The sequence below is a fragment of the Saccostrea echinata genome, unplaced genomic scaffold (genome assembly GCF_033153115.1).
Source record: "Saccostrea echinata isolate AGI-Se365-2 ecotype Australia unplaced genomic scaffold, CSIRO_AGI_Sech_v1 ptg000001l, whole genome shotgun sequence".
Lineage (NCBI taxonomy): Eukaryota > Metazoa > Mollusca > Bivalvia > Ostreida > Ostreidae > Saccostrea > Saccostrea echinata.
The window spans coordinates 39,460,171-39,515,438 of record NW_026889750.1 but is presented as its reverse complement, the minus strand read 5'-3'; the positions used below and the strand labels follow the sequence as shown (position 1 = coordinate 39,515,438).

General features: G+C 32.6%; 1 protein-coding gene across 6 annotated transcripts; it reads left to right on the top strand.

Moving 5' to 3' along the window:
• The first annotated feature begins 3,641 nt into the window (after nucleotides 1–3,641).
• Nucleotides 3,642–55,010, top strand: LOC133191524 (phosphatidylinositol 3,4,5-trisphosphate 5-phosphatase 2-like). Of its 6 annotated transcripts, none has more exons than XM_061327307.1 (29): nucleotides 3,642–3,666; nucleotides 24,793–24,972; nucleotides 33,442–33,505; nucleotides 34,477–34,618; nucleotides 34,944–35,030; nucleotides 36,698–36,848; nucleotides 37,129–37,269; nucleotides 37,482–37,581; nucleotides 38,610–38,684; nucleotides 38,874–39,017; nucleotides 39,256–39,385; nucleotides 40,208–40,423; nucleotides 40,706–40,905; nucleotides 42,314–42,431; nucleotides 42,635–42,731; nucleotides 43,542–43,680; nucleotides 43,776–43,875; nucleotides 45,039–45,130; nucleotides 45,793–45,874; nucleotides 46,293–46,438; nucleotides 47,326–47,383; nucleotides 47,715–47,806; nucleotides 48,060–48,150; nucleotides 48,288–48,387; nucleotides 48,836–48,897; nucleotides 49,033–49,238; nucleotides 49,635–49,709; nucleotides 52,086–52,235; nucleotides 53,154–55,009. In XM_061327307.1, the coding sequence occupies exons 2-29, from the start codon at nucleotides 24,839–24,841 to the stop codon at nucleotides 53,343–53,345; spliced, it is 3,384 nt and encodes a 1,127-aa protein (XP_061183291.1). In that variant the 5' UTR covers nucleotides 3,642–3,666; nucleotides 24,793–24,838; the 3' UTR covers nucleotides 53,346–55,009. The 6 variants fall into 6 exon arrangements, with proteins under 6 accessions (XP_061183291.1, XP_061183264.1, XP_061183260.1 ...); XM_061327280.1 differs by lacking the exon at nucleotides 3,642–3,666 and adding an exon at nucleotides 17,326–17,423 and having other exon boundaries at nucleotides 53,157–55,010; XM_061327276.1 differs by lacking the exon at nucleotides 3,642–3,666 and adding an exon at nucleotides 17,326–17,423 and having other exon boundaries at nucleotides 53,154–55,010.
• The last annotated feature ends 258 nt before the right edge of the window (nucleotides 55,011–55,268 follow it).

The window sequence follows — 55,268 nt, the reverse complement described above, 5'->3', positions numbered from 1 at the left end:
GTTATAATATGGGGTTAAAATAGTACTGAAGCACTAAATATTTTGTTAATAGTCTGCATGGTAATAGTGATACATGGGAGACAGATTAGAACTTTAATTTATGAGATGTTACTGAATATTAGACTAATTATTTTGTTGATCCTGATCATCCTATTTCTCCTGCTTTTGGGCAACAAAGCTTCATCTTTCAGTTTTTTTTATACTCTATGGATCCTGTAAATTGTTGTATTATACTCAGGTGACCGTTAAGGTGCTTGGGCCTCTTGTTAGTGTAAAATCATCACAGAAAAAAAAACTCCTGCTGGAATTGAACTCCTGATGTGTTTTAAGCCACTGAAGCTTAGCAGTAACCCAGATAGACATTGTAAATGTAATGTTTCAAGCAAAAATAGAATTGAAATGATGACATACTTTGAAAAAATATTGATACTGTGTTACATTTGTTAGCTCTCCTCATGGTTCCAGGTAGATTAAAAATGTAAATTTACACAGTATCTAAATATTTACTATCATTTATATTCCTGTACAGTTTATCAAACATAAATGACATATTGCATAGATTATACTGTCATATTTCTTTTAAGTTTCCCTTTAACTTGTTTGTTTTTTCTCTTGATTGAAAGTTGTGTACCTGTAAATGTAGCTGTGCATTTATTTATTTTACATCCATAAAGAAAGGAAGAAAAGGTTTTAGGTTGCATATACATTGAATCTATTGAATTTATAAAGCAATGTAGTTTCTTCAGAACTTTGTTTGCTTCCTAAAACATTAGCAAGGGAACCTGAACAGGAAGTTCTTATCATACAGTTTTTTGTATTCTCCAGGTCTGAAATGTAAGCCTTATTTTACGCAATTATTATGATGCTTCGCAGCTGTGTGTCTGTGTGATTTATACTTTTAATTAATTTGATTTTGGGAACAATTTTGGTCCGTTCTTTTCTAGACTATGTTGGATTGTTATGTTTGTTGTCATGTGGTAAAATATTATGTTGATTTATTCAAAGGATGATACAACTAAATCCACACATCTGTCCTTTAGAAAAAAATTGATTTCTTGGAATGTGATATGCATATTAAAATGTTTTAATTATGTCAGTGGCAGTGAAATTGTGATATGAAAAGGTGAGAAAAGAGAGGGTGGGGGTAGCACTGTTATTACCAGTCTCTCTGTCTTCAATCAGAACATCACTTGACCTTTTCCATCAAGTCAAGAAAAGTTTTTTCTTGACTTGATGGAAAAGTCAAGTGATGTTCTGTTTGCCTGTCTTTTTCCAATAATTTTGTCTATGCATACTTATGCCCATAAGTGCAAGGTTCAGTGCTGATATCCAAAACTGTCTGTACATGTAAATATGATGCATCTATGTTTGCCTCAATCTGATGCATGTCTCAAATTTCCATGTTTGGGACTCTTCATCCATCCAGAGAGTATAGGTGCTAGTTCATGCTCTTTACTTGAAGATTAATGTGGGAAACCTTTTTTTTTGTCTGTCTTGTTAGCTCATATGAGTCAAAGGCTCAATTGAGCTTTTCTGATAAGGGTGTAGGGTGTTTTTCTGTTTAGTGTTGTCTGAAAACTTTTCAAATTTTGACTTCTTCTCCAGACAAACCAAACTAATGCCACAAGGGATCCTTTGGTGAAGGGAATTCAAGTCAATAAGCCCTTTTTCAAGAGGAGAGACATAATTAAGAAATTATAAGTGAAAAGTTGTTGAGGTCATTTAAAAATCTTCTCAAGAATCACTGTGCCAAAAATGATCGAAGCTTTCTGACATGGTGTAGATTCAAGTCGAAGTCATGGATCCTAGGGATAGGATGGGGCCACAATTGAGGATCGAAGTTTTACCTAAGTAAAAAAAAAAATGTTTAAAGATCTTCTCAAGAAAAGAAGGGCCATAAAAATTAGTGATATTTTAAATATGCAGGCATCCTTGAGTAGTGCAGATTCAAGTTTGAAAAATCATCAAAGTGGGGTAGGGTGGGGCTACAATATAAATCAAAGTTTTATATGGGAACATTTATGAAAAAATGGTGCTTCAGGGTCAAACAAAATACTAATTTGTCATCACTGTAAGAGTTTGCCATGAATACAGGTTTTATGTCTGACAGTTTTTTAGCTCTACTTGTCAGAAACCAGAAATGCTAATGTAATAGTAAGGTGTCCATAGTTTGTCTGTCTGTCTGTTTGTGTGAATAATTTTTCAAAACACTACTCCTCCTACATTTCTTGTCTGATTTCTATAAAACTTTCTACACAAGTAGACTACACTAAGATACTTAATTCTGATTTTGTGTATTGGTATTTAGTTTGAAGAATGGTGTTAGGTTACAATGGTACTAAAATAAAATTTATTTTAAAATGCTACTCTCACAGGTATGTTAAGGCTGCCCGAAGCTTAATAAAATGTGTTTGAAGCATAATATTGAATTGGAAGTGCAGATCTGATTTTAATTTGTAAGATATGTACTTAAGTACATGCACTTTATGTAGAGGGTTCTCTAGGCTATGCATTTACACTTTTGTTTGATATCACATGACTTCATTGATCTTGTGACAGTTAACTATGTTTTTTTTTCAAGTGCAGCACAAAAATCACATGGTTTCAGGTGATTTAACTCAATCAAAATTAACTTTTTTGGTATATAAATGAACACATTGTATCCCAGTGTACCTGAAATGTGTTTGTGAAAACGTGAAATTCTTTCAAAAGGCTTATTATGTCCTCCTACAGTTTTAGTCAGATTGCAACAATTAGTTGCCACACAAGTAGACTTACTTAAGGATCATTTTTTAATTAATTGAATTTGCCATAGTTTCAAGTCTAAGTGCTACTTTTCTCTTCCTTGTAAGTATAACTGTAAATCACTTTTTATTCATGTGAACTTTATTTTTGTGTAAGTATGCAAGGCGGTCTGCTTGCGAAAAATTCATTCTCATGTAAATTTTTATTAGTATAGATTATATACAACAATACCCAGATTTCGTGAAAGTTTTGTCTTGCTTTTAAATACAGTTAAACTTCGATATCTCGAACACAGATATCCCGATTACCATGGATATGTCGAAGCGATTTTGAAGTCCCAAGTGCTTATTTCTTAAGTATTTTACCCTGGATATCTCGAATCCTCAGATATCTTGAAGTATTTTCTTGGTCCCATGAAGTTCAAGATACAAGGTTTGACTCTACCAAATACTCATCTCTTGAAAAAATAAGGTGTCACGAAGATTTGTTGATCAACAGTACAAACCAGTAGAGCTACAGTCTTGTCAGAGACTTATGGATATGGATGGTTTTCTTTTTTATGTCCACTGTATCCAGTTAGAACTATTTAAGCCTTTTGTTTTTGGAAAAGCAAAAACAAAAAATTAAATTGAAAATATCAATGCAGATTAAAAAATTATAAATATCATTTTGCTCGTCTGCCATAGATGGGTTCCTTGATAGAAACTATATACCTACATAGACATATATGGATAATTAAAAAACAGGGAAATACTATTTTGTATCAACCCTATTTTTAGACAGGGGAAGTCATGCTCTGAAGATTGTCACTTGAAAATATATTTCCTTGGCCTGCAACTATTGAACTTGATAATGGAGAAATAATGAAGTTGATGTGAGACACTGAAATTGTCTGGTACACCAAAACTAGGATTTCAAAAGGTAACAATTTCTTTTTTCTATCTTAACATTTCTTAATTATTTGATATATTGATGACCACATTTTCTACTAGCTGAAGTTGTACACACTTTGTAAGCTAATATGCAATATGATGCTGAATTTAAAAGATTTGATTAAAAGCATTATATTGTAGTTTATTTGATTAGTTAGTGCTTAAGCTTAGAATACAAAGAAAGTAAGTTCAACTGATTGTTCCCAATACTTGCTATAGTTTGAAAAAAGGTGGTTCTTTATGGAGAAAGGTAGCACATTTTTTTGTGAGATAGGTCAAGGTCATTCAACAATGGTGGAATGACCTTGATACATACCGTACTTGCACAGGTCGAGGAATCTATTTTCTGTGACGTAAGAATAAATTTACATGCTGAATGAGGCACCAACATGACTGACAAAATGACCATTAGGCTAAATGAGTCTAAATGCATTATGGGTTACTACAAAAAAAAAAAATTTTTGGAAAAGGCCAGTTTTTCTAATCACTCTTGGAAAAACATGATGCATTTTTCCAAGCATTTTACACACTTATTACAATATGTACATCATTATCTACTTATTCCGTGCTCACATTTACAATCAATTGCTTTACAACGGTAAAATTTGGGTTTTCTCCACTCCATTGTATACGTCCATTTGTGGGCAATATGTCTGTATCCCATGCTGTACTGTCAGTGAATACAAATCCCATTGTCCAAAATAATTGAATCTGAGGTGTACTCACAAAATGTCATATATAAATGACCTGACATCGCCATTTAAAGTTTGAAATGGTTTAGAGATGTTTTGTTTCCATGTACTACGTATACTATTTTGATATATAAGCTACTTAATATGTACTATGATCAATGTACACTTGCAGCAATAAACTTGTTTTTAAATGCAATAACTTTTAATTTCTAGTCAACAAATAACAAAGCAACGAAGAAAAACACCAATAACATGGCGAATGTACAAGTATTAAGTTATAAAAACTAGATTCTCATTACTTGAAAAGACTTTTTGAATGGTGTATTTTATTTCAACGTACTTTTTAATATGAAAAATTGGCTTTGTTTGTTAATGTTAGCATAGGAAATCTTTATTAGTACCTAATATTTGTATTCTTTACAAAAACATTGAAAATAAGTATTAGTAGACTTTCCCTCAGTCATTAGATTGGATGATTGTTCGTGGTAAGCACCATTGTGCGCAACGACAACAATATCCATAGAAGGTAGATTCCTAGACCCAAACAGAAGTACTATAGTTAGGTGTGATTTCTTTTGTTAAAAGTGTGGGTTATCTGTACATAATTCACACTTTCTATAAACTCTGCACATCAAGTCGGGATCAAAAAAAAAATTACAAACACAGCCACATTTTAAAATCAAATACTAGGTAAACATCTGTACTAGATGTACAAAATTAAAGAGAAGAAAAGCATTGATTCAGAAATATCATTTATTTATTTAAAACTTACAATTTAGATGTTGATGATCATAAACAAGTAAAAAACATGAAGTGCAGAATAAAAAAAACAACTTTTTTTTCATTCACAAACTATTCTCATGGTTTCCTCATTGGTAATGACAATTTACCCTAGTTTTGAGAACATTGTTTGGTATTAATTACACACATTACACCATCTCTTAAATGATTCCAACACTGTATACAGTTCTTACTATCTAATATAACCAAGAAAACTCACTTAAAACTTTATTGACTTAAATATTTTAGTTTTATATTGAATCTATTCTAAATGTGCAAATTCCCTTACATTATGAAATGTTTGAATTAGATATTCATTATAAAAATTAAAATAAAGTTTAAATAGGTTTGAACTATTTAATGACATTTAAGCAGGTGACAAAACTGAAATCTAAGCAGCTGTCTCATTGAAGTTCAGAGCACATTCTCAATAATACAAGTTGGTCAATTTTGTACTACATTTATAACACTAAAATTAGAAATGATCAATTATGGTAAACTATGGTACAAATCATGTATCCCATATAATGTATTGATTATGTGAAGATAACCGATGGACGTGGTCATTATGACAACTATGCTCCCTCGTGTCATTATGACCACGCCCATACGGTATCTGCACATAACCAACATTATATGGGATTACTTCTACTTGTATGTGAGGGGATTTCTGACTGTCTAGCTGTCTAATAGTCTGTCTGTTGATACACAAGGTTTACATTAAGTTCATTAAGAAATAAAACAACTATAGATTTTTAGCATGCATTTTCCACAACTTAATTCTTGAGAAGCACAAATTTAACAACAAAAAAATTGCTGGAATCATAGATACTGGTAATCATTGACTAAAAGTTGTTTTGTTTGACTCAAGAACTGAACTGTTCAGGGAGGCTCTAGACAACTGCCCAGTTCAGGACAGCCAATACATCTGTTAAGGTCCAAGGATTGGGCAGTGTGTGTTTCAGCAATTTATAAAGTCTGTAGAAACTGTTTTACAAATTTCTATAAAAAATTCTTAAGTATTCTATGTCCTTAATTAATATATAGAAACTTTATAGACAGACATGTTAATTGTCTCTGGTGTTTTAAATTTTATTTCCTTCTTATAATATAAAATGTCTTATAACGACCTCACTAATTGTAAATCATGCTATTCAATGTTTTATATGATCTTATTTAATATTTTTATTTAAGTTTCAAAAGTTAATTTTTTTGAAATATATTTTTTCTTTCCACATTGTATAACACTTAAATAGAGACAAGGAAACCAACATTTGCTCTTACTGAGTAAGTGATGAGCAATTGAAACACTTGAAGATCAATTTAAAAAATAAAATGGAGTCCAGGTAGTGTCATTTCAGATGAAAATACTTGTCTTTTGAACTCCATATTTTCATTTTACATTCAATTTAAAAGTACTTCTGGAATTTGGATATTATGAGGCCTTTTTTTGCAATCAACAGATTAATTGATATCTGAATATTTTAATCATTAAAGTGGTATCACGTGTACCAGTAAAAGTTTAATATCCTGGTCAATTTTACAAGTGCAAAATTAGGCAGTAAAGTTTATACAGGCAAAAATCAGTTTGGACATTTAACCTTGGTCAGTGTCTAGTAAATTAAATTTTTTTTCAAGGAATGGAAAGAAGAATAAGTTATAACATGCTTATGAATCAACTTATAGATGCAGTTGATACTGGCTTCCGATGATATATCTACATATATTTTTATGTGTGCTTTGGATGTTATATGTGAAATACCGTATGACAACAGCTTATGGGAGAGTGACAGGTGTTTTTTTTGTTTGGTTTTTTTTTTTTAGCAATTTGCTTAAATTAGTCCCCAGGAAGTACTGCCCCTATAATTGACTAAATTTTGCCTGGAGCTTTTATATCCAGGATAAGCGTATACTGCTAATTCAGCTTTAATTTTTACTTGTAACCCTCCCCAACTTTTAATGTCCCTCCATGAAGCAGAGCATTAAAAGGTTTTCATGCCCGTCTTCATCCTTCTGTCTGTCTAACTTGCCCCTCACACTTTGTGTTTAAGCTTAGTTTTGAAAGAAACTATTAGTTTAAGAAGATATTTTTATAAAACCTTACATGCTGATACATATTGATGAGAGCTATTCAACTGCATCAAATTTTTTGACCTTGAATTTTGATTTGACTGTGACCTCCCTTTTCTTTGTGTTTAGCTCAGTTTCAAAGAAACTATTAAAGATGTTTTTATCACCTTCATATGCCGATATATTTTGTTGATTGCTATTGGAGTCTGTATCAGAATTATTTTTTACCTTGTCCTTCCCTTTTTCATTGTCTTCACTTTTTAGCTCACCTGAGCCGAAGGCTCAAGTGAGCTTTTCTGATCACATTTTGTCCAGCGTCCGTCTGTCTGTCTGTAAACTTTTCACATTTTTGACTTCTTCTCAAGAACCACTGGGCCAAATTCAACCAAACTTGCCACAAAGTATCCTTGGGTGAAGGGGATTCAAGTTTGTTCAAATGTAGGGCCACGCCCTCTTTCAAGGGGAGATAATTATGAATTAGTGAAAAAATAATGGCATCATTTAAAAATCTTCTTCTCAAGAACCACTGGGCCAGGAAAGATGAAACTTATATGGAAACATCCTCAGGTAGTGAAAATTCAAATTTGTTCAAAGCATGACCCCCGGGGGTAGGGTGGGGCCATGATGGGGGATCAAAGTTTTACATAGAAAGATATAGGAGAATATCTTTAAAAATTTTCTTCTTAAGAACAGCAAAGCCATGATTGGTCATATTTATATGGAAGCATCCTCAAGTAGTGTAGATTCAAATTTGTTCAAATCATGTCCCCCGGGGGTAGGGTGGGGCCACAATAAAGGATCAAAGTTTTACATAGAAATATATAGGAAAATATCTTTAAATATCTTCTTCTTAAGAACAGCAAAGCCATGATTGGTCATATTTATATTTTCAAATTCGTTCAAATCATGACCCCCGGAGGTAGGGTGGGGCCACAATGGGTGATCAAAGTTTACAAAGGAATACATAGGAAAAAATCTTTTTCTCAAGAACAGAAAAGCCATGATTAGTCAAATTGATTATTGATATGGAGGCATCCTTGGGTAGTGTAGAATGAAATTTGTTTAAATGAGGGCCCCCGGGGGTAGGGTGGGGTCCACAATGGGGGATCAAATTTTTACAAATGAAAATATGGGAAAAAATCTTCTGCTCAAGAACAGCAAAGCCATTTGTTATATTGATATAAAAGCATCATCAGGTAGTTTAAAATTCACCCCCCCCCCCCAACCCCCCGGTAAACTTTTCAGTACTGAACTGATTTTTGCTTTTTTTTCCTAGCCAATATGCTCAGGTGAGAGATGTGGCCCATGGGCCTCTTGTCTTAAATTTCTATTATGCTCCTCTTTGAAGAAGGGAGGGCATATTGCTTTGCTGCTGTCTGTTGGTCGGTCAGTCTGTCTGTCAGTCCACCAACAATTTCTGTTCATTTTCTTCACAGAGGTTGCACATACTGAATTGAAAATTGGTATACAGATTTATCATAAGAATGTCTAGGTCAAGTTCTGTTTTGGGTATGATCGAGCAATTTTTGACAGGGTATTGCCCCTTGGACTTAGAAAAATTCCAATTATTCGCAGTTTCCGTTCATTTTCTTTGCAGAGGTTGCACATACTGAAATGAAATTTGGTATGCAGATTTATCATAAGAATATCTAGGTCAAGTTCTGTTTTGGGTACGTTCGAGCAATTTTTGACAGAGATATGCCCCTTAGACTTAGAAAAATTTCAATTATTTGCAGTTTCCATTCATTTTCTTCACAGAGGTTGCACATACTGAAATGAAATTTGGTATACAGATTCATCATAAAAATATCTAGGTCAAGTTCTGTTTTGGGTACAATCAAACAATTTTTGACAGAGTTATGCCCCTTGGACTTTGAAAAATTCCAAACTTGGGGGTTGGGGTGGCATAAGTGTTTCACAAACATCTCTTGTTTAGCTCAGTTTCAAAGAAACTATTCAAGATTTTTTCATCTAAATGCATATACTGTTATATATTTGTCAGAACTATTCAACTGTGTCCAAAATGTATGACCTTGACCTTACTTTTCTTTATTTTGCCTTTTTAAAACTCAGTTTCAAAGAAAGTGTTCAAGATATTTATATGTAAGCTTATGCACTGATACCTAATTTGGTGAGAATTTTTCAAATGTGTCCAAAATTATTTTACCTTGACTTTCTCAGTGACCTTTGACTGTACTATTTTTTGTGTAAAAACTCATTGACAGGTGTAAAGAATATTTTCAAGATATTTTCATAAAACTTCATACACTAACACAAATTTTCATGTTGCATTTTATCAAACCCTTAATAGGCAGAGCATTCATGTCCTACGGAAATGATTTTAATATCCATATTTACATGTTACATGCTATTTGCATCACCTAAAGCCAAGGGTTTTTGATCCGCTTCGCTCCCCACAAACTCTTGGCAGATTACACCACTAAAATTGTGGCCAACATACTGTAGATTCCTAAATATACGCGAGGAATAAATTATCGCGTAATTATGCGAGAAGCACCACTCATGAAATAAAATTACTCGCTTTTATTTTTAGGGTGCTTAAGTGTATGTTAAATCTCTAAATAAATCACCCATTCGCGAATTATTTTTCTCGCGATTTGACGCCCTTTAGAAATTTCCCGATATTAAGTACTCGTGTAAAATAAGGAATCTACAGTAAGCAACATCTTTTAGATGCACTAAAGAGCAAGAGCCACTTAGGGCCTTTGGGCCCTGTGAATTTCTGAAAAATCGAAACTGCTTAGTTTTGGTTGACAATGCAGTATTTATCACTTGGACCCTTGGTGACCATGTATCTATTGAACATGACGTAATTTTCTATCTAGTCAATGCATTATGATGTCATGAAATGCGTCATATTTACCATATCCTGTAAATTTCATTAAAAATAGCCAAAAGTTGAAGTATTTTTTCAGTATTTCACGTAGAGCACAACCTCTGATCCAAAATGTGCAATTACATGTACATAATGAAAGATCTGTTTCTGAAGATCATAAAACATGTTTTAATTTTTGGATCGAGGGTCGTGCTCATATTTTAATTCTTTGCTGAAGGTAGTCAAATACCCCTGTTTTCCATAAAATTCAAAAGCATTGCATTTTCAGAAAGCCTGTTTTCCAATACCTGAATTCTCAAAAAGAAATTTTGTTTTAGGAAATAAGAGCATTAAGACTGTACTTTATTTTGATATATAAAATTGGACAGAGGGTGATAGTGTATTAATTGAAATATGGACAGGGCCATTTTATGCATAAAGTGAACCTAGCTCCTTTAACTCTGCATTTTAGCCAATCAGGTAACAGTTTTCAAATTGTAGTTTGGTATCCATTGTAAACAAGAAATGAAGAATGTACACAAAAGCAAAGATTGAAGAGTTACGGGAGGTAATTAAAGTTTTATCAACGGATGAAGATAGATATGAAATGAGAATACAATGTACATATATACATGACTGTGTACAAGAACAGAAAGTAGCAAAACATTTATAGGTGATTGTTCATCTGTTGCTTTTAACGATGACGTAATGCAACATGAAAACAGTCATCTCATTGGTTCCAAGGGTTTTGCTTAGAAGAAACAATCTATCAGCCACAGTTTCCGTGGAGTAACGGTTGCCAAGGGTTTGTAGGGAGCGCTGCAGACCGAAAACCCCTGGCTTGCGAAGATGGCTATTTGTGCCTGTATTTTCTTAGATGGGTCTCTGTCAATCTTAATTATTCCCTTTCCTCTGAGATCAAAGGTTTGAATTTTGAAATTTTCAGAATCACTGTAACTTAATTTGTCTAATAATAAAAACACATTTTAGATTTTGTTATCAAAACAAATGCATACCAAAGTCATGGAAACAATATAATCACTAAAAATAATTTCAGCTACTATACCAGGTAATAATGTCTTGTTAAGTATGATTTTGGTAATATTTGCTATCAATGTACATCAGACTGAGATAAACTGATCTGGCTATGAATTTTTCAGTTTACAAAAATCAGTACTCTTTGTATAATTGTGTCAGAAATACTTTAATATTCTTTTTCTATGCTTTTGAAAACAAGATGAATTGTTACTTTAAAAAGTTATAATTACAGGCTTAAGTTTACATTTATTTGGAATTTTTATCTCAACTTTAAAATGAAGTTTTCATAAATATAAATGATGATTGAGACCATATTTAAAATGTGATTTAAGGGATATTTTCCACTGTTTGTTTATTATATATTCACTCTGAGCTAAGAAAGGTAACTCTAGCATAGCTGAATTACTACGCCTTGACTATTTCACAAAATCATATTGCCATTGATCTATAATTTTACCTTGTTTGCTATACTAAAGGGCAAAGTTCACTGAAAACATAAAATGGCCCTGTCTACAGACCAATTAATTGTTTTTCTTCCCATGTCCCATTTTAAAGAGAGATTGAATGCTTTCATTACAGTGGCTGCAAAATAATTGTTGACAACACATTCACTTAACAATCATGTTACACGGACGATTCCGCATGATTAACGCACGACTAAACCCAATACATGAACATAATCTTCATGCACACAATTCTACACATTACACCAACAATCACGATTGCTTATGCAAATGCACGATTCTTCACTCAAAGTAGTTAAAAAAATTTAGGAAAGTACATTACCAAAACTGAAGAAAGACAATTTATTTTAGATAAGAAATATTTATTTATGTAATTGATGGTTGTCCAACTAAGGAAAACTTGAAAATATTTGTTTAAATGTTAGATATGTTAAGATGTTGTTGTTTTTTTTCAATTACGAAATTTATAATTGACTGTGGCATATCATATGAGATGAGATAAGTGAGCAATGAGGTTTGATTCTATTGGATTTTATGATGCAGAATTTAAGGGGTGGATGGGATTTAAAATAAATTTTTTGTGTGAAAAAAAATTCAATTAATATAGATTCTTCTTTACATTTATCTATCTGTAAAATCAGCTATTTTCATGCCCTACCTTGAATATGACCTGAGCATATAGTGTTTGTCATGTCCATCTTCCATCCATTACACTTTGCTCAGTTTCAAAGAAACTTCTCAAGATATTTTAATCAAACTGTATATGCTGATACACATTTGAAGAGAGCTTTTCAAATCTTGACCTTCCCTTTGACCTTGACCTCCTTTTTCATAAATTAGTGTTTAGAATCTATTCAAGATATTTTTATCAAACCTTATGCTGATCCATACTGATGAGAACTATTCAACTTAATCAACATTTTTTTACCTTGACCTTTCCTTTGACTCTGACTTCAATTTTCTTTAAATTTGTGTTTAGTTCAGTTTCAAAGAAACTATTCAAGATATTTTAATCAAATCTTATATTAGTGAGAGCTATAAAACTGCATCAACATTTTTTAACCTTGATCTTTCTTTTTAGCTTGACTTCAACTTTGTGTATGCTAAATTTTAAAGATATTTTTATAAATCTTTATATGTTTATACATATTGATGAGAGCTATTCAATTGCATCAACATTTTTGACCTTGACCTTTCCTTTGACCTTGATGTCAAATTTGTGTCGCTCTAAATTTCAAAGAAACTGTTCAGTGCCACAATATTTTTATTAAACTACATGTGCTTTTGCATATTGATGAGAGCTAATCAATTGCATCGACATTTTTGATCATGACCTTTCCTTTGATCTTGACCTCACTTTTCTCAAATTTGTGTTTAGCTAAGTTTCAATAAACAAAGGGAGATATTTCCGTCAAACCTCCTATGTTGATACATATTGGTGAAAGCTATTCAACTTCATCAACAATTTTTGACTCAACCTTTCCTTTGACCTTGACCTTACCTTTCTCAAATTGTGAGTCCAAGATTCAAATAAGCTTTTGAGATCAAAATTCGTCTGTTGTCTGTTGTTGTCATTGTAAATCTTCTATAGAGCCAGTAGACCACTTTCATCCAATCTTGCCACGAAGCATTCTAGGATGAAGAGGATTCAAGTTTCAAATGAATGGCTTTGCCCTCTTCCAAGGAGGGATAATTAAAAAATAGTAAAAACTGGGTGGGGTTACTATTTCAAAATCTTCCTCTCAAGAACTACTGGGCCAGAAAAGAAAAGTTAAGTAAAACCTTTCTGACATTGTTTAGATTCAGATCTGTTCAAATCATGCCCTGCCCCCCCCCCCCCTCCCAGGGGTAGGATGGGATCACAATTAGAGATCAAAGTTGTACGTGGGAATATATGGGAAAAACATGTTGCAAAATCTATAAAAGGAGAGATAACAGGATACGTAATTTTAAGATGCAATCATTCTCAGGTAGTGCAGAAACAATTAAGTTAACTTTGTTCAAACCATGGCCCCTGGAGATAGGGTGGGGTCACATTAAGGAATCAAATTTTTGCATGGGAATATATGGGGAAAAATATATTTTTTTTCAAAAACAGTAGGGCTGTGGTTAGTGAAATTAAATTGCAATCATTTACACGTAGTGCAAATTCAAGATTGTTCAAGTCATGGTTCCCACAGGGCAAGGTGGGGTCTCAATAGGGTCAATATTTTAAAAGGAAATTTTAAAAATTTGTGTTGAAGAACAGCAAAGCCAGTTTGTCTCGAATGAGCGAAGTGGCCCATATGCCTTTAGTTTATCTCTTGACGAATCACATTAAGGCTTTCGGTGACAAACAACCTGTAACGTTCATTGGGGTGTCAACTGCTTACTTTCTGTTTATATTTTATGTCAACTTATGAAAGCTTCAACTTGAATGGTGCTTCTCAATGAGAGATTAAAAAATAAATAAAGTCTAGCTGTTAGGTGTCCCACAGCAAAGAGTGTACTCAGGATTTCTGATATTTTGAGGATGTTTAGAGACTTCCTTCTGAGACTGCATATTGGAAAACTGGCTTCATGAAATTGCAATGTTCTTAAATTTATTGAAAAATGGTGTACTTGGGTAGAAAGAAGAATTAAAATATGAGCATATTCCGTGATCAAAAAATAAAGCCTATAATATGATATAAACATCAATGACAGTTTTGTCGTTATGTACTAGCTTGTGCACTTTGGATCAGAGGTTATTTTTGGAATGACTGTAATTCTTGGCCAAATTATTCGAGTATAACCTGGTTTGGGTCAGTTTACGCTTTATAATCTGCAAAGCGGATTATAAAACAGCGTAAACTGACCCAAACCAGGTTATACTCGAATAATTTGGCCAAGAATTAGAGTCATTCCTTATAATTTAATTTTAAAATCATTAAATAACTATGGGTGTAAAATTTCGTTGCTTTTTATTAGTTCAAATTTGCCGCTCAATAATACAACCATAGTAAGGGAAGTAACGGAAGTGATGGGAAGCTAGGGAGGTAAAAATGATGAGGCCTAGCAGCCTTGTTGTTTGTTTACATGTGGTAAGATCGAATTATTGTTTGAAGTTAAAGGTCCATTTATTAAATCTGGAATTTTCCATGAATCCCGATGACTGGAAATGAGAGGATTGTATGGATACAGATGATTCAGCTGGTTGTCGTCGGGGGTGGGGGGGGGGGGTGGGGGGGGATCCCCATACCAAACCAGGTTATACAGAAATAATTTGTGTTCCTTTTTGGATATTAACCAATCAGAGGCTAGAATACAAGCAAAATTAAATTATTCTGTATTAAAAATATTGAAAAAAAAAACAGAAAATATAGTCCATTTTGGAAGAAATTGAAAATGAGAATAGCACAATTCATGACATGGTATTACATTGACTAGGAAGAAACTTTTAAGTTTTGATAGATTTTAATTGTCATGATGGAACTGCATGAATTGAACAGTATCATTTTTCAGAAATTTGTACAGGGTCAAATAAGGTCTTTTAAGTGAACCTTGTTCTTTACTTGAATTTAATTTCTCCATCTTCTGTAAGAAAATTGTCACCATTACAGCAGAATTACATTTTAACAAGCCAAGGACCTTCTCCCTCCAATCAGGAATACTTTCAGGAAACTTGTTTGGAACAAAATATCCAAAATTTTTAGATAAAATCTTAGGTCACATGATTTCTTCCATTGTTCTCTGTCTAATCTTTCAAATGATTTTCAACCACTGAGGCAATTTTAACTCAACTTACAACAAAGCATCTCAGGTGATTGGAATTCAAGTTAACTTTGTATAAAGAGAACTCTTTGTAAGGAGTGTAGCTCTAGAGCTTTTTTTCTTCTCAAGAACCATTAAGTTAGAAATGGAAAAATTATGTGGAAGCTTCTTTATAAAGTTGATGATATAAAACAAATCAAACCTTGGCCCTTAAGGCCAAGGTGGGACCACAAAATGGATCCAAGTTTTAAAAATGTATAGGAACAATCTCATAAAAATTTCAACTGAATATCAAGGCTACTTATTATCAAACTTAAACACACGCATCCTTATGTATAGTGCAGGTGTAAAGTTTTTGTCAAATCCATGATCTGAGGCAGTGTGAAGCCTGAAAGATGACCCAAAGTTTTAGAGTGGAATTAATAACAGGAAAAATACTTGAAATTTCTCAAGAACTACAAAGCTACAAATTGCATTAATTATATTCAAGTATCCTCATATTATCAATTATGTCACATAGCAAATTGTTTATAAACAGACACCTGTCATTCTTGGGCTTTACAGGAAAATTCATTTTCTGTGGCATTAAAAAAAATATATGAAAAAATCATGAATATTTTTATTATTTAAAGGAGAAAAAAGTATTCTAAAGGAGAGTGTTAATAACCAGTATACATTCTAGGAATGACTCTAATTCTTGGCCAAATTATTCGAGTATAACCTGGTTTGGGTCAGTTTACGCTGTTTTATAATCCGCGAATTCTTGGCCAAATTATTCGAGTATAACCTGGTTTGGGTCAGTTTACGCTTTATAATCCGCTTCGCGGATTATAAAACAGCGTAAACTGACCCAAACCAGGTTATACTCGAATAATTTGGCCAAGAATTAGAGTCATTCCTTATAATTTAATTTTAAAATCATTAGACAACCATGGGTGTAAAATTTCGTCGCCTTTTATTATTTCAAATTTGCTGCTCAATAATACAACCGTAGTAATGGAAGTAATGGGAAGCGAGGGGAGGTAAAAACTGATACATAGACCTAGCAGCCATGTTTTTTGTATACATGTGGTAAGATCGAGCTATCTTTGAAGTTAAAAGGGACATTTATTAAATCTGGAATTTTCCATGAATTCTGAGGACTGGAATGAGAGGATTGCATGGATACAGATGATTCAGCTGGTTGTTGTTGGGGGGGGGGGGGGGGGGCCCATACCAAACCAGGTTATACAGAAATAATTTGTGTTCCTTTTTGGATATTAACCAATCAGAGGCTAGAATACAAACAAAATTAAATTATATAATGTATATATACATGTAAATATATATAATTATATGTTATTCAAAGAGATCATGTAAAAGGCTCAAGGGATGTAACTCTAAGAAACCTAACAACATATAGTTCTGTAAATGCTTGTTAATTAGCTAAATTCTGTCATATTATTCTTTTGATATTGTGAATTTAGTGATTAGTACACCAACCTTTACTTTATGGTTTTGAAAATCAATTATACAAATAAATATTTTTACAAATAATTCTAAATACATGTACAAATATCACCTAAAATTTCTTGGTTAGAAAGAGATTGACCATATGCTTGTCCAATACAATAATACAGATTCAAGTGATGCATTATAAACGACACATTTCTGAGTTCTTAATCCACATTTTATTTCCTGTTCAACTTGATTATACGGGAAGGAAAATCGTACATATAGATGTAATATCAAGATACACTAATAGGCTCCGGCTAAACATACATATTTGTCATCGACCACAACAAATACATATACACACACATGTAGGAGGAAATGTGTGCAATGGAGAACAAGATGCTGGAATGTAGGTGGACTGACTTCATAAGTGAGACTGTTCAAGTATTCAGAAATAGGTTCAGGGATTTTTAGTGTCATCCCTCTCTACAGTTATCAGACAGAGGTTTCCTTATTTGTTTTCATGTGATTAACCACTGTAAATCACCATACACCTGCAGTGAACATCTATTGTGATAACTATGCTGCATAAATTTTAAGAGGATTATTATTCAAAAATGTCAAAAATGTTTTACCCCGTTTTTGCTGGAGCTGCATCCAAGGGGAAGCCACGGTCTCCTAATCTCCATGTTTCACGAAAGTAAGAATATATTTTCAGTACAAATTTAATAAATTTCTTAGGATAAAGCATATTACATGTAATTAATTTAAAGAAAAAATAATTTTCCTTGTTTATAACAAATATATATAAATTGATGAGGATAGTATACCCTCTTAAGAATGTTGAGAGGTATCTTGATACCAAGACAAGCAGGGCCTTAATTGTGGCCTTAATTGTGCCACAAAGACACATTTACAAGAATGAAGTGTTTGTAGATGGCCCAATATGGCCTCCTTTATTAATTGCACTGCACAGAGAACGGTACTGTTCAGTATATATTATGACATGAGTACTCAGTATATTTATAGGAGATTAACTATCACATGAATTAATATAATGAATAAACATAATGCTCATCATAGTATATATATATATACACTACAGAATTGTTATTTCGTTGGGGTTCAGTTATAAGGGATTTCAGGGGCACAAGGCCAGGTCTTACGTGTACCCACAAATTTACTACCTCAAGGAACATTGAAATATTAATGACAGCTTTTGTAAGAAAATGTACTCCTTGAAAATTATTGAACCCCATGAACCTGTGAATTTTAAGCTAACCATGAAAATAGCCCCCAACAAATTAAAATGATTCCATAGCAGTGGATGGCAGTCTCATATCATGTTGTACTCTAAATATGCCATATTGGCTATTTTAAGATTTGTTAATTTTGGGTAAATAGTATATTATTATAAAGTCAAAGGTTACATTTCTTGCATGATAGATAATTAATCTGTAGTAATTTTGATCTTTTTAATGACATCCCAGGTTTATGTTCATTTTCCAGTTCTTTTATTCTCTCAAAACCACATAAATCAGGTGCATGAGGAATAAAACAGGAACATTTACATGACAATGACATGAGAACAACAGAATAATTACCGTGTTCTCCCTAATAAGTGCCCTTACCCTTATAAGCGACCTCTGGAGTATCTGAGGATAAGGACTCCCCTCTTTTAACTTATGGTCTCATCAGAGTTTTTCCAAATCTATCAGATCTATACATGCAAAATGATTAAAAATTGGAATATGTTCGATGAATTTGACAGTGCCATTGATCTGTGTGAGGCGAGAAAGAGTGATTGATACAATCTTGAACAATTTATTTTTCCCACAAAACTTTTGACACAATCAGTTCATGACTACCAAATAAGCGTCCCCTATTTGCAATTTTCTTAGCACCCTGGGCACTTAATAGGGAGAGTATGGTATGTGGAAGTACATGTACTTCATTCAAAATGTTGGAGAACAACTAGATTGATGATTTTGTAATGAAAAAATACAACTTTTTTTAGATAAAAAATATAAGTACCTGTCTTGTACTACTGTAGTCACAAAATTTCATCATATTTTACTTAGAACAATATTTTTCATTTAAAAAAATTTCCAAATGTTCTCTATACACTTTAAAGATCTCATCTAATTATAAAGAGTACATTGTACCAGTATAAAGAAAAAATATGTTAATTATATATATTAGATCAACTTATCAAAGACCAGAAGAGCTTATACATTGGTAATGTGTATATAATCCATCCACTTGTATGTCAACAGTTGTATAGAATTTCTAAAAAATGATACATGTACATGACTTTGAGCTCAGTACACAAGCCTGGTAGACTGCTTCAAGATGCATAATTGTCTATCATTAATTTTCATTGTGTAGTAATGCCTTGGTTACCAAAAAAAAAGAGAAGAAAAAAAATATATGACGTGGAATTCTTTCAAAATGACACTATTACATTTTTAGTCTAATTTCAGAAAAAAGTTGATACATCAGTGTAAAGTTTTATGAATTTTGATAGCACTTTTTGATTTTCAATGACAGTTGTTGCACTGATTGCAAAACATAAAAATTTATGTGTATTTCTTTCAGAACAATACCTACCATAGGTTTGATCCAGTTAAGCTACATTTGTTTCACAAAATTGTACTAAGTACTCGGTTCTGTATAATGGTTTTTGATCTCGATGATCTGGTGTAAAATACTTTGAAAATGCTACTCGACAGTTTTGGTTTAATTTCAATAATACTTGGGACAGGTTAAAATAAACAACAAGATCCATAATTCTATATTGAAGTAAAACTGAAGAAAATTGCATGCGGTGCAACTTTTGTCTTCCACCATCATTTTAAATCAGTAGAGCTATGTTCTTGTCAGAGACTTTGTTGTTGTTGTTTTGGTTATTGTATTTTTGTTTGCTTTGGCTGACCATTGCCAGCATGACTTGATCAGGTTGTTCTTTGTATGAATTTGACAGACTCCCATGTGGTGAGTGTTTCACTGGACATGTTTTTATGATAGTTGATATGTTTACTAGAAGAGGAAAATTAGAGAGGAGTTTGTATTGATGATTGACAAATGTTTTTTCTGTAAATCTATTTAACATCTGTCTGGAAAACTTTAAGGAAGTTGTATGGGAAAAAAAAACCTACAATCTCACTGTCAGCTTCTGATTAATTTCATCTTCCCTCTAACGTTAGGAGGAAGAAGTTCTGAATTATATAGCACAGATATATACCTTCCTATAGATATTTATGTCATGTGAAAATGTGAAGTGGTACTTTTAAAAATCTTAAAACAGTGATTCACTATTTAATACATGTACACACATTTAGATTCGTAAGAAGTAAGTGCGTGGTCATTATTTTTCTTTCAAGAGATACAAAATAAGGGTACTGACTCTGCTGATCACATACAATGAATGACTGAATTATAGTTGGGGGGGGGGGGTGTTATACTAAAACCACTGTCTTGATGTCCGTCTATCTATCTATATGTTTGTAGATCTTGGGTTATGCATGCATGGAATCTAGAGCGGGTCGGGGGTCCAGAACAGAGAATGAATGCTTTGATCATTGTTGGCTGGCTGTTCTGTATGGGATGGTGGGTGTTTATAATCCAGTTCCATGGAGGACAACTCCAGATAGATTTTTTTTCTTTTTTTTGTACACATACTGTTTTTGAATTTTGTACAAATAAAGACTATATTTTTAGTAGAAACTATTTTCTTGATTTCATTATCACACAAAAAGATATTGCCAACCAGTAAAGTAAAATATAAATCGACAGAGCTCCAGTGGAATTTACACACACTTGAATAATGTACATGTATTTATTAGGACTTACATGTAGAACTTTGTGAACATAATGTCTAACTTCAGTTTTCTCCCCTTGAATGTCAAATAGTTACTTCCCTTTTGATGTATAATTTTTCTCTTCCACTGTTCTTCATTAACATGTCCATACTATGATAAACTGATTATCAGCCGACATCAAATTAATATTGAGAAGACCTATTTTTAGGCACAATAATGTTTAATTAAAATTTTAGGATGATCTTTATGACAGAATTTTAACACTCTTAGGGAACTTGTGTACGGAATTTTAGTTAATATAGCTACTCTAAAGCATGATTTGGTAATTAATTTACTTAATTTCCACTGATCCACGAAAAAAAAAAATCTTAAGTTTTATTCTCTAGCGATTATTTTGTCTGCAATGCATAATATACCTGAATGATTTTCTTCAAAAGAATATTAGACATTTGGCTGGTGTTTATATAAACATTCAAATATAGCTGAAGAATTTACTGACTGTTTGGGAGTACAACTGACCAAACAAAAAATATCCAGGTGATTTGTTTTAGATTATCAGACATTCCTAACTGTTGTCAGATGAACAAACATATTGAAGCACCTAAATGTTCTACGTACTGGATGCACTAGAATACAAATGCTTACAGACATGTTAAAATTAGCAATTCAAATTTCAGAAACTCCCATCTAATGTCAGTTAATTAAAATGGTAAGGAAAGGAAATTGACATACCAAAAAATTATTTAATTTGCATAAAGTTTTCTTAACAGATGAAATATACCGGTACATCAAACGATAGTGAATGGTGTTTGTTATCTTAATTGCTAATGATAAACTGGAGTTATTTTATTCTTTCCCTGCCTGTAAATCAGATTTTCTATGAAGGCCAAATTCTCTTAGCAGGTTTAGTCATGGTTTATTACAATAAACACAAGCTGAGAAATCGTTTGGATTGATTTAATGCTTAGCAAACATTAATTCTTGCAAATCATTCTCAATTTCATCCTCTCCTTGCTGCGAGCTTCAAAGAATTCAGACTTGGAAACTGATTGTGTGTGCATCCAGGAATAATTTGTTACAATGACATGCCTCCTCAAAGCTTTGAATTTTTTTTTTGGAATAGGTTTAAGTAGAAGTTCATTTTAGACATTCTGAGTGGCCTGGACTCTCCATAAAATTTCACACATCAATGGAAAAAAAGGGCGATCATGGCAATTTTCCGTTTCTTAATTATTCTGTCTCCCATTGTTTTCTTGGATCAGTGGCTTATAGCTTTTAGCCCATATTCTATAAAATTTCTGTGTTAAATAAACAAGTATTTGTCATTAGACCAGAGGATTATTAAATTGCTCTCTACACCTTGTATCGGAGAGAGATAATACTCCAGTCAGTGTGCGAGCTACTGATTTGAAGTTTTGACATTTTGATGCTAACGGAGTTGGAAGTTTATTGTCCTGGGTCCCTGGGCCTAGCAGTTAATTCTGGAACTATAACTAGCATGTTTGTGGCCCAGAATATGTGACAAACACAAGAGTGCAAGTGTTAAAGTCTGGAAGTGTGTTTTATTGGATCTTTCTCCTGGAAGTCGACACAGCCCCTGATAACTGGTGTGATATTCTTTTGGATACTTAATTAATGTTTGTCTGTCTATCTCTACTGATAGCAAAGGTCACAGCATCAAGGAAAAAAGTGAAAATTGTTTTAACACATTAGATTCATCACTATTGAGTGTCATGTTTTATGAATGATTCAGGAATGTCACAGAATTTGAGACAATGGGGGATGGATGCTACTGACAATGATGTAACTGTTTCAGTTTTTGTTATAACTTCTGAATACTGAGTGAGATTTTGATAGCAATGTTTTTGTGTGGATTTACAGACAGTTTTTGGCCATGGGAAAACAGGTATCATGTGTGCATGCTTTAATACTTTTAAGTTTATATATAGTCACAATTTTTGAAAAATGTGCACAAAGAAGACTTTAAAGTATAAGTTATATGGTGAGTGTGGTTAATTTATTCTAAAGTGAATTAAATTTTTGTCCATTCCCTCATAAATTTTAAAATGCCAAGGGCAAATTACTAATATCATGAAAAGTAATTAAAAATGAGGTGAAAAATACCATTTTTAGTGTGTATATCAGTTTAAGTGCACTCTCTGAAGGCAATATGAAAGGTTCCTAGCTAATATGTTACTGGCCAGCTTCAAAGTGCATTATGAAAGCTTATAGAATTTGTGAGTTAATATATGAATATTAATTTTATAGTTTTCCAATTTCATAATTGTACTTTGTCCCTGTAATCAGCAAAAGGGGGAAATATATATCGATGCTTGTTATTTTACTAATAGTACTCAGATTTAGCTTTGAAATTCATGCATTTATTTTTAAGCTCACTGTAGCAAAACGTAATGATAAACTAGTGTTTCTGAACTGGATAAGTTTTCAAAGTGTTTATATAAATGACTGCTAGGGTGGGAAAATATGATTTCCCATTAACTTCCAAGGCAATTAATATATCAGGGGTCAAGATCACTTCATGACTATATTGCAAACATTCTTTTTAAAGGAAATTCTAACGGTAAATAATGTAGTCATGCAGTTTGCATATTTTCTGAGTAAAAAGAGTACTACTATTTTATCAGTTTCTGGATGGTGATGATTATTAATCATTGGAGATGAAAGTCATTGTTGCTTAATTCATTGAAAAAAAAAAAGATCATTGAGTGGATACAGATCATTTTAGCAAATAAACAGTTTAATATAATACTTGTACATTACATACACAGCAATATACCTAACTCATGTGCATGTGTGACATTACCTCTATCAAAACTTCATACAACAGTCATGATCAGTGGCCTTTTTAGTGCAATAATTTTTTTTGTTTTGAAAATCACAGACAATTTTTAGTGACACTTATTAAGAGATTCACAAAGAGATTGACACAGACCTGCATGTACTTTACCAATTTCCTTAACAGGAGAAATCTTACAGAGAAAGAAATAAATTAAAAAGAGTTAATGAGAAAGTTTAGTTTTATATATCTTAGGAGATCTGTTGTTCTGACATTGTTTTTAAATGCCTTAGATACTTCCTACTTGTATTAAGTACACTTAAAATGTTTAAATTTTGTTTTTAAAGAGTGTACATATGTGTTTTTTGTTTATTGCTGAGTATCATACATATGTGCATATTATAAGATAAGATAAGATTTATTGATCCCAATTTGGGCCCCTCAGGGCATACAAGTAAAGAATTATATACACAAGAAGAAATTCAAAAATTATATAAATGTACTTTGTATCAATATTTACTATCGTAGACACATGCAAGTAGGGTATCTTATCAGCTATCAGAGAGTACTATTGTTTTGTATGGAGGAGAATGAGGAAGTGAGATATTTTTTATCCATTAAGATATACAGTGTTGGGGTATAGAGGGCTCCCTGCCCCCTGATGGTGAACAGATGTAGATGTTCAGTATCTATAAATCAGATAAATCCCCCATACTGCCTCTATCTATTTACCTTAAACAACAAATGTAACTCTTGGTTTTTTCATCTTCTGGATTTCTTGTTTAATGTCTTTGAATCTGATGAGTCTTATAATTATGATACACCAGGTTCTATACTTCATAATTGACAGTGTCTAATCTCGCAGCTTCAGTATGGAGCATGGCTCCAATGAAAACGGGCCTATCACACTGAGATATGAATAGAGTAAAAATTCATCAAGGCCATTTGGCTTCAAGTTGTAAATTAAGCTGTAATCTATGTGGGTTTTTTGTCAAGGTTGTGGTTTATTTACTTTGATATGCACTTGCAAGATTATGTCTTCAATATTTTGATATCTATTAGACAAATATATTGCTGACATACACTTTAAAATAAGCATGGAAGAAGACCGTGTATTGACATGTAATTCTAAATAATTTTCATATAGGTGATAAAGTTAATTTTTTAATAATACATAAACAGTTTTCACAGTGAATGTTCTACATTTGGCCATGTTTCATGACGTGTGTTTAAAACAATACTTCATTCAGCATTGTCACTATACTCTATGTGCACTGCGCACATAACTTCCTGTTTGTTATTTGAAAAAAAATTTCATATGCATTTTTTTATTTATTGTTTTTTAAAAAAAAAATACTGTTATGAATTATCTTGTGACGCAGGAATTTCTTTGGGTATTTAACTGATAAACAGATAATAGTTATAACAGTTTTGTGTTGATTCTTTTGAAGGTGGTCTCGGGCCAGTAAACCAAGTCTACGACAGATTCATACCAAAATGTCTGGAAACTACTTTCACCGTGGAATTTCTAGACTTAGGGCAGAGGAACTGCTCCTATCTGCTGGAGAGGATGGGAGTTTTCTAGTCCGGGACAGTGAAACTTTGCAGGGGGCATATGTCTTATGTCTGCTGTAAGTAGTACATATAGTATATGGAAAGATTAATTGTTTCATAAATTTACTTTTCATAGGTTAGCTTCTAGATAAATCAGCAATTCTGAATACTCATATGATGTCAGATTTAGATCAGTTTGTAGCTCACTTGTGCTGCAAGCTCAAGTTAGCTTCTGTGATCACCTGTTGTCTGGGTTTTTTGACTTTCTGGAGAACAACTGGGCCACTTTTAACCAAAGTTAATACAAAGCATTTTTGGGTAAAGATGGTTAAAAATTGATCAAATGAAGGGCCAAGCCCCTTTCCAAAGGGAGATAATCAAGATCAGGCAAAAGAAGGGTGAGGTCATTAACCAATTTTTTTCTCAAGAACCACTAGCTGTGTCAGAAAAAAATTCTGATATGTTGATTTCTAAATTGTTCAAATCATGCCCCCCCCCCCCCCAACTCCCAGGATAGAGTGGGGCTACAATAGGGGACCAAAGTTTAACTTTGGAATATATAGGGAAAAAATCTTTAAAAAATCTTAAATCTTCTTAAGAACCATTGTGCAAGAAAAGATGAAACTGATGAGTAAGCTTCAGGTAATGTGATATCCAAGCATCACTATACAGTGAAATTTTACAGTCATATTCTATTTGTGGCCCCTTGGGCTAGAGTGGGTCCACAGAAGGGGGTCAAAGTTTGAAGAAAGGAGCTTGTAGGAAAGGTTCTCATAAAAAAATTATTTTTCTTAGATACAACAAGACTTCAATTTCTCATGTTACTTTGAAGTTCAATGTATACTCATGTAGTGTAGGTTCAATCTTGTGCAAGTAGTCTGAGCCCATGTAATCAGGGTAGGGTCACAATGGGGAAATGAATTTAACACAGATGTATGTAATTACACTACTTATTCCTTTGTAAGCAAGGATATGGTACTCAGTTGAGCATTATGGCCCACAGCCTTTTGATGTCTTTCCATGATGTGATCAGCTATCTACCTTTTGCTTTGAAAGAATTAGGTTCCAAGCTTTTTATTATATATATAGTATAGTGATAGGGGTGTCTGTCCCTCTGTCTGTCTGTAAGGATGTCCTTCTGTCCATTACACTTTGGGGTACACATCTCTTATCCACAACTCTTCTTATACCACTGAATAAAATTTAATGAGACTTTTACAGAATCTTTGCTACATAGTGCCATTGTACACCTCCTATTTTACTTTTTGATTGGACACATATTTCGGGTTTCCCATAGCAAAACATAGACACTGCCATTTTTTCTATAATGTTGAGGGTACCCATCTCTTATCCGCAATTCCTCCTATACCACTGAATAAAATTTAATGATACTTTCACAGAATCTTTATTACACAGTGTGATTGTGCACCTCCTATTTTATTTTTTGATTGGACATATATTTCAAGTTCCCATAGCAAAACATAGACACTGCCACTCTTTCTATAATATTGAGGGTATCCATTTCTTTTCCACAACTCCTCCTATACCACTGAATAAAACTTAATAATACTTTCAAAGAATCTTTGTTACATAGTGCCATTGTGCATCTTCTACTTAATATTTTGATCAGACAGATATTTGGGCTTTCCCATTGGAAAACGTGGACATGGCATTATAATCATATGGGGGGGAGCTATATCATTTTGTGAGCTCATGCAGTCCTCACAGTACCTCTAGAGTTTCTTTTAAAAAGAATAAGATAAAGCAGCAGATTTTCTATATTAAAATAAACAATATTATAGATGGCAAATTTTATCATTATATGTATTCAATACGTTATATTGCTCAATCTGTAAGGAATATTGTACAATTACTAGTACATATGTATTACTGTTTTTGAGGTCAATACATGTACAATGATTTAGCCACCTGAGGTATACACTATTCAATAGGTGAATATTATACTTCGGGGGAGGGAAAAGCTTCTTACTGACTGAAAAAAAACAATAATTGTTTTATTATATGATTCAATGAGTATATGAAACAAAACTCGTTAAGTAGGTGAACATATTAACTAATGTTGGATCTTGGCCAGTGGGAGAGCTAAGAATTATTCAATCATATAATAAAGGATTTTATTAATTACCCAGAATTTGTCTGTAACATTTAGAGCAGCAATCCAGTTCAGCAGTGTCATAAACACAATAATTCTAGATTTTATGTAAGAGTTTTGTGGACTTTGACAGTACATGGCAGTTGAAGTGTTTGCATGCCTATGTTACTCAGCCCTGTATCAGATACTTGTACCTAGTGACTGGTAATTTACCATACTGCATAGTGATCAACACACACTTCTCTGCCTGTGTTGTACTGGGGAATTTTACTACTTGACATCTCTATTTAATTATGTTCTAAAGCTTTACATCAAAATTAAGTTGTTTCCCTGAATACAAATTGGCCCTACTCAAATAATTCCTCTATTCCAGGAATTTTTTTTTTGTATGTCCCTTTATCTTTATTAATAATGTTTAATAAGCATATTAAGTCAGCATCATTAATGATTAATTTGGTAACAATTACAAAATATTGGTGGTTTTTTTTTTCCTTTTGGTATCAAAAAATGTTATTGTGAGTATACCCCCTCTACCATGAAATAAGTCAAATGTTTCACCTACTAAGTAGTAGAATGCCAGACCTGATAAACGGTGGGTTTCTATAATAAATGATCATGGAAATAATTGGTACAATTTAAATAGTGGGATTTAAATGATTTCTTACATGTTTTAATTACCATTGCAACTGTGAAGAATAATGTAGAAAAATAAGAAGCTGGGTGATGAATGATAGTTTTCAGCTGAAAGTTTATCAATGTGGAGTATTTTTTGTTAGGATTATAACTTCCTGTGATCTGAGTTAGATGAAAAAAAAGCTTAAAATACTGAAACCTTAGCTATTAGAGGAACTGCTTCTCCAAGTCAAATGATATATCATGTCTTTCACCTCTAGATCAGTGTTTGTTTTTTGAGATGGTTTTTCTTAGGAATTGTTGAAATGTATAATAAACGCTTGTCTTTAAGAAAGCCTAGAATTTAAGATAAGTAAGTTTGGAGATCAATATGGTGTATTTATAATAATTGTTTTGAAATGAATCTCAAAGAAGCTAAACCATGGAACTTGAAAGTTTCCTTCAAAGTAAGACCAACATTTTTTGTTGACCCAGGGAATCATATCTTAAAAGTCTGTAAAACAGATTTGAAAAAAAAAATATCTGAAGTAGTTTTTACAAAATTCATCATAATGCAGATTGCCCTACAATGTACTGTAGTCTGTATCAGCGATAAAATATCTTAATTTTTAATGTTTTAGAAATCATTTATTGTTTAAATGAAATAAAGACAGCCAGGTGGTGTTTTGAGGTAGTTTAAAGCTAGTTCCCTCTGTCTGTTTTGATAGATGTTATTAAGATCTTTCTATGTGGTTATCACTTATTAACTCTGACATTTTCACAGACTTTCATATCAAAATGTGCTATCTCCGACTCTACCATCCTCTTTGTCAGACAAAACAGTTTTTGGATCAATAAATGTCTGTGGTTTCATGGGAGAAATGGAAAGTACAAGGGAGATAATCACAGATTGTGTTCATCTTTGTGTGAAGTTGTCTCCCTTGGAGCTTTTAGTCAGATAAATATCTTTGGGGCAGATGCAGAAAGGGAGATAAGTAAGCGAATATGTTTAAGCATTACTGTATCTAGATCAGCTGATGTAGAAACAGCTGTTTTACATGTTGTTGGTGTGATAAGAGGGTAAATAATATTTAGCCTATAAGTTCTTTTTTGAAGAAAAAGGAATTTCTGGTCAGCTAATGTCTTTATGAAATGTATGATTCTTTAAATTACTTACTTACATACTTATTCCTGTTAGCTCCTTGGAGAGCATTGGGCCGCTCTTTAAATTATAAAATGAAACAATTACCTCTGCTGAGAATGATATACCCAATCATTCTTGATTACCATCATGGAAGTTAATTGCTTATGACCAGTGACCATGTTATTAGTAAATTAAAACATTCAAATTGTTGTGGATAGCATAATCTGATTTTCATTTATTAAAGTTTAAATTTAAAACTTTTATAAAATCATAATGTTTCCAATATTCAACATTTTAATTGATGGAATGATCCTGGCATGACCTTTTAAAGTTTGATTTGTACAATAAAAATCCTGTTTCTATAGTAAAAAAATTTCAGTTTTGTAGAATGGATGTATTGTGCTATAACTTTTGGAATTTTTTATTTAAGTTATGTACTGTTTTAAGTAGCAATAAAAATTAAGAATTTGTAGATATGTGTTATATTAGGGAAAAAAACTGAAAAGATGTTAGTCTGACATCACAAGAAATTCACAATGCAATAAAATGACATCTTTTTTAGCTCACCTGAGCCGAAGGCTCAAGTGAGCTTTTCTGATTGAAATTTGTCCGTTGTCTGTCGTCGTTGTCGTCGTTGTTGTTGTCGTTGTCGTTAACTTTTCACATTTTCATCTTCTTCTCAAGAACTACTTGGCCAATTTCAACCAAACTTTCCACAAAATATCCTTGAGTAAAGGGGATTCAAGTTTATACAAATGAAAGGCCACCCCTTCTTCCAAGGGGAGATAATTATGAATTCGTGAAAAATTAATGGCCTCATTTAAAAATCTTCTTCTCAAGAACCACTGGGCTTGAAAATATGAAACTTATATGGAAGCATCCTCAGATAGTGTAGATTCAGTTTTGTTCAAATCATGACCCCCGGGGCTAGAGTGGGGCCACAATGGGCGATCAAAGTTTTACATAGGAATTTACAGGAAAAATCTTCTACTCAAGAACAGTAAAGCCATGATTGGTCATATTTATATGGAAGCATCCTCAGGTAGTGTAGATTCAAATTTGTTCAAATCATGACCCCAGGGGGTAGGGTGGGGCCACAATGGGCGATCAAAGTTTTACATAGGAATATACAGGGAGAATCTTTAAAAATCTTCTTCTCAAGAACAGTAAAGCCATGATTGGTTATATTTATACGGAAGCATCTTCAGGTAGTGTAGAGTCAAATTTGTTCAAATCATGACCCCCGGGGTCAGGTGGCGCCACAGTGGGTGATCAAAGTTTTACAAAGGAATACAGAGGAAAAATCTGTAAATATCTAATCTTCTCAAGAAAGCAAAGTTATGGTTTGTCATATTTAAATGGAAGCATCCTCAGGTAGTGTAGATTCAAGTTTGTTCAAATCATGACCCCCTGGGGTAGGGTGGGGCCACAATGGGCTATTAAATTTTACATAGGAATACATAGGAAAAAATCTTTAAAAATTTTCTTTTCAAGAACAGCAAAGCCATAATTAGTCATATTTAAATGGAAGCATCATCAGGTAATTTAGATTCAAATTTTGTTCAAATCATGAACCCCCGGAGAATAGAGGGGCCATAACAGGGAATCATAGTCAAACAAAGGAATACAAATGATATATATCAATTAAAATTGTCTTCTTAAGAACAGCAAAGCCATTATTTGTCATATTAATTCAAAAGCATCCCTATGAAGTATACATTCAAATTAGTTCAAATCAACACCCCCACCCCCCCTCCCCCCTACCCCCTTGAACTGCTTTTATATCAAAACTTTTCAAGACTGAACTGCTTTCTGCTTTTTCCTAGCCAGAGTGCTCAGGTGAGCGATGTGGCCCCTGGGCCTCTTGTTATTATATACCTGCATAATCTTTTAATCAAAGAACAATAGGCAGGAGAATCTCTTGCAATTCATTTAGTACATTAATGTCAATACAATGTTTATGATTTAATATATACATTTGTGGTATCTCTCTATTATATAAACATGCAGAGAGCAAATATCTTCATACCTGTATGAAGTTTTTCGAAGGTCATAGGTCATTACGTGACCTAATCACACAGCGCAGTAATATCTACATAAAAAGACTTACTTATCAATATAGCATGTTTTTCATGCATAAAAAATGTACAAAATACGTAAGTAAAATAATAATCATTTTATTTACAATGTAAACGAGTATTTAATACAGTTCTTGATCGATTTTACACACAGAATAGAAAACTACGTGATAAGTTTCATGTCTGAGCTGCATAGTCTCAACGTTTACCCTTATTTTTCTCGCAGACCTCTGAATGCTTTAATTTTTTTTTCATTAAACTTTACTCATAATAAATTTGAAATCTGTTGAAAAACATCAATGTAATGCAATCACGCCACAAACAGCTGACAAACACTGCACTTTGGAAGTTCGGTAGGCACACCTCCATCATCGAGATCGTTGTGACGTTGTCTTAACAATGTAAGCTGTCGCCAGTGTCTTCATGTCAACATCATAAATTAATAAATATGCCTGACTGAAATCGTAGATTTTATGTTTTAAATCAAATTTTGTACTTGATTTCAAGTCATCTGGTCCGGACAAGTGTCTCCATCCATCCCTTTCCGACCGAAATTCCTCCAACTTTTTATTATCAAACATTGGACGTGCTTCTTGTGTTTTTTAACATCGAATATGGGTTCTCGTGAATACAAAAATTCCCAGACACCAATATGCTCACTATAATTCATCACAAGTAGCCTTTCACAGAATATTCCCTTCAAAACAGAATCCTTTGCCAGATGAATTTGAAGCGTAACCGCTTTTCAAGCCGATTTACACCTAGCGTAATTTGTCAAAATCTACGACGTACAGTTAGTGCAATATTTATATTCGATTACATTTGATTGTCCGTCTCAAATGTATATATAAGTAATAAATAACAAGTTTAAAAACTTCAATGGGAATTGAAGTGGGTCGGTACGTGATCAAATCTTCTGAGAGGGCCTTCGGCCTTCACAGGATTTGATCACGTGACCGACCCACTTCAATTCCCATTGAAGTTTTTAAACTTGTTATTTATTTCTTAAGTATAAGTGTAAAGTTGTAATATATAGCCACAATAGTTCACCCTCAGCTGAGAAAGACATATGTTTCATTGCAAATTGTAAGGTCACTTAGTTTTAACAATCATTTCAAGTCATATGCTTTAAACACACTTAATTGTGAGGTTTAAAAGTAGGTTACTGGAATAATTATATACTTATGTATTTACTTATATAGGCAAATATATTTATAATTTACTCTTTACTATGTCTTAGTCATATTTTTTGTTTATCATCAAAATGTCATGAAATGTGCATAAGTGCATCTAATATAGTTCATAATTAACATTTGATTTAGAAACAAATTTTTCCACATAAAGTGCTCTTCATGCATTGTGTTGTTTTTGTTGGTTTTTAGATTGCAGACAAAGTGTGTGTGATAATAAGTAATTTGTTCTATAATAGCTCTGATCAGACTGACATGATACAGTAACGTTTCTGTGTACATGGTGTAGTTTACAGTGTAATTTATTGAGTGGTTCATTGAATAGACAAATACTGTTGTTTCCTGCTAATCAGCTGTCTTCCTCAATAGAGCATTCAATTTACCAGTGATAGATCAGAGAAGACATTCCTGGTTTTGTGGACAGGTTTATGCTGTAGTATATAATTGAGGACTAAAACTTGGGAGGGGGAGGGGGATGCGGTGTAAATTAAGGTATAATTCAGGATTGACTTAAGGATAATTTGTTAATTGAACCATTTCATGGATCTTCAAGGTGAAACGTATTACCTGACTAAAATGTACATATCTGTAAAAAATGAAGCTTGTGTACTGTATGTTTCCAAAAAATCAAATAAACTTCGAATAATTAAGACAGATACATTTTTTTAAAAATCCATGGCTTTGCCAAATTCCACCCTTAACGGATTAAGTCTATTTATAATAAAATTAAAATAATTACTGTATTCATCCTAAGAAGCACCCAGGATGTTAGAAAATTGGGAATTTGGGGCAGCAATTAGATCATTCACTTATAACTTAAGAGGGAGGGGGGTAAATTAAAACACATTAAAAAAAAGTGTAATATTTATTTTTCTGTATAAACCTTTTAAAAATATATTTGGTAAGTTAATTTAAAGAGTTACTGATTAATGTGAAGTCTTTTCCTATAACAATCATTAGTTAAGATGTTCAACATATTAATGTAAGGGAGCTGGAATCTTGTATTACAAATAATTATCATTACAAATGTACACCCACATTGAATTGGGTTTCTCCAAGATTGATATACCGGTAACAAATTCCAGGTATGTTAAAATGAGACAAAAGTCCTAATCTCAATCTCAATTTAAGATTCAACTCCAGAAGTTGAGTCTTCAGTATCCCAAACACTTGAGTATATCAAAATTGTGTGACAGCCCCACCATGATCAACATTTCTAGGTTTCGTTGACTTCATTGTCTTCAGAGCAAGTATTTTACTTTTCAAATGATTTTTTTTTTTTTAAAAAAAAAGCTCCACTGTGAGCAACATTAATGATATGAATACAGTTGAAATGTATCATGTCACCATGCAGGTTTCTACAATTCAGTACATTCTAACACAGTTGATCTCTCTCTCTCTTGAGACAGGTTCCAGTCAAGGGTGCACCAGTATAGAGTTCTACCTGGACATGACAACAAGCTGTCCATCCAGGTAAAATGACCAGGGAATTCAGCTCTGGTACATCATTCTATACAGTATTCTGTTAATTTTCTTATTTTTAAAGAAACCATTTTAATTACAATCTTTACTAAGATTGGATTCGATAAATCATAATTTTAAAGATTTTTTTCCATGTTTAAATAAAGCATACAATCCAATTTTATGTACATTGTCACAACATTTGTGCAGATAACTACTGGCATTGATTATTATATGTATAGATCATATGTATAGTATGATTTGTGAATAGTATGAGAACACTTGCATATCAGTGGCTATATTAAGGTAAAATCATTCTAATTCCTTCTCCCAGATAATTGCATTCCTGCTATAGACAGGAATGATTTTTTTTTCTGTGCAATAAAAATTGTATGTAAGCTTCCTGATTTAATTTACAAGATAAATAAGAATTGAAGGTGTGTAGAATTTTTGGTGTGGTTTGTTTGAGGGGGAAGTCATTCAGCTTAGTAAATATCATAAGCACATTTGACTTTGCTGAGAATAAATTTGACTTTTTTGTGAATTAATTCCGTAGAAAAAATTGGAAATTTAAAGATGTATAGAAATCTTTTGAGAAGTTCATATGAAATTCATAGCTCTTACTCAAATTTGCACATTTTAGTTTATTTGATTATTAGTATTGCAGAAATTAAATAATGGTGGGCAACCTGCATTTATAACAATACTCAATGTCAAGGGGGGGGGGGGGGGGCTCCACTTTTTTTGAGTATAGTATTTTGCTATAGTAAATTTTTCTCCTCCCCCCCCCCCCCCATCTTTTTTATGTTGTAAGGTAAGGTCCAGCACTGGCAAATTTCAGGATTTGGATAGTAAATTAACTTTTCTTTTTTTTTTTTGGCTTGTCAGATTTTTTGGGGGAAGTTGCCCCCCCCCCACTTTTAGAACCATTGCTACGGGCCTGCATGCATTGTGGTTTGAAATAATTTCCCTTTATCTTTCAGGCAGAAGGTGGTGCTCCTGAGCCCAAGTATCCAGATCTCAATTCGCTGGTCGCAGACTACATAAAAAGGGGAGATAAGAATGGATTAGCATTTGGACTGAAATTTCCCGTCCCTCCTGACAAAGGAGAGGAAGTGGACTCAGGTAGGTCCCTCCAAAAGCTTATTACAGCAGTTTTAGCAAGCATTATTCATATATTGATGAGAATAGGTTTTAGTGTTTGAAGTATGCATATTCATAGTGTAACAGTGTGCTTGTACTTGTCTAGTTTTCTCTTCATCATAGAAATGCCATACAAATATCTACGTGTAAATAACAAATATTCTTTTTTTTTTGATTGATACTTTGAGATAGAGATATTTCATATGTTCTACTCATTTGTATGTTAAAACAATTATTTTTTGGTACCAAGTTTGTATGCCGATTAACAATTTTTTTTTCTTTACTCTTTATTAACTAATCCATGTAGATCCAGAAAACTCTGCTGTTTGGAATTATTCGGATGAGGAATCTCCGTTATTGTCTAATGAATTTACCGAGTTTTCATTACTTCGAGGTGACGCAGCACTACCCTAACATCAGCTGTTCACACAATCTATATGTATACGCTAATTTCTAACCCATTTTTTTTGTTTTTGTTACATGTGAATCAATATAAGACTTATCTTTTTCTCTTTGTTCACTTCACTGATTACTTTCATTTTGTTGTGTTCCAAAAGAGTTTGGAAAGATTTGGATGTGCTTACATATTATTTTAGAATTTGCTCGTGGAAAATATGAGGGAATTGAATCCTTTTTAAAAGGGGTAGGGAATGTAAGGTTTGAGACAAAATGAAGGGGGAGCAAAGCTATTTGCAAAGTTGCATTGTTATCTTTGTTAGCAAGAGTGGAGAAGAACACATTGCTAGAAGTTCAGTGATATTTACTGAAGGAATGCTAAAACCAGGGTAGATTGTGATATGATGCTGCACTTGCTTATAAATCATTGTGATATGCAGAATCTTTTTAACTCTTTGCTAAAAACTTTCTTTTATTCTTGGGAAGGACTTTAAAATCCACATACTTATAACCATCTTTTCTGAAATTCATGATGTACCAATATCTATTTGAGAAGTGGTGTTCTTTGAATGTTGAACTTTAAAGGTGCTTGGACACAGATTTGAAGTTAATGTTTTCTCAAATTTTCTGTATAATTTCATGACTTATATGTTGCTATAGCATTTCATACTAAAATATAATAAAAATCTTATTTCATCTCGAAGTTATTAAAACTTCGAATTTCTGGACGCGTTGGATTGACACATCCTTCCACTTTCACATTTAATTTTATTCTTAATACTTAAGAAAAGTGGCAATTTTGTTGTGTATTAATGAAAAATATTAAAACTATAACCCAGAAAATTCAGAGTAGAAATGTTCAAAAGCAAAACCCTGGACTCACAGTATTGTAAGTCCGAGCTCAGTTGTGTGTGCAGAGTTTAACAATTGAACACACCAGGTGAATCGTAAACATTAACAATAACAGAGCTCGTGCCCTGTTTACAAAAAAGTTTACGTTTCACGGGTGTATTCAATTTGTACACATCACAGAGCACGGACTGACAATACTGGTGAGTTGGTTTTGCTTTCGAACATTTCTACTCTGAATTTTCTGGATTATATATAGATGTAATATTTTTCATTAATACATAACAAAATTGCTTCTTTTCTTAAATATTAAGGGTAAAGTTAAAATTTGTGTAAGTGCAAAGATGTGTTAATCAAACTTGTCCCGGAATTCGTAGTTCCAATAATTTCCAGATAAAATAATTTTTTAATCATATATTTTTTAATCATATTTTCGTGTGAAATGCAATTGCAATATATAAGTCGTGATATTATACAGAAAATTTGAGAAAATATTAAGTTCAAATCTGTGTCTAAGCACCTTTAACCTTTCAAAATACATGTATTCTATGCTTGACTTTTATTCACCATTTCAAGTACATTAGTTTTGGTTAAGAAGATTAAAATGTTTAACTTTCAGTATTACTGTATAATTTTTTAATTGATCTTTTCTATATATATTCTTATATTTTTTATGTATTAACTTCTGTTCTTTGTCTCCAAGAGTTACTGATTGTGTTTAATTTCAGGAAACTAGTTTGCTATTAATTGTAAGCTTAAAAGTACAATAAGATTACATATATATAAGGCACTTTAATTAGTTCGTTATTTGAATAGATGATGATGATTACCAGGATAATCCCCCTGGGGTTCCCCCTCCTCCCCTGGTCCGGGAGAATGCTAACATCAATGGCCTTGACGCAAATCCAGAGGAACAAAAAATCAAAGTCACACTGCTGAATAATTTCTCCAAACTTGATAAAACAAGGTATGTATTCATGCTATTTCAATGGTGTTAATTAATTTTACTTGTTCTGATAATTTTTTCCTGTTTCCTGTTTTTCCTTGGAAAATTATGATAAAATCAATCACATGATTAAATCTCCTTTAACAAATGAAGTAATATATTGACAAGTTGATACCAATTAATTTATAAGTACTTTATGGAAGATTGGAAACGCAGTTAATGAGATAATTTGAACATTAAACCACAAACAAGGAAAATTAAGAAATATTTTGGACATGACTTTATGACATCTTTTTTCCAGTGTAGAACCAGACTTCTTGGAGGCTTTGAGAGATTACTTTGAGAGGGGGATAGAAACAGATGTGACAGCGGTGAAGGCAGGGGACACAAATCTTCCAGAATTTCAGAAACTTCTGGAATTCTCAGCAAAAAATTTACAGAGGTGGGTAAATATTGCTGCAGTAATTACACATTTAAAATAAAAGGTCACATTTATTATCCAGTATATAGTTTGTTTGTGTTCTTACTGCTGAAGTAATGTAAGAATATTGAGATGAATTTAAGACTGATTTGATAAACCATAGTCTAATTTTACTGAAGAGAGGATAATGTTGATTATGATACATAATCCAGCAATGATTTCTTTTTTTCCAGAGAACTGGACAGATTTCTCAGAAAGGTACGGACAATAAGTGACCTGTTGACCGTTCCTGAGACCTCTGCATTGACCCGCTCACCTTCCATGATGGACAAGGTTAGTCTGTATTTCTCAAGCCTGTTTTAGTTTAACCATAACCATATGTATATACAATAATAAAAATAAATTTAAAATCTGGAAATTAATAAAATTGAAATTTTTTTGTTAGATAATGAACTTTGATTTGATAGGATATGAATAGAGATGAAAGTTTATCTTCAGCTAACAAAACTTTTGGAGAAGATGCCGACTGTAATTTAGATAATTTTTCCTTTCCCCTTATGTCCCTATCTCTCCTCTAGCTGTTACATAATATTATAATTTTCAACAAAATTGGTGATGAGCTTATGTCATACAATGGGGATTGGCATCAGTTTCCTGGTTAAAGTTTTTGGAGCAGGTCTATTTTCCACATATCAATAAAAAACAGAAAACTATGCAAGTATGATATAATCCAGAATTTTAGAATACAAATGTACATGTACACACATTACATGGTTAGTGGACACTTATCTGATCTACAGAGCTCATGTTAACCCAGGTAAATATTTCTCTCTGAGTGATCTTAACTGTTAATATAAATATATTCAACAACAAAAAAAAATCAAATGAAATGAAAAATAAATAAAATATCTAAAAGCCATATGATGCTTAATTTGTGTGGATGATGCATCTAAGCAGATGGTTTACTTACCAGAAAGTGTAAGGATGTATATGTACTTACAATGAGTAACTTTGTACTTATTATGGTGAATTTTTGTACATTTTTTTGAAATTCTTGGATATAAATGCTTATACTGTGGAATCATCATTGATCGTTGGGGACCAATGTTCATGGTTCACCCTTTACCAATGAATTTACGTCCGCATGAATGATTATTTTGTCAACAGATTGATTGGATATGCCATATAATCAAGTTACCCACAAAATTATGTATCCACAAACCAGTAAAATTTTGCTTACCTTACAAACACTGACCCCCATGAATTAAAACGATTCCACAGTAGATGACATTCACTGAGGTGAGATTAAGCAATACTGGCCATTATCTGGTATTTTGACGTTTTTTTTTTTTTGTTTGTAGGGTGGATCAAGCGTTCCAGCTATGTTAGAAAAAATGAACAAGTGTAGAAGCAATCTGATGGCTTTGGACAATAAAGTAAGTGAAGTGTTCCAAGCTAGATTGGAAGGAAGGTAACTCTCAAATACTGAAAATTACTGCATTTGTTTTGGTACTGTGTCAAATGTAGTAGTCTATAGAAAACTTTTTCCAGTGTGTTAGTAGGGTGCATGTTGAATTCTAATGGTTTTACTGTGTAAAACAAATACCACTTTGAATCCTTTGTAGGTCCAGGAAACTCTGCGTTATTTTTCTGTCTCTCTTTATGATTGTCTCCCCTTTGAGTCTCTGGATTCAGATCCCTTACCCGAGTCTTTCACACCTTTGTTGTCTTCCCTTGGAAAACCACACATTCCTAGAAGTGATTTTGAGGTAAGTCATTCATTTTCTTTATGAAAATATCAATCCAAATGAAACTTTTCTCTTATAAACTGAAATCACTAGAGTGACAGTCTATCTATAAATTTAATCATCTTTATATGCAAGCAAAGAAATTACTAGATAGCAGTAAAATATTCAGAATGAAGAAATATGGTACATGTATTTATATGTGAACTTCGTTAATATCAAGACATAGTAACAAACCCAGATTTTATATTTTGATTTTCAGGTGAAGCTCATACGGACAGGAAAACAATCCAAAATGACTCTGTCAGTTGATATACCTCATGGAAAACTTTATGCTGTCAAGCCCTCAAAAGATTCTTTTGACCCAAACAATGTGTTCACCCATGAGAGAAGTAAGGAAAATTCAACAGAATGAACATTTATTTTTCTAAGCATCAAAGCAAAGGACATTAACTGATTTCCTAGCAATGTCCCTTTTCATCTTTGTATACATGTACAAGCATTTCCACTTAATTGTCAAGCCATATATAGCTTTTTTTGAATAATTAACTTCAGTTTTAATGGAGATAGAAAAAAAAAAGGGAAGTTTATTGACAAAATTTTATTATCCTCTTTTTCATCTCATTATCTGCAATTGGAAAGTTCCTGTCAACATCTGCTTCCCTGTGACAGAGCTTAACAATTACTTCCACATTAATTTCCTTCTATCAGAAATAGTTGAAAAATTTCTGGATGTAGAGAGTGCAAAATGATAACCAGCATTTGTCAATCTGAAAAAAAACAATAATGCAGACTTTCACATTGACCATTGAAGTTATCATCCCTAAAGTTTGATAGAATTACCCCCCCCCCCCTTCCCCCACTTTTGTACTGAATGTATGAGTAATAATTATATTCCCCACGTATGAAGCTTGGGAGGGATGTTAAATGTTGGATGATCATTCTGTCCTTTTAAAGTTTTATGCGCAACTTCTATGACTGGAATTAGAAGAGTTACATTCTTGTTTGGACATAACTTTGAAGCTAGTAAATTTGGAAACTCTTACTTGATACAAAGGTAGCTTGTGACCAGAGATTTGTCTTGAAATTCAAGGTCACCAAGGTGCTCTTTGAAAATATGAATGTTTTTCTCTGAGCATGTTTTGTGGCAGTTTAAAATGATGCTACTGTTACACGGAGGTCCAAACCATTACTGAGCTTATTTATGACTTCAGTTACACAGCTTGTGAAGAGCACCAAAGATAACACCAAGCTGGATATGCTGATATTGGACGAGGAGAAGAAGAAAAAACAGACCAAGTTCACCGTAGTCTTCACGTCGGTCCACGTTCGCGAGACGTTCTGTCAGCAGATCATGCAGATGAAAAACATGCATTCCTCCATTGTGGATGTTGATCAGATCTCAGTGTTTGTGGGAACATGGAATATGGGTAATTATATCAACCAACAACAAAGCTGCTCATAGCTACATGCAGCTGTAATTTTTTAAATACATAATTAAGGATTTTTATCTTTGATTCTTTAAAAAACTTTACATGTAATCCCAAACATAAGGTACCAGTACTTGGATTTGAGAAATGAATATTTTTTATCAATTAATGTAACAAGACATATAAACTTTTATTATAATTTATGCAAGCTAATAGGAAATACATATAACTTTTTTTGATGTGCTATAAAACATTTAAAAATTGTATTATGTAATATATCAGGTGACAGCCAGCCCACTGCCTCCATTAACAGCTGGTTACGATGTAACGGTACAGGTAAACCTCGTGACCCGCAGGTCCTGGGGGTCATTCCACATGACATGTATGTCATCGGGACACAGGAGAGTGCAATGACAGAAAAAGATTGGGTCAACTTTGTGAAAAATCACATCAAGTCCTGTCTCATGGCAGATGTAGAACTGGTAAGGAGTGGTTATTGAAGATTACCAGAAAACCAGAATTTCAAAATACTAGAGGCCATCTTGGAATATTATATAGGGAGAGTTGAATTGTTTGAAGACTCACTATTCTTTATTTACTGATCAGAGGTTAATGGTACTCTTATGCATGTTTCTTGCCTATTTTGAGTATTTATTAATGATTTAGTTTATAGCTCACCTCAACGAAGTTAGGAGAGTTTATGTAATACCGTCGGTGTCAGTGTCCCAGGTTAAAGTTTTTGGAGCAGTTTTCTTTTCAAGTACATCTAGGCCCTATAAGTATTAATCAGAGATGCTTGGAGGATGCTTCTAGTGTATTTCATTGTACCAGTCAAGGTTTCAGATGCTGCAATTTCGGCTAAAGAATGACCAGGTTAATGCTCTTGGAGCAGGTTAAAGTTTTTGGAGCAGGTCTTATTTCCAAGTAACTATAGGCCCTATATTGACCAAACTTGCATAGATGATACATCTAAGAATGCACACTATTGAACTTGCTTCGGATGCTGGATCTGACCTACATTTTCCGGATGAGTGACCAGGTTAAAGTTTTTGGAGCAGATCTCATTTCTAAGTAACTACAAGCCCTATATTGACCAAACTTGCATGGATGATGCATATAAGGATGCACACTACTGAACTTGCTTCAGATGCTGGATCTGATCTACATTTTCCGGATGAGTGACCTGGTTTAAGTTTTTGGAGCAGATCTCATTTCCAAGTAACTTTAAAGTCCTATGTTGATCAATCTTGCATGGATGATACATCTAAGGATGCATGCTACTGGACTTGCTTCAGAAGCTGGATCTGACCTATATTTTCCGGATGAGTGACCAGGTTAAAGTTTTTTGAGCACATCTCATTTCCAAGTAACTATAAGCCCTATATTGACCAAACTTGCATGGATGATACATCTAAGGATGCACACTACTGGGCTTGCTTTGGATGCTGGATCTGACCTTAACATTTACCAGATGAGTGACCAGGTTAAAGTTTTTTGAGCAGATCTCATTTTCAAGTTACTACAAGTCCTATGTTGACCAAACTTGCATGGATGATGCATCAAGGGACGGACACTCTCAAACTTGCTTCAGATGCTGGATTTAACTTACATTTTCTGGATGAGTGACTAGTTTAAAGTTTTTAGATAAGTCCATTCCCAAGTAACTGCAAGCCCTATCAGACCAAAATTGCATAAATGTTGCATCTAGGGATGCACACTACTAGATTGTTAGTTTAGTGTGGGACTTTGCCTTACTTAAAGACAACATTCGTTGAGGTGAGCTCTGTTATCTTTGATTACCTATGTTTATTCTACAAGATTATCTATTTTAAAAATAATTATTTGATGCAAAATGAAAGATATGATAAGTTTTTGGCCTGCCAACGGTAGGTGGAGGTTTGCACGTTATGGGGGATACGGTTAGTGGTGCTAGTGAAGAAACAACTACGTCAGTATATCAACAGAATTCAACATTCCACGGTTAGGACTGGCATAGCCAATACATTAGGTAATCAAGTCTAAATGTGCAAGTTAAATACAAAGCATGTTAAAGAATTACCTAATAAAATTTCTCCCTGTTTATATTATTTTGAGTTTTAGTAGAGCACTTCTCTTGTTTTCTAGTTCTTTATCTAAAGGATGGCATTCAGAATTTGTAATCTTAATTGTTCTGAAAACTAAGATGTACACAGATAGAATGTTTTTTTACAGGTAACAAGGGAGCAGTCGGAATCTCATTTTATTTCAAGGGAACCTCATTTTGTTTTATTAACTGTCATCTGACATCAGGGGATGAGAGAAATGAGAGGTATTTTTTTTAAATCAAAATTATCAAAACTGGAATTAAAGAATTGAAAATATGATGATTTAGAGGAATTTTAGCTTTAAATTCCCAGTTTTAATTAATGGATTAAATTTAGGATGGGGCGGAGGGTTAAATTGAAAAAATCCTGTAGAATTTAGGAAAGTTGTCATTTTGTTATCTGTGTACAATGAGGGACAAGTAAGTCTTTATTACTGTACATGTAGGTACTCGCCTATAAATAAGATTTTTGGAAGTTAGATTTTTATCCAAAACTAAACATTGGTATTTTCCTGAATGAGGACTTGGGGACGGGACTGTTTGATTTGTTGAGAAGAAAAGGTTAAATATTAATGTCATATCCGAAATTATAATCTAAAGACAGGTATATACATTAGTGTATTGATATAAAATTTGATGAGAATAAAAAAATTAATATTGGTTTCATTTTCCATAATATTATTTAAACACAAGTAAAATCACAATTCTGTTGAACTGAAATTGTCATCTGATTTTGTAAACACCCCCTCCCCCTAAAATAACCTTTAAAAATACAACCGACTCATAAGCGGACTGACTTATAGGCAAGTATATACGGTACATATCAGAAAAATGTCTCAATCCTTAACAATACCATTAGGAAACATTTAAATTTTATCTAATATGCAAAAAAAAGATACCTAACAGTACTCTGAATACAGAATCTGTCAATGAGTGGGAACATGTTTTGGTCACCAATTACTGCTTGATATACATCATTTCCAGTTTCTGAAAAGTGCTTGGTCATCCGGTCAGTCATGTATTTTTGTGTTGTAGGAGAAACCAGAACTATCGTGACATCATTAAGGGCCTGTCACTGGGGCAGAAACACCTGGGGCTGTTTGACGTCCTCAATCAGTTTAACCATTTGTTTTGGCTCGGTGATCTCAACTATCGAATCGAGGACAATATTGCTGTAAGTGTACTCACACTATGATGGTAATTAATCTATCAATAACATTCCTGGTGATTGCATTTTATAATAAATGTTCTTAATTATCTCCCTTTCAGACAATTCTGGAAAAAGTGGAGTCCAGAGATATAGAATACTTAATAACAAAGGACCAGCTGAAGAAAGTACAGAGAGAAAAGAAAGGCTTCTGTGGTTTCTGTGAGTAGTTTACAATCACCACAAGTATTACTGTATATAGGGTTATTTACACACCTGTATTACATATACCCAGATAATTTTTGCATACAGGGTTATTTTTGCACCTGCTTACATTTACCATGAGTATTACTTTACATAAGGTTATTTTCACACCTGTTCATGTACCGATATTACACATACTATTGTAACCGAGCAGCAAGGCAGATTATGTTTTCATCATTTATTTTAATAAGAAATAAGGCATTGACCTACAATAACAAAGTATATAATAAGTCAAAATTGCAGAAATTGTTTAACAAATATGAAAATAACATATGAAATACTTTACCTACAGTAAACGTTTAAGAAAAAATGAACTTTATGAAAAAATGTATACTGTAAACAATTCAAATTGAAATCTTACAGACTCATTATTATTTAAGTTACAACTTTGGCTGCAAAAATACAATAAAGTAAAATGTTTGCAATCAAAATAATTACATAAATCAAATCTTTAATGGTAATGAAACACATAATCAAATATAAAAGTTACGTACCATAAGATGCATATGATGGACATTGGATTTACTTCTTGAAAACGTATTACTGCTCTGACATACCTAGCTAAAGCGCGGAAAATTTAAACTTATAATGAAAATGTATTATTGGATGAAAAAATAAGAAATAACCAATCAAATTAAAGAACCAGTGAAATCATAGAATAAAACTTTACTCAGGCAACTCAATCCAGATGCGCAAACGAACTTTTGGCTAATCAAATTTTAAGATTATATTTCTCAAAACGATATGAAAAAATAAATAAAAATGAATAAATACATATAGAAATAGAATTACGTAATATCACACTATGAACATGACCTGTGCCAAGTTTACTGGAAATATTACTGTATACTGTGCTGAATTTACTGGAAAGTTATATCACATATTCTGGAAAATGGGAGTGTCTGGAAACAGGGATTCTCTCTGTTTTGAATTTGCCCACTGACAACTGGGGTAAAAAGGGCAAACATGAAACAGGCCTGAAAATTTCCCTGCATGAACAGATGCTGTAATTAAAGTAGTGAAATCTGGAAAAACAGACCTGCTGAAGTATTTGAAATTGAACATTGATTCAATTAAAACATTTCATTCGAATCTTTATGGCTCAATGGTTATTTTGATAGGTGAGGAAGATATCTCATTCATGCCAACATACAGGTTGCCAAGGTTCCAGATAGAATACAAGTATGACTGGAAGAAAGTCAAGAAAACAGGGGTATGTAAATGAAAATGAAAGATGTACGTATGTATAAAGTGTAAATGTACATAAATTAGGGGCACTCAAAATTTAGTACTATCTTCACAAAATGATTATAATGTAATCATGAATTATTTAGGAGCCTAGCTTCTATGTGTATTTATTTTAATCATATATTAGCATGTGCTAAAATTAGCAGATAAGAAGTAGTATGAAAGGTGCTGAAATATGAATATTGCCAAAATTACCAATAAGCTCTTTTACAGTATGTCCAGGGGTCAAAGATCACATTTCATATTGTTATAAGTCTGTCTGTCTAATGCTTTCTGTGTACAACTTTGACCTTGGCAATAATCTTTGAACTGTAAAAGAAAAATATCATGGTTTTCATCATTTTTTTTATGAAGCTTGGGATCAAAATCAAATTTTGTGCCAGTTCTAGTCATGTTGATGTAAAAAAAAAAAAAAAAAAAAAAAAAGATTGGACTGTCACAAATAAGGGGAGAGGGGGTGGAGGTGTGACAACATATCAGAACACTTTAACATTATATGAGGCATTTACTGTAGTAACTTTTGTTGGTTTTAAATATATACATTTAAATAAGTCAAGAAGAATATGTTGAAGTAAAAATAACTATTTTTTTTCATAAACAGTGAATTAGTTTTGTATTTGTTTATAGGAGAGGATCAATGCTCCTTCATGGTGTGACAGGGTACTGTGGAGGTCCTATCCAGGCACATACATAGAAAATCTAGCTTATGGTAGGTGTATAAACCATATTTACTCAAATGCTTTGAGGTATTGTAGATAACAACTTCTGCCATCACAGTTCGTTTAAAAAAAAATAAATCTCTGTACTCAGCAGTTTTTGGTAGACATGTATTTTTCCTAACTTCTTTATCAGTACAGTGTAAAACATAAGCCTGGGCTGAAATTTTAATTGAGAATTGATTTAAAAATTTTAAAAACAATTAAAAAATAAATGTTTGTGGAGGTAAAGGTCATTTGTGCAGATAGATGTCTGAAATAAATCTGGTGTTTTTTTATCAGTCATTTCTAACTTGGATTAAAAGGGAGTGAGAAATTCCAAACTCTAGGGGATTTATGATTTCATAAAAGAAATACTATTTAAGATTAAATGACAGAGAATTTTTGATTGCGAATCTTCATCTTGTTTAGGTTGTGCTGACAAGGTGCTTGGGAGTGACCATCGACCAGTTTTCTCATCATTTAATGTGGGAGTCACTTCAGACTTTGTCATGAACCGGAATTCCCTAACAACTGAATCTCTGATTAAAATTGTGTTTCACCAAATTGTTGCTCAAGTAAGTCAGTAACAAAGCATTTGTTTGAAAACAAATATCAAACATACATTGAATCATGTTATATCCTCAGAGTACAACAAATTCACTATACTCGTGATTTAAATTAGACTTTTAGATAGATAAAATACATATCATGTATGGAAGGATATTCTGACGCGAGGTCAACATTACCGCTACATTGTGAAAAAATTTTAACTCATTACCACTACATTTCTTCAAATTTTGGGTGATCATTACAGCTACATTTTATCAAAAAGACTATTGCCGATTACAGCTCATTATATCTACATATTGAAAATGCCAGCAATGGTACAGAATATGAGTTCTATTCAATATAATTCACTAACAATGTTATGATGCACAATCTGGATCTGAGGGAAATATGAAAATGGTGAGATTTTCAGACAGCAATATGTCAAGTAAATAACCTTCAAAACTCTACCAATTTTGTAAATATTGTGTGTTTTATCCATGAACAATGCTTGGTTTTAAAACTTTCTAAAATGTTTCATTAAATAAAATAGATTTTAAATAAAAATCTGTACATGCATAAGCTGCTGGCTAACGAAAGAGGCAATTTTACTTTTAAATGTAGTGGTAATTTAACTTTTTTTGTAGCGGCAACGAGTATGTAGCGGTAGTAACAATTTTGAAAATGTAGCAGTAATGATACGCACCCAATCTGGCAGTGTGCATTTTTAGTTCATCGTATTACATGTATACTCTTTAATAATAAAAATGTACATGAGAATTAAATTTTTGTGAGTAGTCAGTCTCTCGGAATTATGCCAAAATTAAAGTGAATAAAAAGTTATCTACATTAAATAATTAAAGTAAATTTAAGTTGTACATGTGAATGTAGACATCAATTCTGTTTTATTTTTCAGGTTAAAACATGTTGTAAGCAGTACTTTTACCTAGAATTCCACTCCACCTGCTTAGCAGGTAAGACAAAATCATCCATGTTTAAAAATAGAGCTGTGTTTATGTAAATGCTTTAATTACTACAATATAAACTCCTCCTATTTTCAATGTGCTGACCATTGTCTATTAAATTTAGTTATTTTGAACTGGATGGATAGGAAAAAATTCAAGATGAAATTCTGAGTTAAAATACATAAAGAAAAAGCAGTTGGGACTTCCAACTGAATTTGAAATATCCATGAGATTCCAAAATTGACGTGTATATGAAAGTTACCCAGTTTTGTAACTAATCTGTTAATTGATTCTACCCACAGATAACTTTATTTTTAATGTAATTCAATTCTACCTGTAGATGTAGCATCCAGTTCTGCCAATACCAGTTTCCAGCAGCATAAGACGGGCTTCTACACGTGTCCAGTGTGGGAGAAAAAACAGATTCCTGAGGTATAGAAATCTATCAATTAGCATCTTATACATCTCCTCACATGTAACTTTTGTATCAGACAATTGGAGGATGTATAAATTCAAGTGTATTTTGTGAATGGTGTGAAAAAAAGGGACATTAATGAGCCAAACTTGTTCCATGAAATTTATTAGGATCCAATGCTCTTAACCAGACTTTGCAACAATTTTTTTCTAATTTTTAGTGTATTTTGTGAATTTTTCTACTCAAAAACTGATAATAATGATGTTGTAGTTGAGGCCTTTGTTTGGGGATGAAGAGTACTTGGGTGATCAACACATTCTGATCGCTGTTAGGTCCAGGGATAGTGACAATGAATCTTATGGTCAGTTTTACATGTATACTTTTTAAACTTTTTCTTTAAACATAAATTATTTTTTTCCTCATAAAATGTTAAGTATGATCAGTGGATATTCACTTTATTGCGTATTCCATTCACGTAAGCTTGTTTTGATACTGTAGGTGAGTGTGTCGTAGAAATGAAAAATAAGATTGACATTAATAAACCCCAGGCATTCGAGTGTCAGCTGCTTCACCAAGGCGAAGTCACGGGAAAATTAAGGTAGGGTCAAGGTCATCATTTAGAACAATCATTACATATGTCACACTAGAAAGTTGAGGTTGTCAAGAAAATCTTGAAGAATAATTGTCAGATACGTAAAACTGGAAAGTTGAAGATGTTGGTTTGTAAGGATGAAGCACATGGTGGAAAAAATTGTCTTCCCAAGAAAAATAGATACGATTAAGAATATTGTGAAGAATTAACGTCATGGTTGTCATACCTTTTTATGCAATTTGTTTTAGTTAACATCTGATCAATGATTACTCATAGATTGTTTAAGTTTCTTAAATAATTTTGATAAATAAATAGCTTCATCGAAAGAATTAATCTATAATTTTTCATCTTTGTCAAAATGTAGTATGTAGGAAATTCCCTAATACAGAAAAATAAAAGGTCCAATTAATGCACCCTTTTTATTGTGTTTACTTATATTATTCTTTTCTTCCAGTGGCCAGGTGCATGCTTTGACAGGGTCATTTACTCCCAGAAGTTCTATCAAGAAGTCTTATGGTATTCATTAAATCTACATATTAATTTTATGGATCCTATTTTGTTATATACAAGTACATTTTACATATAGTAAACATTTTAAAACAGCACCTTATTTTAACATTTCATGCTCAAGAAGTTCTTTTCTTTTTTCAGAATTGGTTGCCTTGGATACAGAATACATTGATCCTGAATTGATGCATTCAGATTCTCCCCCCTCAGCAGACACCTTAACCCCCTTAACAGGCCCCCAGATCAGCAACAGCCATGCTACCCTTACCCACGTACAGAGCATGCCTGCTGCTTTACTAGACAAACCACCCATTCCGATTTCCCAGCGCCCAGCCGTTGATGATCTCCCGGTAAGAGGAAAAGATTTGTTACTTTTGTGTACATGATATTTTGCACCAAAATATATGTAGATTTTATCTAAAGCCAAATTTAGTCCCTCTTTTGACTACAAATTCTGAAAGTTTGTAATTTAGAACCTAAAATATTGTGTCTTGTTTAAAATAATCAATTTGTTATTACAGTGAAAATTGTCTAATCTGACACCTGTGCAATCCATTTCGCTAAGAAATCAAACCTTTATTTTCATTCCCATTTGACTATTTTCCATATTTTTTACCTGTGTAATCTGACACCCTGTCTATTCCGACACAAAATTTGTCTCCCAATGTACGTCAGATTAGACAGGTTTCACTGTATTAAATTCTATATAAAATGAAAGATAAAGTTTTGTAAATATTTTTACACAGTCAGTATACAAGTATGGTGATGTCCAGTCTAGTGCATTGTTTCAAAAACAATTGGAACACAATCTCTGTGATTCGGTATGCAATAAGACCAAAGCTTGCCGTGCCAGTGGGTTTCATAATGGGTTTCATAATGCTTTACAAAACATTATAAGTCTTAAGTTGTCTTTAATTTTATTATTTTTACAAATCTTTTAATGACCTTTAAGATAGTGGAATTGTTGGTCTTACCATTCACTTTTTTTATCCCCTCGCAATGAAGTTGGAGGGGACATAGTAACAGGCTTGTGTGTGTGTAGGTGAGTGAGTGTATAACAGAAGGTAATAATGTATATCAGAATCGATGTGGTGTTTTGTGAGGGGATGCTCCGCTTTGCCGTGCCCCAGTATGTAACATTTCTGTCTCACCACTCTTACTTATTTAAGTCTAACTGCTAGAGCAAAATATAAACTTTATTCAAGGACTAGGTCACTGGTTTACCAGTATGTTTGGATAAAACTTTGAGGTCAATGTTTAAATAAGAAATTTACAATTTGAAAATGTAAGGGCCGGGAAATAATTAATATTTTACAAGAAAACTGGATTATAATTTTCTACATGAAAAAAAATCATGTTCGGTATAGTTGGAGCCAAAAGATTCTTTAATTTCTGGAAGTTTGAAGAAAAAAGATTTCTATGAGACTTTAGATACAGTTTGAGTGAATGTCTTGCTCTATAAAACTTTGGTAAAAAAAAAACATTCTAAAAAATCAAGCTGCTGACTGATTCTGCTTACACTAGAGAAATATCATGACTGTGTTAGCTTTCTCTGGCAGATGAGACATTGCTGTGAAGCTTTAGTATAAAAATGATGAGTTTTACTTTCACTTTGCCATATTTTAAAATAAGGTTTATGGTGGAAACTTCCTTTATTACATTTTTCTCTTTCTTAAGGTAATGCATGTACATGTATTAACGCATAGCTACTTTGCAAATGCATTCGATAAAAACTTGAGAGGGAGATAATTCAAGAACACAGTTGCTGTCTTTAAATACCTGGCCAACTATAATACTGTAGATGTACTTTTTTGTGTGGAAATAATTATGCTATGTACGCATAATAAATTTTCTGCAGAAATTTGTCACAGGGTGCTTAAAACTTATTAAAGACAAAGAATGGTAATCCAAGAAATCTGCATAATTTTCTACCAGGTTTTCCAGCAAATAGAACAGAAATTGTTATTCCGTGGAATTTTGACCCTGTGAAATAATTAAAAGTACATCTGCATTATTTACAACCTGTTTCTTTATTTTTGAAAAATGTAAACTCAGGATGGACAAATGGTTTCCTTTTCTTATAATAAGCTGTGTGTCATACCTGTTTTATATTTGTTGTAATTACAGTGAAGAAGTGAATTAAAGTAATGATTGTTTTGCATTTGATGAAGCTGAATATTGACTTTTTTGATAATCTAGAAATCAGTATATTGACCAAAATGCAGTTTTTTCTTGAAAGCTCTCAGCTTTTTCACTGTTCTAGCTATAATCAGAGCATATCTTACATGATTTCTACATCATATTAATGACAACTCTTGCTACTTTTAAGAAAATAAATCCATCAATTATATTACTATATTATTAATGTTCTAGAAAATAATATATTAGAGCATTAAGTATTAGATATATATGTACATAGTATTACATTGTATCAACCTTAAGTTAAGGAAATGCTTAATAATACAAGGGTTGATCCAAAAATAATGTACAACTGTTATAAAACCTTTATTAATCAAAAGTTTTCAACAAAACTTTAAATACTAATACATCAATCTATTTTGACTTTTGCCCTAAAATTTCATTTAGATATATGCAATACTTTATTAAAAATATTAAAATAAACACAACGCTATGTATCGTCTATTGCTTCACTGCAAGAATGTACCAACTTTGTTATGACGTTTCTCTAGAACCTAAATTTGAATCTGATGGTGCATAAGCTTTACGCAAGGAGGAATGAATTTAGAAATAACGTTTGGACAAAGTTTAAATAATTTTAATACTACAGCTCAGAACAAGACAGTTTATAGCAAAATGGCAGTAAAGATTATTAAAAAGAAGCACATGAGAGGTTAAAAACATAAGTGAGTGAACTGAAAAGGGAGTGCCGAAAAGTAACGTCATAAAGATGTAGGTAACATTCTTGCCATGCGGCGGTAGACAAAAGCTAACTTTCTGTTTATCTCAATATTATAAAAAGTATTTTATTATTTTATATAATGGAATGAAATTTTAAGGCAAAAATCTAAATGGATAGGGGTATTAGTATTTCAAATTTTGTTGATAACATTTGGTTATCAAAGATTTTATAGCAGCAGTGACATTACTTTTAGATTAACCCTTGTAATTGGTAGACTTTACAAAGAAGTACATGTACGTTAATGTTATTGTAATACTCGAGACTTATCCTTCTGTAGAGTCGAATCAGGATTCAACTACCCACAGGACAAGGGGCAATGCAGGCCTCCCACAAATCAGCTCCAGTGGGGTGCACTGTTACAGAGCCTCCCAATAAACCCCCACCTCCTGTACCCAAAAAACAGCCCAGCTACGTCAACATACCAAAAGTAAGTAGGACTAATTCTTCTCAAAATTAACACCCACCCTACTTACCTAAAAACAGTCCATCTACGTCAATGTTCCAAAAGTAAGAATGGCTACATCTCCTAGAAATAAACCAGAAAATTACTTACCCATAAAACAGCCCAGCTACATCAATATAACGAAAGTAAGTGTGAGTAAGTCTTCTCAAAATTTAAATCCACCCGACTTATCCAAAAAAAAAAAACTGAGATACATCTCATTATACTAAAAGTATTACATGTACTACATGTTAACACCCACCTCTCTTACCCCAAAAAACAGCCCAGATACATCAATATACCAGAAGTAAGTATAACTGGTTTCCTCAAATCTTTACATCAAAATAAATCCCCACCACACTAACAGAGTATATATAAGTACATATGTTGAAGTCTTTTAAAATTCTCAAATTATACTTTCTTATCCAATAAGCCAAAGGTACCCAACTGTATTCATTATATTATAGATAAATTAAGGTTAGCTAGGGTACGTACATGGAGTGTCGGATTAAATCATGTAAACAAACCTTCATATCCAAATTATATATATATATATATATATATATATATATATATATATATATATATATATATATATATATATATATATATATATATATTCCAGCTAGTGCAGTTCTTTTATAGTTTAAAATAATATTTTTCTTTTGAAAACTAATTGCTTAAAGTAATTTAAAAGGAATCTTGACTTTAACATACAAGCATATATTAACATTTGTTATGATTTAATTAATTTTTATTTTTTGTTCATTTATTTGTACAAAAAAATATTTTTGCAAATGCAATGCTTGCACAAGTATGCCAAAAATTTATTGATGGTTAAAATTTTCAGATTTACGGTATCAGCTTCAATCTCACTTACTTGATTATTTTTCTTGAATCCAGCAGAAGAATCCTATTGGAGAGTGGCTGAAAGGGATTAACCTTCCCCAATACCAGGATAACTTCATCAAGAACGGCTTCGATCAACTTCAGTTTATCAAAAACATGTCCAAAACAGACTTAATGGAAATTGGTATCCGTAACATGATTCACATTGACTTGATACTGGAGAGTCTCAAAAGGATGAGTCTGTGATGAAATGTAGCTAAACTGCATAAAGACTCAGGCCACGAGTGAAACAGTTCTACTGTGCTGAAAAACATATGGCCTTAAAAACATGTAATAAAGAACTTAGCAGCTAAGGTAACATTGTGCTGGATTATTATAGTGTACAGTTATCCCATGTATTACGAGACCATTGTGCTAGGTAATTTATATATACAATCACCCTTAGTTCTATGAGAACATGACTGGTTGACAGGGTCCTGAAAGATGGAAAGGTGTTTCATTCCACCATCATTTCTAGGGACTAAAATCTCTGGATTCTTGGCACATATGTGAAGTAAGACTGATCATCAAATGTCATTCTATGCAACCTTCAGCATTGACTTATTTTTCTCATGAATTTTATATTCCTTCATTCAGTATTCATCTTTCACACAAACACAATCTAATAGAAGACATGTTATTTCAGAAAAGTCTTAATTTCTTCTAAACGTTTGTTTTTATTTATTAAGATTTTCCATTATATGATACAGATTGATGAATCTGACATGGTGCTCAAAATGTTATAGAATCAGTATTTAAGTCTTCATTTTAGAAGTGCCACATGGTCAATGTTTTTGTGTATCTGTTGTACAGACAATAGACATTACGTTTTGTCTTTCTTACCTGAAGTAAGTGACTGGTTTTTTTTTTAGATTTTTAATATTTTATTTTGACACTTCATTGGATTTAAAATCTTTCATTGGATGATTTTTGTCATGGTTTTGAAGTATTTATTTCATATACTAGTATAGGGCTTAATCAATATACAGTTGAACTTGGGTATCTCGAACACGGATATCTCGAATACCATGGATATGTTGAAGTGACTGGAAAGTCCTTACCACATTTTCTTAAGTATTTTACCCTGAATATCTTGAACCCTCGGATATCTCTCAGTTTTTTCTTGGTCCCATTGAGTTCGAGATAACGAGGTTTGACTGTACTGATTTATCAATCAAGTCGGTATTTATAAGCCTGTATTGTATCAAAACATTAACTTCCTCTGTTATCATCCAAGCAGTTTGTTATTGAAATCAGTGTAAAAGTTGGAAATTTCAATCATCAAAGGTTATATCTAACTGTTTTAAAAATTGACCAAAAATGTTAAAACAGCATTACGCAGATTGATATATAAATTGATTGTATTATAATTTTATCTTCTTAATAAATGTATTGATTTATTAAGGTATACACAGGTGTTTAAGACTGATAGTTTTGTGTTATTTTTGTGTAGCTTTCTAATTTTGTGTTGTTTGTTGTACAGCGGGATCTGTACAACCCTAATTTGTAATAATGTGTCGTCATACTTTTGTCAATCTTACAGATAACAAAACTCCAAAAATATGTGTGGTGAAAATTGCACTATTTAAACACAATAGCAAAAAGAAGTACAATTTTCCTAACAGTACATTGTAAATGCTATTTTTAATATTCAAGAACCTTGTTTCAATATCTTTAGTTTCACAAATACTGTACTTGTGCTAATAAACTGTGATACTTAGGTGCTTAATATGCATTCTCTTTTTTAACCTTTGTTACTTACTCATTAATCTTTTTCTAATTCATGTATACTTGAATTACATCTTTTATTTTATGTTTCTTTGTATTACATTATGTATTTTTATCATCCATCCTTAAATAATGCCCAATACTCTTTTCATGTTTTAATGTTTTACACTTCTTGTGACGTTTCTTAAGGATAAGAATGAGATTGATATTTATGCAAGTTTTGTTACTTTCATGAAATTGTTTTTTTTTTAACGCAACATTATTTTAAGGTCCAAATTCCTTGCCAGTATCCACTTTCCCTCCTATTAAACAATTCTTGCAGGAATTTATTATAAATTGAATACTAGTGTTTTAAGCTTCATAAAGCTCTTTTAAAATATTCAGAATTGATCATCTAAAGAA

What these genes read in the sequence shown, in the direction of transcription:
- LOC133191524 (XM_061327276.1), top strand. Translation starts at nt 17,341, where the DNA reads ATGTCAAAAATGTTTTACCCCGTTTTTGCTGGAGCTGCATCCAAGGGG. An exon ending in CGAGTTTTCATTACTTCGAG is followed by an intron (nt 35,031 to 36,697) that starts GTGACGCAGCAC and finishes TTATTTGAATAG; the next exon opens with ATGATGATGATTACCAGGAT. An exon ending in TTCACCAAATTGTTGCTCAA is followed by an intron (nt 46,439 to 47,325) that starts GTAAGTCAGTAA and finishes TTTATTTTTCAG; the next exon opens with GTTAAAACATGTTGTAAGCA.